This window comes from Humulus lupulus, chromosome 3 (genome assembly GCF_963169125.1).
Source record: "Humulus lupulus chromosome 3, drHumLupu1.1, whole genome shotgun sequence".
Lineage (NCBI taxonomy): Eukaryota > Viridiplantae > Streptophyta > Magnoliopsida > Rosales > Cannabaceae > Humulus > Humulus lupulus.
This window is the reverse complement of record NC_084795.1, coordinates 267,767,059-267,839,147: the sequence shown is the minus strand read 5'-3', so window position 1 is coordinate 267,839,147 and position 72,089 is coordinate 267,767,059. Positions and strand designations below refer to the sequence as shown.

General features: G+C 33.9%; 3 protein-coding genes and 1 long non-coding RNA gene across 4 annotated transcripts; all 4 read left to right on the top strand.

Moving 5' to 3' along the window:
* Window positions 1-33,897: 33,897 nt before the first annotated feature.
* On the top strand, window positions 33,898-45,145 carry LOC133824109 (alanine--tRNA ligase). The gene is made up of 23 exons (XM_062256975.1): window positions 33,898-34,290; window positions 34,544-34,782; window positions 35,066-35,206; window positions 35,624-35,770; window positions 36,058-36,210; window positions 36,397-36,526; window positions 37,317-37,413; window positions 37,772-37,892; window positions 38,556-38,615; window positions 38,856-38,906; window positions 38,973-39,068; window positions 39,253-39,354; window positions 39,500-39,622; window positions 40,165-40,308; window positions 40,450-40,521; window positions 40,606-40,681; window positions 41,082-41,224; window positions 41,311-41,419; window positions 41,539-41,726; window positions 43,813-43,902; window positions 44,004-44,186; window positions 44,445-44,624; window positions 44,748-45,145. The coding sequence occupies exons 1-23, from the start codon at window positions 33,939-33,941 to the stop codon at window positions 44,817-44,819; spliced, it is 3,069 nt and encodes a 1,022-aa protein (XP_062112959.1). The 5' UTR covers window positions 33,898-33,938; the 3' UTR covers window positions 44,820-45,145.
* Window positions 45,146-50,344: 5,199 nt separating this feature from the next.
* LOC133825670 (protein FAR1-RELATED SEQUENCE 5-like) lies at window positions 50,345-50,818 on the top strand. Its single transcript, XM_062258584.1, has one exon. The coding sequence runs from the start codon at window positions 50,345-50,347 to the stop codon at window positions 50,816-50,818; it is 474 nt and encodes a 157-aa protein (XP_062114568.1).
* Window positions 50,819-62,983: 12,165 nt separating this feature from the next.
* LOC133825669 (protein EXPORTIN 1B-like) lies at window positions 62,984-65,402 on the top strand. The gene is made up of 8 exons (XM_062258583.1): window positions 62,984-63,136; window positions 63,230-63,312; window positions 63,740-63,878; window positions 63,997-64,065; window positions 64,145-64,222; window positions 64,365-64,427; window positions 64,541-64,585; window positions 65,385-65,402. Exons 1-8 carry the CDS (start codon window positions 63,065-63,067, stop codon window positions 65,400-65,402), a joined length of 567 nt encoding a protein of 188 aa, XP_062114567.1. The 5' UTR covers window positions 62,984-63,064.
* A 9-nt stretch (window positions 65,403-65,411) lies between these two features.
* On the top strand, window positions 65,412-67,081 carry LOC133821641 (uncharacterized). The gene is made up of 3 exons (XR_009887720.1): window positions 65,412-65,473; window positions 66,069-66,136; window positions 66,628-67,081. It is a non-coding gene; the product is annotated as an uncharacterized LOC133821641 (long non-coding RNA).
* Window positions 67,082-72,089: the final 5,008 nt, after the last annotated feature.

Below are 72,089 nucleotides of genomic sequence, written 5' to 3'. Positions count from 1 at the left end.
TATTAATTTAAATATATAATTTCAAAATTCATATATATAAATAAAATATTTTATTTGAGTGGGAAAAAATAAAATTGGTAAGTCAAAAATAATTTTTGATTTATTGAATTTTAAAAGATGATGATAATGATGATCATCAATAATTTCAAAATTCATATATATAAATAAATTTTATAAATAAAATATTTTATTTGAGTGGGAAAAAATAAAATTGGTAAGTCAAAAATAATTTTTGATTTATTGAATTTTAAAAGATGATAATCATCAATTTGAATTTTGAATTTGAATTTAAAATTTAAATTTTGAAATATGCTTGTAATATTTTCCTTAAAAAGATAATACCATATTTTGTGGAATGATTGATTTTAGTTAAATGAATAAATAAAAGAAAAATGCAATATCACTGAAAATATAATACTCTAGTTCACGCATGACACAATCCAAGGATTGTGCCATGCGTGTAGTAGTACACGGATAATATATCAGTGTTGTTTTTATATTATTTATCTAATTAATTAATAATTTGAAAATAGATATTTTCAAATTTGATAAGTTAGATATTTACCTAAATCAATTTATATCGTAATTATAATATTATTATTACATTGATATTATTATTATTAGGAATAATAATGTAATACATAATCTTTATATATATGTTATAGAATAACAAGTAAAATAAATAGATAGATGTATGTGAGAATTCATAAAAGTTTCAGAATTTTTGTCAGACAAGAAATTGCCATCTTTTTCTTCTTTTATTCTAAACCTTCTCAAACCATAATCCAAGTTCTCATGTGTTGAGATATACTTGTGATTCCTAAATTATAAACTCATGTTCTCTATGTGCCCACACATATCTTGAGGTGTAGAGAGCACTCCGGAAGATCGTGGTTTGAGTACTCAAAGCGTTGGATAGGAAAATCGATATATATATATTTATATATACGAAAAAGACTGAAGGACACTTGATAGGCTTTAAGAGATAAATACTTTTGTTTTTTGAATATTTGTGTATATGTGTATTTGATATATATATAAATATGTGTATATTTATATATATTTTGCATGATTAATAATATTGTATATTAATATTTCTGTTTAGATGTTTTTCTTGAACATATAAATTGTTTATATGAGAGATGAAATTTGTTTGTATTATATACACTGGGCCCACCATGCCCATTTTCGCTACGCAGTCTGATTGTTTTTCCAACAATGCCCTGCTCTATGGGCACAGACAATTTTCTTACCTTGAGTCCCGAGCTGACAGTATAAGGCGTCCCCGAGCACGATCCCTAATCCGGAGTCTTAGCGGTATAACCTAGTCACAACATAATAATGAATAACTATCAAAACGTAAATCAATTAGAAGGGTCAGGATAATATACTACCCTCTGAGACCTTAAACTATACTAAACCGGGTTGTAGAATCCTTCCCGAGCTTTTAGATATGAGTTTCTGAGCTTAAAACCCTTAATTGGCCAATATTCTCTATTTGAGTCGCGACACCCTTAGCAAGCATCGCGACCCTCTACAAGTCAGAGGGCCCAAGCCCTCATTTCCCTGGACACATGCCGCGGTGCAACCCACCCAGCGCTGCGACGCTAAGGTAGTTACAGAACCGTTAGGCTTCTGAGTTTATGCGAGCCGCGACACTCCAAGAACAGCGCCGCGACGGAACCCTGCGAACTTAGAAAAATAACAATTTCAAAAATCGAAAACTTCTCCCAAACCATTCCAAACTCATTTTTTTACCCCAAATACACCACTTAAACCAATCCAGCAATTCAGATACACAATAAATAACAACCTATAACTCCTAAAATATCCTTAAACATCAAAATTCAACACTCACAAGAACACTTAAATGACTCAAGGTTAGACCTCCATACCTCTGATTCTCTCAGCAGAATCTGAATCCCCCCTTAGCTGCTGGTACTCCTAGCTGCCTCCCATCCTCAATCACAGCCTCAAATCTAATTAAGATCATCACTAAACAAACTCCAAAAATTCCACACTTCCAATCTTTGTGAGAAAACTTAGAAGAAGAGAGAAAGAAACGTGAGAGAGGGTGCTTTGTATTTGCTTCCCTTAGTTTCTAAGGTCTTCTAATTTAACTAAGTCTATCCCTTTGAAAAAAAGACCAAAATGCCCCTTAAGCATAACTTATTCTTTAATGGCCCCAAGGGCAAAATTGTCATTTTTCACATTTCCTGCTAATCCTGAAGTATCCCTATAAATTCCCAATTAATCCTGACATACCCAAATAATCACTAAATAATTACCCATTACCCAATAAATCCCGAATACTCACTAGGTTTCCCAAAATACTTCTAGGCTCACACTGTGCCGAGTATTTAACCCCATTGTGACTATTCCACTAATTTGCTCACTAAGATCGCCTCGAACCACACATCTTAAATGTATCCCCATGACATTGGGGTCTCACTCATAACACATACATAATACAAATATACTCTCAACGGGTCAAAAAAATTACAAATATGCCCCAATTTACAAAAGCGAGCCCACATGCATATTTAATACACATAAACATGCATAACTATTCACATTACTATATAAATCATATATACCACATAATCATATATATAAATCCAATTGTGCCCTCCCGACACACTTACCAAGGCACTAAGCCTTATTAGCAACTTTGGGACGTTACATCCATGGTCCCTAGATCACCTCTGCCCTACCCTGTCTAGGAAAATAGTGTCAAAATAAAGATTTGTAGAGAGGAATTAATTACAAAGAAATTAATTTTTCAGGTCAAGGAAATAATTATTTGATAGTTATGGGTAACTGATTAATTATGAATTAATTAATTATTTAACTATATAGTTTTTATTTTGAAACTACATGTTGATTTTGTTTGGATTAATATATAGAGAGAGAATAATAAATATCTTATTTAAAATATGATATTTATTTAATTTAAATTGATATTTGAAGATAAAGTTAATTTTGAATTAACTGATATTTATATTGGGATAAATATAGGGAATATACTCATTTGGTACCCTGTGTTTTTGCAAAGTATCATTTTGGTACCCTCTGTTTTCAATAATGCTCATATGGTACCCTGTATTTTAAAATCGTACATATTTGGTACCCTAAACTCAGATTTTATAGATAAAATTTTGTCCATATGATCAAATTGTCATCAGTTATATGTAATTATGTAATTAAATTTAAATTTGTAACTTACATAATTGACAAAATTTTATCTATCAAATTTGAGTTTAGGGTATCAAATATGTACGATTTTAAAATACAGGGTACCATATGAGCATTGTTGAAAACAGAGGGTACCAAAATGATACTTTGCAAAAACATAGGGTACCAAATGAATATATTCCCATAAATATATTGTTTTAAAGATTGATTAAACAAACAAATGAGAAAAATTAGGGAAACCCTAATTGATGTGGGCGACACACTCACTGTACAGTGAGTGTGTGGCGCCACACACAAGGACATCCCTGGGATTTGAATTTTGAATTTCGAATTTCAAATTATTTATTTAATCAGTTATTTAATTATTCTTTTCAACTATGATTTAAATGATTAATTAAATATAAATATCAGATCAGTTTTAATTTGAATTTTATTTTTAATAAAATAAAGATTAATTATCTTTATAAATCTGATAGTACGATATTTTTAGATTAAGGGTTTTGATTAAGGAATTTTTAAGCGATTAAAAATCAGACTCTCTCCCTCTCTAAGAAAAGCGATAGTTTTTTCAAACTTGAAAACTATTCAATACATCTGTAACGACTCAACTACTCTAGACTTTGGACCATTAACAAAAACTATACATAGACACTAATCTTTAACAAAATGTATAAGTGAAATGATCATAACTTTATTAAAAACTTGTAAAAATAAATGTTAAACTTACATAAAATTTAAAGTAGGGTATGGGATCCCATTGTTTTAAAATCTAAACATAACATAATGGTAATTAAAAAGAGATTACATAAATAAGTGCGGAAAAATACACATAAAACCATAAAGTAAAGACTTCATCCTCGAATCGAAACTCTCGACTCTTTGAATCCATTCCGCCTCAATACACATTCCCCAAGCTTCCAAGAACCTTTCCCGCCACTAAGCTATTTTCCTGCACATATAAACATAAAAGGAGTGAGCCTAATGCCCGGCAAGGAAAATCTAACACATAGACCATATACATAAATTTCATAAAGAAACATAAAACATATCATAACACTTATGTCACATACATACTATAATGGCCATTATTACTTGGGGTCCCATAAACTAAACAAGTCATATGCCCATTAGATTAGTGGGGCTTGCTAGCTAAGCAAGTCATATGCCCATAATCTATTTGTGGCTTGTTAGTTGTATAGGTCATATGCCCAAGTCTACAAACATACTTAACATAGCATATTACATAACATAAAATCATAAGATAACATATAAAATCATATAACACATAAATCCTATCTTATTTTCCTTACCAAAATTATCGGGATATGAGAACAGGTTTGGGACCTTGGAACACTCCTAAAAACCATTTATAACAGGGTGAGTATATTGAAGAAAAGGGATGAAAGTGAAGAAAGAGCTATACCATCAAGAATATACTTACCAAAAACCTTATGCTCAAGAACTTAGATTTCCTAACCAAGAATAAAGAATAAGGTTAGAATGCTGAGTAGAAGACTACAAGAATTTCAAAGAAAACAATACAGAAATGGACAAGAGTTTTGGAATACCTTGATGACTTATATGACCGATCTAAACCTTGAACTGAAATAAGCTATAAACCTTACTTCCCAAGTGTTTGGTAAGCTTATAGTGATTAAGCTTATAATTTCCAACCCAAGTGTTTACACTCTAAAAAATAACCTAGCAGTTTGCAGCCTCTGAACTTAGCTTGATGAATAAGTAAATGGCTGGGACTAGGTCCTATTTATAGAGTTCAAGAATAAAAAGATCTTCATTTAACTTGAATAAAATAATGGCTTTTTAATTGAAAAATATTTGAATTATCGTTCAGCAGAGGCTGAAGACTCGGTCAGAAAGATGCTGGACTTATCAAGAGGTTCAAGATTGAAATGAGAACGTTTTAAAAAATATTCAAAAATATACTAAGGGAGCCGATATATCGCCCCTTATAGGCGATATATCGCTTGGGCCAGCATGCCCGAGGCTCGTCGAGGTGATCGTGCGAAGTTACGTGTTTTTCGTATCCCCGTACTACGATATATCGCCCCCTATAGCTGCGATATATCGGCATACGCTGAATATTTAAACACGAAATTGCACAATTTTAGCTTAATTTGAATTGAGTAAACAGCCTTGATTAAGTCCTCTAACGTTTTCAAAGCTGCTGACAGACCCTAGGATATTCAAATATTACTCTTAATAAACTTATTCCTCAAAAATACTTAATTATCATTAAACATACACATGACAAGTGTTACTCTCTTATTGGGTCTATCTAAACCTTATAATATAATAAATATCACCATCAATATCAGTCATATTAATCAAACCTTAGGTTAAAATTAATATTCTTAAACTATAGGTTAAACTTAGAAAATCTACAAGTGTTACTATGAGTGTCCAATTAAATCCCGGTCTGAACCAAAGTCCACATTCATAAAAATACTACTACTATTACTATTATACTACTATCTAACTAGCTAAGTAAAGTTCTTGGACTCTACAACATCTTCTCTCAGTCAAACCTCTCTAGATCTCATGTGTTGAGTACATCTAGAGAGTCACATAAATCAACCTTTTGAATCGTACGTGCCCACACACGTCCTTGTGTGTTTGAGGAGTGGTCTGGAAGATCAAGGTGTGAGCTTTCAGAACACTGGATAGGAAGATCGTTGATTTGATACAAAAATATTCAAGGACACTTGATATGATACAAGAGGTAATCCCTGATCTATTTTGTATGTGATTTAATATTTATATATGTGTATGATTCTGGTTGGTATTAATAATTATTAAAAATGGTCCATATATTCCGCTGCGTACCTATGATTTGATCATTTAATACCAACACTCGTGACCAGCACTTTTGTTGACTCTTTAGCTACCTCAGGTGACTAGACCCTTGAGCCAGAGTTCTGATAGCTTAGTCTTTAGTGCACATCATGTTCGAGTATTTTGTATTGGCAAACTTTTGACTGTCTTTATTTTTTGTTGTAGTCTGTACTTGTGTGCAAACGAACATGCCACTTGCCTTTACTTGTGTTCCAACGAACAGAGTAGTGTGTTTTTTGTTCATGGTGCGAACAACTTATTTTTTTTAATATGCTTTTTGTCACCACATGGTTTATGTTCTTGTTTTGCCTTTATGGTTAGAATGAACAAGACACGTGTATACACATTTTTGCTTTTATGGGTAGAACGAACAAAACTCTTTTTTTTTGGAAAAGTTTTTAAAAAAATTATCTTTTAGGTTCTTTCTTATACACTATATTCCCCCAAGTGATTGAGGAGTCTTGGTCCTTGATCACTTGTTATGTGGTTGGGTATGAATAAATGTTATACTCGTTTATGGTAAGTCACATTTAACTAGCAGAATTTCATTAATCAACACCATAGGCTAACATAATTACTCTGTTCACTTCATGTATGTAGACATAGGCGAACAAGCTATAATGGGTGAGAAGGTTCCATGTTGATTCCTATTCTTGTACTTCTTAGATTTCTGTTCGCTCAATGTAGAGGCATAGTAGCGAGCAAGATTGCCTTTCATGGTTTACGAGCTCTTCTTTTCCTGTTCATTCTTACATGCAAATTGGCGAACAAGTTAGAAAAAGTTGCTTCCTTATGAAGACCCATGGGTGAGTAGGCTTCTCTTTGTAGGGCTCCGAGCTTAATCTTCCTTTCTAGTTCGCCTAGTGTAGGCAATTATGGGCAAAAAACAGTGAAAATGCCTTTAAAGGATGAACGAACAAAGTTGAAGGTTATTCCTCCAACTGGTAGGCGATTAGTTTTGAAGTTCTCCTCTTTTCTGATGATGATCAGATTGTGAAATTATCTTTTTACTGATAATGAACAAAATTAAAAGTTATTGTTGCGAATTTTCCTAAGTGTATGCAAGTGTACACATTCGTCAAACAAGTAATATAATGAAAGTAATTTTTATCGTCTCCTTAAGGATTGCCAAACAAATATTGTAAAAATCAACACCAAACAATTTGGGGTACAATTAATTTTTTTGATGATTTAATTAACTGAACTAAAGAAAAACTAAACAAGAGAATTAAAATAGGTCTTTAACACTAAAGCTAGAAAATGACAAGTTGTGATTAATATTCTGATAAAAGTTAGGCATATCAAATCCTCCTAATTTGTAGTTTTGCCCCTGATGTTGCAAGAAAGTTCATAGCAAAGTTCTCTTGTAACTAAGGTTTTCAATTTAATGCACATGCCATTTTTCCAAATGCTCATGTTAAAGTTCCATCAATTAAATTCACATACTCCTATGGTAAATTTAATTTCAAGAACATAATTTCAAGCATCAATCCTTCAAGTATGCAAGGTGAATAAAATATCCCTAAGTTATCTACTCATCAATAACAAAATTATCAACATGCATCAATCAAGCATTTCGACTAATTCTAACCCTTCTGGAATTGAAACTAGCTTGTTTCTCACCTAAGTTGATCATTCTCAAGCAAGAGCTTTCACAATAAATATTGCTCAAATGAACAAGAGAAAAATTGTATAAAACATTCAACACTTTGGGTTGATTACAAATTAGGGTTCATCAATATCCCTAACACACAACAAATTAGCTCATAGTCAAAATACCCAAATCACCACAATATATATTCAACATTATCTCAAGAGTTCAAGATGAGAAAAATAAAATTATAAGAAAAGAGAGTTTAGAAAGACAAGCCAAAATGATAGAGATCTTCTATTCTTTGTCTTCTAACTCTTCTTCTTCTTCTTCTAGCTTCCTCCTCCTAGGTTTTCCTCTTCCTTTTCTTGATATTTCAGCTCCCAAAAGTGTAGAAAAAATTCTTTTAATGGTGATAGACGGCTGGGTTTCTTTCTTGGAGAAGATATGTTTTCTTTTTTGGCTCAAAAAGGGTATAAACCCTCTCTTTCTCCCTCTACATGTGGGGACCACTCTCTTTTTCAGACTTTTTCACCTGTTTTCCACCTCATATTCCCACTATTCAAGTCTCTCCACCTCATTTAATCACAAGTGTGCAAACATTATGTTGTTGGCTACCCACACTTTGCTGCAGCAAAGTTGACTGATGTTACAACAAAGTGTCAGAATTTCAGGTCCAAAATGATTTCCTTGCACATGCTTCACTAAGTTTTCCAAGCACCCTCTCTTTATGCCTTCAAAATAGATACCACATTTTTATAACATAATCCCATTATTTTCCACAATAGTTATCATTAATTAAAACAAAATACACAAACAAAGTTAAAAGACAAAATAACTAAAACCACACAATAATAACAAAAACACTCTATTTCACTTAAATTTTTAAGTCTAGAAGCTCAATTAATAACTCTAAAATATAGAGTTATCACACTCCCAAACTTAAACCATTGCTTGCCCCGAGTGATGACTCTAAAAAAAAAAGAATATATATATATAGTTAAGTGTAAATAAACAAGCTTGTAGTTGACTTGTAATCATATTTGAGCATATAAATGTGGTGTGCATAGAAGAGGGAATTGAGTGTTATTGAGTGAGTTGGGGGGAGTGAGTTCACTTGTAAGGGATAGATGATAATACATTCATTAGGTCCAAGGAAAGCTAGGCTTTAAGGTTGTAGCCTACAAAACTTATCTTAATCCATGCCCTTAGCCTAGCCTACATTACAACCATGTTGATCCTCTCTACACTACCCTCCCCCGAGCCGGGTATAAATTGTTAGGAAAACTTATATAGGATCTTTAATTTATTTTCATGTATATCTAATATTAAACAAATTAATACGAGATAGCCTAAAACATGTTTCTAAAATTGAATTCAAAGAGAAACAAAGAATAGAATACTTACAGTATACGCAGCGGAATGAAAGAGTCATTCCTTTAGTTTCTCTAACTCTTGTATCCTCTCTGTCGTAGAGTATTATCAAGAAATTGAACCGATCTTCTATTTTCTTCACAATCTTCGAATATATCCTTAGAATCACCTAGACTAGTGTGGGCAATTCTCAACACATGAGATAGATATAGAGAGAAGAAGAGAAAATAACAAAGAGGCTTAGAAAAAGACTTGTGTTTAGAGAGAATTTAAAACTATCAGAAAACCAGTGATTAAACTTATCTGTCGTCTCAGAAATCTTCACTGATGACTTCTCTCTAAGCACTCCTTTTATAGACTCAATTAGGTCATATAATTTAATTAAAAAATCAATAAAATAATAGCTATTTTAAAGCCCTAGGTCGAAATTATCATGGGCTTTAGGCCCATGAAATTTTCTATTTGATTATAAGCCCATTGGACTTAAAATCAAATCCTATATTATTTTCTATTGATTTAATTAATTAAATAATTATTTAAATCCTTCATCAAATTAATTATTTATAATTTAAACCTTGATTTAAACTTATTTATTAATTTAGATACCAATTTATCTTAATTAATAAATCTGTCATAATTTCTCTTTTCTTCTCAAAATTACATAACTCTATGAAACTATCCAAAATTGACTTGGTCAACTTTGATAATTCTAATTGATAATTAAATCAATTAATTGAGACTATCTAGATGATTTTATCCAAGGTACAATGGGGACCATGGACCTATGAAATCAAGCTCCAATACGTTATCATAAATCTAACAAATAAATTTACTAACTTATTAATTCCTCGTGACTCCACTATAGACTCGGAATTACACTCTGGAATTCATAGAACACTCTATAACAAATATAGATACGCTATTAATTATCCATTGTTACAACCATAATTGTCACTCAATCCTCTATAGACGGTCTACAATGAGATAGGACTAAAATACCATTTTACCCCTCATTGTATTTTATCCTTAAAACACTTAGTTCCTTGTAAATGATATTTTTAATTACTAAAATGAGATCTCTATCATTTAACACCTTGAACCAAACTAAAAGGAAACCATCGTTTCACTTCTTCATCAGAAGCTATAGATGTTCATATCTATGAATAACACTCCCACTCAATTATACTACCGAGTTCCCAAGATGTAAGTATGGGCTAGTCCGTAGGGTAAGCTGGTAACGAACAAGTCAAAGAACTCAAATAATACAATCAGTTAGAATACTAACCACTTAGAATTGAGATTGAATTGACCTATGGTCAACTATATGATATGACTAGAATAGATAATAACAGTATGTTTACTTATCTTATCAACTGTCAATATAGGTCTTGTCCGATGTAACAAATACATCCGATCTTATCTACTTTGCTAATGTTCTGGAAAGAACATAACACTGTAATGTGTAAGTAGATCATATCGTAAATTGGCAAGTCAGTGTAAATCCTGTGCACTAACTAATCTTAGGACTAACTTATTTTGAACATATAATCATATTTATATTCCACTGTGATTACGTCACTATAAATAAGATTAGATATATACTCAGGATTTAATAGAAGTTTATATTAAACAAATAATCATGAAAATAAAACATGTGAGCAAAGTGATTAACCAAGTCCAAAAATGATTTCTATTCTTTTATTGATAATAAAATGAGATTACAAAGAATTTGGGTTTTAATTAGGGCATAAAACCCCAACATAAACCCCCGCTGTGACTATTTCGCTAAATCGCTCACTAGGATTGCTTCGAGCCACAAGCTGCAAATATATCCACATAATAATGTGATCTCAATAATTTATCGCAAATAATTACATTTATGCCCTCAACTAGCCAAAATTATGATTATGCCATTATAATCTAAACAGGGCCTACATGCATACTAATACTCATAATCATGTATCTCATATATCCATATAATCATGCTTATCATATAATCATGCATTTAATCATTTAAATCACACATAAACCAATTATTCCCTCCCGGCACACTAATCGAGGCCCTTAAGCCTTATTAGTAATTTTTGGGTCGTTACAAGCATGGTAGACTTAAAATATTACTTAAAATTTTGTTGCACAAAAAAATTGTAATATTGTGCCTTTTTATACTCAGTTATCGCCACACTTTAACTTTTTTCCAAAAGTTCGAGACAACTTTTTTTTTTAAAAAAGTTGTGTGGATTTTCTCCAAGCTAGTGGTATGGTTATATCAAACACCCATATGCCCCCAAATGACCAAGTTATAAATCTTGGGCTATTTTTTCCTTGGGTTCGAGTTGGTTTTATAATGCAGAATTCGAAGTTATCGTGTCTTTCTTGATTACGATCAAAATTTGAGGTTATCTTATTTTTTGATCGTGATTTCTTTATGAAGCAATATTTTTTAACTAAAAGATGAGTGATCTCTTTAGAAAGAGATCTTGGTTCATACCCTTAAGAGGTTTATTCTTCATTTTCGTCCATTCTCTATGTACATTGTTAGACGAACAAACTTGTTTTTAGCTTTCATGTTCCTGTTCGTTAGTTATGTATATAGTCAGGTGAACAGACTTGTCTTCGAGTTAGTGATTATGACTTCGAGGTGAACAATGAAATTCATTCTCCTTGCTTTCTTTATGCAGATGTGCGAAAATTAGTGTTCTATTCATTTTTTACAAGGCAGCATAAGAGTGTGCTATAAACGAACATACTCTTTTGATTCATCTTTGGACTTTATTTGTTCCATGTGTCAACATAAGCGAGAACAACCTTGCTTTGCCATCATATTTTTGTTCTTCAATCTTTGCTCGGATGTCTAATGCAAGCTAGTTCGGAGATTACTCGTTCAAGTCAGCTCGGGAATGATTGCGAGCGTAATGAGTGAACAAGATTCCCTTTACTCTGGTTTGTTCAGAAAATAGCTCAAAGATACGTTATAGATTCACCTCGAATAATGTAATGCCCCGAAATCCCTAATGCGGTTTAATGGCTAGATTAGTAGGCCGGGAGGGCCATAACTGTTTAATTATACCTTTAAATGATTATATGCATGTTTATGTGAATTATATTATAATATGATGTTAAATGCATGCATGTGGGTCTACATTTGATTACAGGGGTATTTTGGTAATTTGGCCCGTTGAGGGCATATTTGTATATTTTGGTGCATGTTTGTGATTAATTGTTGAGGCCACATTATGATGTGGATTTTTTCGAGCTATTCAACATGAGACGATCTTTGAATATAAACTATCGGTTTGGTCATAACAGGTTTAAGCTCGGGGCTCGGGGTGAGTCTCGGGGTATTTCGGTGATTAGAGCGTTACCGGGAATTAAAGGGTAAAGAGATAAGAATAATTGAGAATAGCGGAAATTGGATAGCGTTAATTATGATTAACAAGATAGGTTGAAAAGGGTGATTTTACCCTTGGGAGTCTTTAGAAGCTTTTAAATGTCCTAGGGGCAAAATAGTCATTTCACCCCTAGGATATATATGACCTTGGTAACCTGTAGGAAGAATAGAGTAAAACAGAGCCAAGCTTCTTCCCCCACGTTCATCATCTCTCATTTATCTTCCTTGGAGTTCTTGATCCCAAATTGAAGAATTAAGCTAGGAAATCAAAGCTTGGAGGTGATAGACTTAGCTCAACCATTGAAGAGGACTTAGATTCAAGCTTGAGGTAAGGTTCTAGTCTTATTTTATAGTGTTTTACCCTGTTTTTGAGCTGGTTTTAAAGTTTTGAGCTTTTGGTAATTGAATGGGGAATTTGAGGAAGTTTTGATTGGTGTAAAGCTTGGGTTTTGATGGTTATATGGTGGATAAGTTGTGGTAATAATTGGTGGCATTGCTTAGTGATATTGGGAGAGTTTTTATAAAGTTTTGGAATATGTTTAAAGGAGAAAAACAAAGGTTTTTGGATGAATTTTGGGTGGGGCTGCGACTCTGTTCTAGAGCGTCGCGGCCCAAGCTTGTTGAAGAAGAAGGTGGTGCTGAAGAGGCCTAAAGGCTGCGGCGCTTGGGGAAGGGCTGCAGCGCTTGAGGCAGGTGCTTGAGGCAAGTTGCCTCTGTTTTTTGGTAAGGGTTGCGGCGCTTGGGGAAGGGCTGTAGCGCTTAAGGGCCATCTTGGCCAAAAGTGTGTTTTTGACTTAGGGATTGAAACCTTAGGCCTCAGGATTGATCCTACTACCCGGTTTAGTGGGATTTGATGTCTCAAAGGCTAGGTCTTGGTCCGGGAATATTTTATTATTCATTTTATTGATGGAATCCTATAATTGGTTATGACCAGGTAACCGCTAAGGGACAAAAAGACAGATCGTTCTTAAGGGTCGTTCTCATATTAATTCTCACTCGAACCAGAGGTAAGAAAACTGCACCCCATATGTGACATGCATGGTTGTTCATGAGGCATGTTGATTGTGTAAATGTGGACATGAATTGATTATTGAATGCTTAGCAAATCTTGCTCACTTGTGCATGGTATTGACTAATTAATCAGAATTGGCAAAGGTGTCGGTATCAACTGTGAAGCTGTGACTTATTAGTCAGGTTCGGCAGTGGTACCGGGCACTGGCTACTCAGTGCTGACTCATAAGTCAGGACGGTCTTAGTGGGTTCAACGCAAGCCACTAAAGATTAGATCTAATCGATATCTGCATTAAATGACTCAGAAAAGCGTTAATGCCGGACCGACGTCAAGTTCGATGAAAACTAAAAGCACTTGTGTGACTTACCCATTAGTCACTCATCTGTTAAGTTAGAGACTTACCCATCAGTCTCTCATCTGTTTAAGCTAGTGACTTACCCAGCAGTCACTCATTTGTTAAGGCTAGTGACTTAGTCAACAGTCACTCATCTACTTAAAGTAGTGATTTGCTTGTCAGTCACTCAGTATGGTTTATTAGAACCTCAAGTGATACTCACTCATCTGTTTAGAGCTATAAGCTCAGTGTGATTATAATAATAATCAGTTGTTAATATCTATATGCATTACTGTGTTTTCTTGCTGGGCCTTGGCTCATGGGTGCTATGTGGTGCAGGTAAAGGGAAAGAGAAGCTCACCCAGCCTTGAGTGGAGAGCTTAGGTGGTGATGTGTACATATGCGGCTGCTTGACCACCACGGCCAAGGCGTTCTCAGAGGAACTAGGGGGTTTACCCTATTTTTGCCGCTTAGGTCGGCGGGTTTGTAAATTTGAAACAGTAATGACAATTTTGAGTTGTAAATAACTTGTAAAAGATTTTATGGGCCCATGAACAGTTTTATGTACTTAATAAAATATATCCTTTCCTTTCTGTTGGTTTTCCACCTTAGCCTGATAATAACACTTAGAAGCACGTTTTTAACCAAAGGACTCGGGTAGCGAGTCAAATTTATGGTTCACCATAACTGTTCTGGGATACAGGGCGTTACAAATAACATGTATAAGTGAGGTCGAATAACGTATGTTGATCCTCTCGAATCTTCATCAATAAGTTTTACAAGTATGAAATTGAACTTGAGCGTGGAAAATCTTTCCAACTGCCCCATGTATGAACACATGGGCGAATCAAGTTTCATCCAAAGGTTAAATCAAGTGGAAAATCTTTCCAGCTATGTTCATAAGCTTTTGATCCAACCATGTTTGCTTAGTCCAGATCGTCCCTTGCGTGTGCGAACATATTTTTTGTGGTGACCTCGAAATGGTCCCGAGCGTAATCTTCCTTTCTTATTCTCTTAACATAAGCTATAATGAATGAACATAATCTCCTTTGGTTTGCTTGGAAAATAGCTCGAGGATGAACTTTGATTCCAATTCGAAATATACATTATGGATTAGCTCGGAGATGAACTCCGTTTATGGCTCGGATGACTCACATAGAATAGCGATCAGCTCAGGATGGGTAACGGAGACTCGTGATCTAATCTAGAGTGGCGATCAGCTTGGGTATGGGTACTAGAGACTCGTGATTATCATCTAGAGTGGCGATCAACTCGGGTATGGGTATCGAAGACTCGTGATTCTCATCTAGAGTGGCGATCAACTCGGGTACGGATACCAGAAACTGCTCGGATGACTCATGTAGAGTGGCAATCAACTCGAATGATATGGGCAGCTCGAGAGCGAACATAATAATGCCCCTTTGTTGTAATAACCCTTGCTTTGCTTATTCTATTCGCATGTGTCCATGAAAATACCATGATTGTGTGCCAATAATGTAAGCGATTATAGTAGAGCCCATTTGCTTGCCATGTTACTACTTTTGTCTTTACTCCTTTAGCTTTGTAGTTACATAAGCCAACGAACAAGCCCATTTCTTGTTGTGTTGGATTAATGTATGTACTTTGATCCATCTTTCATGGCTACAAAACTATGGTCATTATCACATATTTTTAGTCGGATTGCTATATGAGTAATATAGGTGAATAAACTTGTTCGTTTACATGCTTCATGTTGTCCCTTTTCATGTTGCTCCTTGATGGATGTAGCAACACAAGCAAGGTCTTCAATGAGAAATATGAATATATGTTATGTGCAAACATACCGTTTCTTGGTGCATTTGATAGTGTTCCTATTCCAGTCGCCTTTCATATATCCTTCATTTTGTTTACGCTTTTATAATTGTTATTCTTTGAAACATCATCATACCCAAAAAAATGGGTATAACAATAATTTTTATTCATTTTTCCAATAATTTATTCTAATTTTGATTATGATTTAATAAAGGCATTCTAAATTAAAACCAAACAAAAATAAAATAAAAGCAAACTCCTTTACATTCTATTATATTCCATGTCTTTTTCTCCAACAATACAAAATGCATTTATCGAAGAATGCTCAATAACAAATTTGTAAAACAAACCTATTTATATAATAAATTTCAAATAAATTCAAGTGAAACATTAATAATATGTCTTAGTTGAACACAATTTTTGATTATGCCATTTAAAAAAATTCTAAAACTCTACATACAAATGCTAAAATAGAAAAAGAAAAACATCACAATAGTTTTAGTCAAATATAAGTTTTATTTTATTTTTTGATATTATATATATTTTTTGAAATGATCGAATATAAATTTCATAATAATACCAAAAAAATGATTTTTTTTTTCTTAAATACATATTTTTTCAGTTTTTTTTACGATTCTTTAACTTTTTTTTTCTTCAAAAATATGTACTCAAGTTTTAAAAAATGCGGCCTTAAGAAAAACAACTAAAAAGCAACTTGAAAACAACTCAGTGCATCAACTCGAAATAAACTTAAAAAAAATACAAAAAATAATATATATCATAACAACTAAATATCAACAAAAAAAACCAAAAGACAACATAAAAACAACACACAAAAAAGAAAGAAGATAAAATCGTACAAATATAAAAATTTCATTAAAATCGTAAAATTGACAGTAAAAATGTAATTTTTTTAGCAAAATTAAATATTTTATGTAAAAATCTCTAAGAGCATCTCCAATGATAACACCCTTCAAGAGTGCCAAAAATCTCAACATCATCAAAAAATATATTATTTTAATTTATCTCTCTTCCGCATCATTTTTGGCAACCTTACTTCTAAAAATATTCCCATGGCTAACACTCTTCAAGGGTGTCATCTGGTCTCACACATCATTATTTAATATATTATTTATTTTAATTATAAATATTGTCACACTATATTTTTAGAATTCATATATTAATATAAATAAAATATTACATAAAATTTAAATTACACAAAATTTAAAAGTAGCTCATAAAATTATATAATCATAATTAAAATAATACTAATTAAAAAAATATAATCATAATTAAGCAATCTAACATAATTAAAAAAAATACTAATTAAAATTATTTCCAAATTTAGACCACATATGTTCAGCTAAGTCTGCCTGAAGATTGTGGTGAATGTTTCTATCACGAATTTCAGCATTTATTTGAAGCATCATCGTAAAGTTGGAAATAGGTCCATGTGATACTTCAACTATTGGAGTGTCAGTGGGGTCTTCATCATAATTAATATCTTGAAAACCCTCATATGCATCTCTTTCATCATCAACAATAATGTTATGCAATATGATGCATGCATACATAATATCTTTGAGGATATCTCTTTGCCAAAAACGTCCCAAACCACATACAATGGCAAAATGAGATTGAAGTACCCCGAATGCTCGCTCAACATCTTTCCACACCACTTTTTAGTATTGGGCAAATAATTTTCTTTTCTCTCCTAGAGGCAATGGGATAGTTTTAACAAATGTACCCCACTCTGGATAGATACCATCCGCTAGATAGTAACTCTTATTGTATTGCGTGCCATTTACCATAAACTCAGCTGTGGGAGCTTGCCCTTGTAAGACGTTAGTGAATAGTAAGGACTGATTTAACAATTTGAGATCATTATTGGATCCTGGAACACCGAAGAATGCATGTCAAATCCAAAGATCTTTTGATACAACTACTTCAAGCATGATTGTTGGGGTGCCGTGATCACCTCGTGTAAATTGGCCTTTCCATGAAACTGAACAATTTTTCCATTCCCAAGGCATACAATCAATGCTTCCCAACATACTTGGAAATCCTCACATCTTCCCCATTTGAAGTAAGCGACGAATGTCGTCGACATTGGGTCGTCTCAAATATTCGGTCCCAAAAATCTCATTCACTCCCCGAACGAATGGCGATCCATATGCCAACATTCACATGGCAGCAATACACTTCTGTAATGGTGATGTAATGCCCTAATTTCTCATAAATTATCGATAAAACAACGTTGGATCATAAACATAAACATTGCTCTTTTATTGAATGAAGATTTAAAATATGTAAATGGATCCATGGTTTTACAAAAATAAAATAATTGTCCTTAACATACTAAAATGAACAACATTAAATAAAACTTTAAAAGAAACATGCTCTAATAACAATAGGCCCGCTTACTCTTCCTCGACTATATGGTCCCCACTAGTACATCACGAAGCTCCTAGATCCCACTCGCCACCGACTTTTCTATCTTTAATTGCCTGAATAAAAAACAACATAAGGGGTGAGCTTCTAAGCCCATTAAGGAAAATACAAACAAGAGTCAGTCATATAATCATATAACCAAACATATCATAAATTTCACAAGAGTCATAATAAAACTTATTTATACTAATCATACAACATCATAAAACCCTAGGTCATAACATAGCCTAAGTCATAATCATAAATCATAATCTAAATCATAGTTCATAGTCATAAGTCATAATCATAACAATAGGTCTGTAACGACCCAAATTCGCTAATAAGGCTTAAGGGCCTTGATTAGTGTGCCTGGAGGGCATAATGGGAATTATGCGTGACTTTAATAAGTAAAATGCATGATTATGATTTAAAGCATGTTATATGACTATTTGAATATTTGAGATGCATGACTATGTGTATTAGTATGCATGTAGGCCCTGATTAGGTTAGAAAGACATAATAGTAATTTTGGCCATTATGGGCATAACTGTATACGTTTATGTGATAATTGTTGAGACCACATTATTATGTGGATATATCTGTGATCTGTAACTCGAGACGATCCTGCGGCAGCAGGCTCCATCTGGGAGTGTTGCCCTTATTGTGCCACCTGCAGTGGTACCTGTAGTGCAGCCAGTTGAGGTTGGGAACAAGTGGGAACCGTTGTATGAGCGGTTCATGAAGAAACAACCCCCGATCTTTGAGGGAGGATCGGATCCACTGAAGGCTGAGCAGTGGATGACTATGATTACTACCATTCTTGATTTTATGGGGGTGGAAGGACATGACAGAGTGGCCTGTGCCACTTATATGCTGAGGGAGGATGGCCGAATCTGGTGCGAGGTAGCATCACAGACTAAAGATGTTACTGCATTGACTTGGGAATGGTTTAAGGATTTGTTTAGTCAGAAGTATTATAATGTTGCCATCAGGGCATCAAAGATAAATGAGTTCGTGGGGCTGGTTCAGGGCAGTATGATAGTTATAGAATATGCCTTGAAGTTTGACAGACTTGCGAAGTTCGCACCGGATCTTGTGCCTACTGATGCAGCTAGGCAGGATAGATTTATCAGAGGGCTGAATGCTATGATAGCCCGAGATGTGAGAATTACCACAGTTCTTGGAGGGACAACTTATGCCCAGGCTATGGAGAAGGCTCTTACCGCTGAGGAAGCGGAGAATAAGATATGGAGAGAGAGTGTTGTGAGGAGGGAGGGTCGCAGGGTGGTGCCTCCATATTCTGGTTCAAGTAGGGGCAGAGGCCCCAGTGATTTGAAGAGGAAGACCCCTGAGGCTGCGATCGCTCTTGGTCCAGATAGGAGAGGTCGGGGTACCCAGGGTGGCCGCCAGGGAGGCGGTGATACATGGAGGACTTATCCAGAGTGCACGAGGTGCAGGAGACGCCATCCGGGCGAGTGTCGGGCTAAGGCCTGTTATGTGTGCGGGGTGGTGGGACACCTCAGGAAGGATTGCCCGGCAGTGTAGAAGGGAGAGACAGGGAAGGTGGACAGCTTGACTCCAGCTCGAGTGTTCACCTTGACGCAGGCGGAGGCCGAGGCTAGTCCCTCGGTAGTGACAGGTCAGCTTTCTAGTGCTGGCACTCCTTTTACTGTGTTGATTGATTCTGGTGCTACGCATTTGTTTGTATCTGATAAGGTGATTGATAGATTGTGTAGACCTAGTGAGTATAGTACATCCGGGTTTGGGACTATTTTGCCTACAGGAGAACTGGTAGTATCTAAGAGGTGGATTAGAGCATTGCCAGTGATAGTTGATGGTAGGGAGTTGTCAGTAGATTTGATTGAGTTGAGTATGGAGGATTTCAATATGATCCTAGGTATGGACTGGCTGGTTAGATATGGGGCTACCATTGACTGCAAGAAGAAGATGGTAACTTTTGAGCCAGAGGGCGAGGATACCTTTGTTTTTGTGGGAGCGGTGCATGGACCCCGCGTACCCAGGATATCTGCATTGAGAGCTAGAGACTTGTTACAGGGTGGATGTATAGGCTTTCTGGCTAGTGTGGTGGATACCACCAGAGTTTCACCAGTAGGACCGGAGGAGACCAGATTGGTTTGCGAGTTCTTGGATGTGTTTCCTGAGGATTTGCCTGGGTTGCCGCTGCATAGAGAGATTCAGCTTGTCATTGAGTTGGTGCCAGGGATAGAGCCAGTGTCGAGGGCACCATATAGGATGGCACTGGTGGAACTGAAAGAATTAAAGATACAGCTGCATGAGCTTCTGGATTTGGGGTTTATCAGGCCTAGTTACTCGCCATGGGGTGCTCCAGTTCTGTTTGTGAAGAAGAAGGATGGGACTTTGAGGATGTGTATAGACTACCGGGAATTGAACAAGTTGACTATCAAGAATAAGTATCCTCTACCAAGGATTGATGACTTGTTCGATCAGATGCAGGGTAAGACGGTGTTCTCAAAGATTGATCTTCGATCTGGTTATCACCAGCTGAGGATCAAGGATGAGGACATACCTAAGACGGCCTTCCGAACGCGGTATGGGCACTATGAGTTCTTGGTCATGTATTTTGGTTTGACCAATGCCCCAGCAGCCTTATGGATCTAATGAACAGGGTGTTCAAGGATTTCTTAGATCAGTTCGTTATTGTCTTCATCGACGACATCTTGGTGTATTCTAGTTCAGAGGCAGAGCATGAGCTTCATCTTCGATATGTTCTTTAGAGGTTGAGGGAGCATCAGTTGTACGCCAAGTTTAAGAAGTGTGAATTTTGGTTACCCGAAGTGACATTCCTTGGACATATCGTAGGTGCAGATAGGATTAAGGTGGATCCATCTAAGGTGGAGGCAGTTAGGGATTGGCCGAGGCCAAGGAACGCCTCGGAGGTGCGGAGTTTTCTTGGTTTGGCAGGTTACTACAGATGGTTTGTAGAGGGCTTCTCGAAGATAGCAACACCGATGACAGAACTGACACGGAAGAATTTGAAGTTTATCTGGTCAGATAAGTGTGAAGACAGTTTTCAAGAGTTGAAGCGAGGGCTCATCACAGCGCCAGTGTTGAGTCTTCCTTCGGGGGAAGGAAATTTGTTGTTTACTGCGATGCATCGAGGTTGGGTTTAGGCTGTGTGTTGATGCAGAATGAGAAGGTTATAGCTTATGCATCACGACAGCTGAAGGAGTATGAGCAGCGGTATCCTACCCATGATTTGGAGCTGGCAGCAGTGTTTTGCACTGAAGATTTGGCGACACTACCTGTATGGGGATAAGTGCGAGGTATACACTGACCATAAGAGTCTGAAGTATTTCTTTACACAAAAGGACCTGAACATGAGACAGAGGCGTTGGCTGGAGTTGGTAAAGGATTATGATTGTGATATTCTTTACCATCCGGGGAAAGCCAATGTAGTGGCAGATGCATTGAGCCGGAGAGGTCCAGGTCAGTTGTATAGTTCTATCCAGATCTCAAGGGAGTTAGCTGATGAGATGGTCAGAGCGGGGATAGAGTTGGTGGTAGGCCGGTTGGCCAATATTACTCTGCAGTCGACCCTGCTAGAGCAGATTAGAGAAGGGCAGTTGATAGATGCTCAGTTACAGAGGGTTAGAGAGGATGTCTTAGCGGGAGTAGCTAAGGACTATTCTATATATGAGGTTGGTTTGCTTCGGTATCAGGGACGAATTTGTGTTCCAGTTGATGAGTGGATCAGATGAGAGATACTAGATGAGTCTCATACGACGCCGTACTCGCTTCATCCGGGTACCACGAAGATGTACCAAGATTTACAGACTTTATATTGGTGGCCCGGGATGAAGAAGGATGTGGTGGAGTACGTTGCTAGATGCTTAACCTGTCAGCAGGTGAAAGCTGAGCATCAGCGACCAGCAGGGTTGCTTCAGCCTTTGGGTATTCCTAAATGGAAATGGGAGGACATTACTATGGATTTGTGGGAGGTTTACCCAGGACAGCGGGGCTTCATGACTCGGTGTGGGTGATAGTGGATAGATACACCAAGTCAGCCCATTTTCTACCAGTGAGGTCGACGTATACTGTGGATCAGTATGCCGAGTTGTATGTGAGGGAGATCGTATGTCTCCATGGGGTTCCTAAGTCTATAGTGTCAGACCGGGATCCTATTTTCACTTCCAAGTTTTGGGGTGGTTTGCAGAAGGCTTTGGGAACTCAGTTGAAGTTCAGTATAGCCTTTCATCCTCAGACTGACGGACAGTCTGAGAGGACGATTCAGGTATTGGAGGATATGCTCGGAGCATGTGTGATTGACTTTGAAGGTTCATGGAGTAAGTATCTTCCCTTGATTGAATTTTTGTATAACAATGGTTATCAATCAACGATTGGAGGGGCTCCCTATGAGATGTTGTATGGGAGGAAGTGTAGATCACCCATTCATTGGGACGAGATGGGTGAAAGGAGATATTTGGGGGCAGATATGGTTCAGAGGACAAGTGAAGCTATAGAGAATATCCGGGCTAGAATGCACGCTTCTCAGAGCAGACAAAAAAGCTACGCTGATCCTAAGCGTAGGAACGTGGAGTTCCAGGTTGGGGACCACGTGTTTCTTCGAGTTTCACCATTGCGAGGGGTGAGGAGGTTTGGAAAGAAGGGCAAGCTAAGCCCTAGATTCATTGGACCTTTTGAGATCCTAGAAAGGATTGGTCAGGTGGCTTACAGATTAGCTTTGCCACCATCGTTATCTGGGGTTCATGACGTATTCCATGTCTCTATGCTTCAGAAGTACGTCTCAGATGTGACTCATGTGTTAAGGTATGAAGACTTGGAGTTACAGAAAGATTTGGCTTATGAAGAGCAACCAGTTCAGATCTTGGATCGGAAAGATAAAGTATTGCGAAATAAGACGATTCCTCTTGTTAAAGTGTTGTGGAGGAATAGTAAGGTCGAGGAGGCGACCTGGGAGCTTGAGACAGCGATGTGGGATCAGTATCCCGAGTTGTTCAGGTAAATTGCGAGGACGAAATTCTCATTCGGAGGGGATAGTTGTAACGACCCAAATTCTCTAATAAGGTTTAAGGGCCTTGATTAGTGTGCCTGGAGGGCATAATGGGAATTATGTGTGACCTTAATAAGTAAAATGCATGATTATGATTTAAAGCATGTTATATGACTATTTGAATATTTGAGATGCATGACTATGTGTATTAGTATGCATGTAGGCCCTGATTAGGTTAGAATGGCATAATCGTAATTTTGGCCATTATGGGCATAACTGTATACGTATATGTGATAATTGTTGAGACCACATTATTATGTGGATATATCTGTGATCTGTAACTTGAGACGATCCTAGTGAGCGGTTTAGCGGAAAAGTCATGGCGGGGATTTATACCCGGCTCGGGGTGAGCCTGGGGGTATAAATGGGAATTTAGTGAGTATATTGGGGTCTATTTTGATATCGAGGAATATAATTGGTGATTAATTAGGTATTGGGAAGTAAGCGGGAAAATATTAGAGACACTCGAGGAATTAGCGGAAATTGGGTAAAATGACTAAAATGCCCCTAAGTGGATTAAAGGGTTTAGAATTAATAGGGAGGGCATTTTGGTCAATTAGCTTCTTAGATATAAGTATGTTAAGGCTTTATACTTAGTGGGAATTGTAGAGAAAGGTAGAAGGCTGTGGAAAGAAAGAAAAGAAAGGAAAAAAAGGGAAGAAAACAGAGCTGTTTTCCTAGGAGTCGGTTGGTGATCTCCTTCACCATTTCTGGGCGTTTTCTTCGAGCAAAACTCAGAGGGGAGCTAGGTCAACTAATCCATAAGGTTTATGAGCTAAGCTTGAAGATTTGGCAAGGGTTTAGCAAGGATAGGCCATCACTTGAGGTAAAACTTTGTAGTTCCTTCAGTTCTGGTTTTGGTTTTTAACTAAGGTATCTAAGCTGAGTTGATGGGGAATTTTAGGGAAGCTGGAGCCAAGGGTTGAGGAAGAGCAAGCTAAAGAGGTCTAGAGGCAACTTGAGGTCGAATTTCCATCAAAGCTATAAATTCTGAGCTTTTAACTTTGATGTTTTGACTGGTTTCTGGTGAGTTTTGAAGTCTAGAAGTGGCTATGGTGGATTTTGGGATTAGGGGAGCATGTGCTTGAGTTTTGAGTATTTGGAGTGCTTGGGATGAGTGTAATGTGTTAATAAGCTTGTTTTTGAGTTTGGTGAAGGTTTGGAGAAGTTTTGGTTGAGTTTGGTTCGAGGAAATCGCAGGAAGGAAAATTGGGAGGTTGGCTGTCTGTGACTAGCGCTAGCCTTTGGGCGCTGTAGCGCTAGGCCATGCTTCCTAGGGGATTTTGCTTCTGCTTGTAGCGCTGTAGCACCCTCCTAAGAGCATTGTAGCGCTGTCCTGTTTCCATAAGGGGATTTTAGGGTTGTTTTCAAGGGTTTTTGACCAAGGGTTCGGGGTTTGGTTCCACCACCTTGTTTGGTGGAACCAGGACTTCCCGAGGGGCTCGGGATTGGTCCCGAGGCTAGGTTTTGGACTTGAGTTTTGGTGATGACTTTGACCTATGGTTGTGTTTAGGTGAGCGCTAGGGCTCAAGAGGGATCGTGCTCAAAGAGTCAAGTGATCAAAGCTAGTGAATCGAAAGGTAAGAAAACTGCACCCGGTTATATGTTTGTGATGGGACTAAGTGCTCTCGATATTTGTATTATGTCAAAGATGGTATTATGCCACGGGACATGTGATAGCGGCCTAAGGGTGCCGTACAAAATATTTACTCACAGGGCGCGGCTTGGCCACTGGTAGTCGAGGACAGCTTAATATTCACTGAGCTCGGTTTAAGTGGGCCGGAGTCAGTGGGATAGCGGAGGGTGCGGCATGAGGGCGCTAACCCTAGTTATCATATGTGATTTGGTGTATGCTATAAATTGATATGTTTAGTATGCTGAATACTTGACTATTTTGAATGTTGATATGGTTAAGAATATGTGATGCGATATGAGATATTGATTTGTCTGTTGATTGCTTATGCTCTGTGGTTATGTTTTCTTATTGGGCCTCGGCTCACGGGTGCTACGTGGTGCAGGTAAATGCAAAGGCAAGTTGGACCAATCCTGAGATGGAGGGCTGCGGGGTGGAATGTGCATAGCCAGTTGTTCGGTCACCATGACCGAGGAGTGGATCAGGACAGAGATTGCCTAATTGTCTGTTTTGCCTTAATATGGCTAATACTATATCTAGTCCTTGAATCTTTTGTAAACTGTTTCAACCTTAAACATTCTTGGGATCTCGTGTAAACATGAAATGTTTCTTTATGAAAAATGTGACATTTGAGACCAAAACATTTTAACCCTAGTACTTTTATAGTTTCAGTAACATGTTTTTAATTAAATGACTTGATTAGCAAGTCTAGCACTTTATAAACACACAGTGTAACGGTCTTGGCTATCCAGGGCGTTACAAGGTCATAGGTCATAATCATAGGCCATAAGTCATAAGTCATAATAATAGGTCATAGGACATAATAACAAGATAAATACAATAAAAAGATAAGTGCTTATACAGGGGTGACAATTAAGCCCCGGACATAAGTCTGTCATACAAGTTTGGCAACCGAGCCTACCGGACATCAACTTAGGTCCATCATACAAGTTTGGCAACTGAGCCCACCGGACATAAGTCCGTCATACATCATTGGACACCTTAGGTCCAGCCACACTTACTCCTTTATTGTACCTGAAATATTAGGTCATACAAAACATAAAGTAGGTCATAAACTAAACTACCTAATTTTCCTTACTTTGAGTGTGGAAAGAAAAAGAAAGAGAAGAAATTTCTTGCTATAGAAAACGTCCAATCAACCCTAAATACAACATAAGATATTTATATTAGAGTCTTATAATAAAATTATACTTTCAAGAATTTTCTAAACCTCATAAAGTCATACCTTCAACCTAGAACCAAAATGATGAAATTCTGAGTCTTCTCTCTAATGTCTATCTCCAATAACAACACCAAGAGTTTGGATACTTGGGTAGATTTTGGCTATATATTGGCTTGACCGGGTTCAATATTTAAGCTATAATAGGGTTTAGAAAGGCAATAATATTTAAGGCAAAATAAAGAAAATAGAAGAAAAAGATCCCGAACACTATAAGGACTAGTGTTTCGGCTATGACTATGTAGAGTATTTATGGAAAAATAGAGAGAGCTTTTGGGACTATGGATTTCAAAATTATGAGAGGTTTTTGAGAGCTTTTGAGTGTGAGATTTTTTTTGAAGGGTAAGTCTCTGTTTATAGGCTTCAAACCCCAACTCTCTTCCTTGATTTTCTCCACACTATTCAACTTGAATTTAAAAAATCAAACCTTCGTTCCACTATATGGTTTTGTCTAGCCTATTATTACTCCCTTCTTGTTGCTACATCATCTCCAAGTATGCCACATAGTCTCTGTAACGACCCGAATTTGCTAATCGGGCTTAGGGCCTTGATTAGTGTGCCTGGAGGGCAATAAATGATTTAATATGCTAATATGTGGATTTATGTGAATATATGATTATGATGCATGTTTAGTTTAGTTAAATGTGCATGTGGACCCCGTCTGGATATTAGGGGTATAAATGTGATAGATGTGATAAACGTTATATATATGTGATATGTCTGTGCAGCACGAGCCGAGACAGTCCTGGGGAGCGGTTAGCCAGAAGGTCACAACAGGGTTGAGATTCCGACTCGGGGCGAATCGAGGGGTAGTTCGGGTTTTAGATGTGTTATGGGGTTATCGGGTTAAGGAAATAAATATCTGGAGATATATTCGAGGATAGAATGTCTGGGAGGGGACATAGGGGAAATTTACCATTTTGCCCTCGGGGACGTTTTGGTACCCCAAGCCTTGAGGTAACCACATAGACTAAGTTAAGTAAAAAAAAAGGAGGAATTATTGAGAAGTTTTAGAAACCGACATCTAATTCCTCCCAGCTGAAGATAGTTCTTATCTCCTTCTCTCTTTCACTCCCTAAGACAAACTCAAGGAAATTCTGGTGTAAGCTAGCTAAAGCAAGGAATTGGCTGAGAAATCTTAGGAGCTAAAAGCTTGAGGATTAAGGATCAAACTCAAGGACTAAGCTCTGCAAAGGTAAGCTTTAATTATGAAGATTATGTCTAGAATTGCTGCTGGTTTGTTAGAGTTTGCATGTTAGTTAAGTTTGATATGTTCTTGAGTATCTTAGTTGAGTTTTGGAGCAGATTCTGATGGGTTTTGATGTTGATACTGCGCTGGATGTTAGTGTTGATTATCAGGGACTGTTAGATAAATTTTAGGGTGAATTGGCTTGAGGAAAGTATAGAAACTTGGTGAAGAATTCTGGGTTTGGAGGAGAGGGTCGCGACCCTAGGTGGGGTGCGTCGCAGCCCGTGTGCGCGCGCGGCCATGGGAGGCCAAGAAGTTCATGCGCGCCGCGGCGCTTGGTGCGCGCGCCGCGGCCCGTGTGGGTGTCAGTGGGAAGCTAGCCTCTGTTTCGAGACTAGCCGCGGTGCTTGTGGGTAGGGCCGCGACTCTTAGTGCCAGTTTGTGTTTTTAAGGGTGTTTAAGCTTGGGAACTCAATGGTTAAGACTCGAGATGGATTTTATCACCCGGATTGATAGAATTCAAGGTCCCGGAGGTTAGGGTTATGGCTCAAAGTTATTTATTGGATTAGAACTTGATGGATGGATATTGTTAATGTGTTGTGACTAGGGTTTCGGCGAGGCTTAAGTTAGAGGACTGTGCTCGGGACATCGGTGCTCGGAGAGCTCGGGAAGCTCGGGACTTAGGTAAGAAAACCCTTGTTCCCATAGAGCTTGTATGCAGGGCTAAACCCAATGTGTTTGAATAGAACTTGTATGCAGGGCTGAGCCCAATGTGTTTGAACTGCGGGGCGTAGCCCTTTAACTGAATATGCTAGAATTCTGTACTTTCTTGTTATGCTATGTATGCTATTATGTGAATGATCGGCAAGAGCCGGGAATGGTGTAGGCCGAGAACGGCTGGGGCCGGGAACGGTGAAGGGCCGGGAATGGCGTTAGGCAGGTTGAGTGCAAGGCCGAGTACGGCAAGGGGTCGGGAGCAGCGTTGAGCACGTGGAGTGCGAGTTGCCAGGGCGAGTCCCTAAAAGGATACCTGGGATATCCTCACGGCGTGGTCCGCGAACCCAGGGCTTGGTAAACACCTGGGATGGCTAGGCTGTATGTGTTTAGCCCATTGGTGGCTTGTTTATATGCTTGATATATGTGTTGCATATGTTATCTGTCTGTGGGTTTTCTTGCTGGGTTTCGGCTCACAGATGCTCTGTGGTGCAGGTAAGGGTAAAGAGAAGGCCAACCAACCATGAGTGTAGCAGGCGTGAGGCGGCGTGTACATGTTGGGCCAGCCTGGCTGCCACAGCCAGAGGATTTTGGGAGATGGTTGTAAATAAACTTAGATTTTGTCGTTTAGTCGACCTGGTTCAATTTATATGTTGTAAATATTTCTAAACTGTATTTTGGGATCCCAGATGTCAAACTTTTAAGATTTTCAATGAAACAGATTTATTTCTAAAGTTTTCCTCTGTTTATGGCTTAATTACACTATTTATTCTAAAACCTCGATTAGCGGGTTGAATGCACGTTTTTAAACTCACTTAGTAACGGGTCTAAGGAAGTAGGGCGTTATAGTCTCCATTTGGTTCAAACTTTAGTTAAAGTCCAAACTACTATCTTATATCTCGTAACTCTGGACCCTTTTGTAGTAAAATTAACACAAGTGGAGCTGTAAAAGTCCGTTTTAAGCCATTTTTATAACATTGAAAAGCTAATTCAATTATCTACAACTTTTTAGAAACACTATTTTTTTAAAATCATAATATAACTGGGTCAAAACTAGGTCTGAAGTTATAGCACCCTAAAGTTACGAAAGCTTCATTTACTTATCTAACTCTAAGTTCAACCATCACACTACTATCTCTACTTAGTTATTTGACTACATTAATTAAATATTCTAAATTCTCATTTATCTAACTCTTCTTGACACATAGTCACTTAATTAAAATAGATCTAATCTTGCTTATCTTTAAAATTTAAAAAGAGTAAAATCCTTCTTTTTTTTTGCCAAACCTAAGACTAAGCTATTTTGGTTTTCATTTTAATTATAATACTTGGACTTAGTTTAATGCCACATGATCACTTCTTAACACATCAAATAACATGTGCATTTAATACTTAATAAACCTATACACTAATTTAATCATATGCTAAAATAATTATAATTACCCAAACTATAATTATTTATAAGTCATAAAATCATAACTTAAATAATTTAAACTTAAAACAATCTTTATTTCACAACTCAAGTCATAACTAAATCTAACCTAAGATCATATTTAAGGAGCTTATAAGAAAATAATAACATTGGTTATTACAGGCAACTACCCTCTTTTACCAGCTGCATTAAACCTCATTTGGAAATAATTCTAATGGTTTTCTAGAGCTTGCACTATGCGTAGGAAAACATGCTTACGCATTCTAAATCTTCTTCAAAACTGATATTTTGTATACACCAGATGATCAGAAAAGTAGTCATCAAACAAACATTGGTGTCCTTCTACACGACTCCTATCAATGTGGCTTCTCTTTCTTCCTCACCTTGATGAGCTACCCCTAACCAAGAATTCATTGTAATATTTCTCATCGGAATCATCAATCAATTCTAAAATTAAGATATTTTCCAAGCTCATATTTTTGTACAGATTCAGAGAATTTGGCGAATCCATTGTCGAACTTGGAGTGGATTATACTTGAGAATGTAAAAAAAAATTAGAGTGAAGTGAAGAATAGAATGGAGAGTTAAGTAAAATGAAGATTACATTTTGGTATTTATAGATGTTAAAATTGTCTAATTACTAGCCGTTACTACCTTCTTAATTAATTATATATACTTAATTTTTCTTGTTGTTAGAGATTAAATATCAACTAGCCGTTATATATATCTTTAATGTTACTAGAATATAATTATATACTTAACTTTGTTGTTGTTGGAGAGTAAATATATCTGGCTGTTATATACTTAATTTTTTTTGGCTTGCGACATGTATAATAGTGTAATAGTAGGCTAAATATTATCATTTTAACATTACTAGAATATAATTATATATATATATATATCTTTAAAACAAAAAAACAAAAAAGTGAAGTTTTGAAAATACAAACTCCAAATACTAGTAGAACGTACAATTAGAAGAAGATATATAAAATTTTCAACAAAAAAAACTAATGGTTCCAATAAGTGGTTAAAACATTAATACCTAAATCATAATGAAAGAAATGCTAATTAAATAAAATAATACATAATAATAAGAATAGAACAAATACATAAAACAATTACAATTTAAAAATATTATTCTTAATATAAGTACACAAATTTTCATGAATTTTTTTTTATCAAGAGTCATATACGATGTGTCCACGACAAGATAATCCATGTATTTTGTCGATATATTATGTTCCGTCTCTTTCTCCTTTGACACCACCAATTTCTCCAATGTAGTTGTTTTTCATTCATTAACATCTACGCATGTAGTATGTATCCCTTTTTTTTCCTTCCCCTTTCGCTTGGCTGCCTTTTAGCCATTAGGGCGCACTTCATGTACTTCATGGTCACTGATGTCTGCATTGGATGATGAAGTATATGCTCCTAATTTTGACACCTTCATCCTCTTACTACTTCGTGTTTGGTAGATTGTATTCCATTTCAGCTCATCCTTTAGCAATCTCCAACAACGTACCAGCAGAAAATTAGAGTTGTTATTTTCAGATTTATACATTTGATGTGCATTCTCAATAATTTGCTCATCAGACCAACCACTGTGATGTGCTTGTTGTACTTGTTTATAACACCCATTAAAACACGCCACCTTTTGATTCGTCTTGTTCCAATGGTCTTTGTATTGTTTCCCATTTCTTCATTCCTCACCTTTGTGGTTGGTGTTGAAGTATTATGTGATTTGATCCCAAAATTTTGCAGAAGTTTGGTCATTCCCTAGGATAGCGTCCTTAGATATATTAAGTCATTCACTTATCAAAAGTATAGTTGCTTCCATAACCCATTTGAGTTTACTTTTTCTGGCTTGGTACCTTTTCATTGGGTAGAGCCATATTTTCTAACCCTTCAAAACAATTTATAGGTTGGGTTTCAGATACCGACATTGATGAATTTTCTAGAATCAAATCAATAGTAGACTTTTCCATCCTTGGCCTATGAAATTTTGAAGCCATTTTGGGTTGGGGTGGGGAAGGTGTCTAAAAGCCATATGGTGATGAATTTCCTAGTGTGAATAATAGTGCATGTTGAGGTGTCTCAAAAGAGCTACAATTTTGGTAAGGGAATTGAGACATGAGATAATTTTGAGAATTAAGAAAATTTTGATTGAATTGAAAATACTGAAAAATTTGGATTTTGAGGGTTAGTACGTGGAGAATTTAGAAAATTTTGGTTGAATTGAGAATATAATAAATTAGGATTTTGGGGGTTAGTATATGGGGAATTTTGGGAATTTGGAGGGGAATCCATTTGGTAAGATAAGAAGATTGTGATATTGAAAGTATTGTAGAAGAATATATGAAATGTTGTAGTGGAAGAATAAATAAGACATAGTAGAAGAATATGTGAATGGTTGTAGAAAAAGATAATGGGAAAAATAAGTAGTTTGTGATGAGTATTTTGTACAAGAAAAAAATAATAAAAATAAAATAAAAATTAATTATTTACATATGTAACGGTATACAAATTAGGTGATAAAATGTGAATGTTTTAAGTTCTAAAAAAATTTGAATGTTTTTATTCAATAAATAGAAATAAACGGCAAAAAACTTAATATAACATTTACAATAATTTTTTTTTATCTATTTATTTAAATCTTTATTTTTATTAGCATTACCTCTATTGGTCCCTACAAACTCATTTATGTTAATTTTACTTCATTGGTGTGTATTTAATGAAATCTTATTTTTTTTATTAAAAAGATAGATTTGGCAATAGTGCCAAAAAAAAATGGTAATAGTGCCAAAAAAAAATAAATTGGCACCCTTAACTCTCAAATGGTTGACACCTTTCAATAGTTGCCAAAAAAAAAAAAAGTCACATATGCAAGCACTCTTTTTAGCTCTCCCCATTGGAGATGCTTTAGGGATTATTTGGAATGGAGTAATCATTGCATGAGAATGTTAATCTTCAACATTACCATGTATGGTATGAGAGTTTTTTTTAACCCCGAAAAAATTAATACAAAAATAATTAATTATTTTGCCTCCCTTACTTTTGCCATTTGTCCCCTCATTTTTGACATTGTTTTTAAATGCTCTCTAAATGACAAAATTAGTATTCTTTTACCCCCAAACTTTTTGTCCATATTTAAATATCACATACATGATAAAATTATTTCAATTTTACCCTTAAGATATGTTTTTATTATAAATTTGACCATACAATTAATTTATTTTTATTCAACTGTTACATAAATTAAAATAAAAAATATTTATTCATTTTTTACCAATAATGTATAGAAGTTGATTATGTAATTTTTTGTTAGATTATATAGTTAATTAAATGATTAGAAAAAATTGAATAAAGATTAATTATTTATAATAATGCTTTTAATGTATTTGTTAGCTATAAGTTAAAAAAAATTAGGAAAATGTTGATTTGGAAAAAACTCAAAGAATTTCTAAATTTATATAGTTTGGTTATGACTTTGTGTTATTTTTTTAATAATAAAACCTAATGAAAGTTTGTTAAGAATTAAAAAAAATGATGAAAATAAGAATTAAAAAAAAATTAAGCAATTTAAAATTTTTATATTATTCATTTGATTATTTATTGATTTACTTTTCTAAGGTAAATTATTTACTTTTATGATGGTTGATAAAATTATAAGTAGTTTAATATGTTTCATATTTTTAATCAATTTTATTTAGTCATATATTGTTACATAAGTAAATAGATATTCATGTAAATATTTTTTAATAGTATGTTTGTTAGGGGTAGAAAAATAAAAAAATCTTAATATTTAAGTAATACTTGAATATAATAAATAAAGACTAAACAATTAAATTGATAAGAAAAATCAAATTTAAGGGTAAAAATGAAACAACTATATCAATTTATATGATATTTAATGATAGATAAAAAATTTAGGAGTAAATTCTAAGACAAGTAGTTAGGGATAAAAGAAGACCAATTTTGCTATTTAGGGAACATTTGGATACAAAATAAAAAATGAAGGAACAAATGCATACTACATGGAAAAAAAGAGAGTAAAATGACTAATTATTCTTAATGCAATGAAAATAAGATTACTTGTAATACAAGTTAATCATAAATACTCCCAAAATGGTGGGGTTTTAATATTCCCATAAATGAAAATCATGTGAGTCCCACAAAAGAATCAATAAAAATAATTAAATAAAAAATTAATCCTAAAATATATCATGATATATTATTGTGTTTTACTTCTTCAACCTTCGATCATTTTTTTGTTTGTCATTGATAACATCTTTTCTGTAATTTCATATTAGATTTATTCAGTATTTTTAAAATTTTCTAAATTTATAGAATTAAATATGTTCTATTCCTCATTTATTTTTATAGCTATACATTTTTATTATTAGAATTTTTATATTATTAAAAAAAATAATGTATAAAATTACAGCATTCAACCAAACAAAATAATTGACCAAATATTTTCATGCACAACCAAACACATTTTACAAATTTACAAATAATTGAATCCTCTTCTTAAATATTTACACTAATAAGAATATTTTAAACTTAACCTAACGCAACCTTCCCCATTTTGGGTGACATTAATTGGGTAGCTTATGTTATGGCACAAGTGACATAATAGGGCATAAATCCAAAGAACAAAGGTTAGCGTTGAAATGAGATGAAAAAAGAAAAAGAAAGGAACATGAATGAATGAGGTGAGACGAGGATTCCGTGGAATAGCCATAGCTTTACCTTCACTTATTTTTCGCCGTAACCCTTCTACTACTTCTTTGGCGCCGCCTCTCTCACTCTTCTCATCATCCCCTCTTTCTCTTCTAACGACGTCGTTTTCCTCCTCTTCTTCTTCTTCGTCCTCCTCGTCGTTTCACCCTCCCATGGGGTCCCAACTCCCTGGCCTCGACTCTCAGGTCGCGGAGTGGTCTGCGAAGCGCGTGAGGGACACTTTCTTCAGCTTCTTTGAGGAGAAGAACCACGTCTTCTGGAAGTCCAGCCCCGTCGTTCCTCACAACGATCCAACCCTTCTGTTCGCCAATGCCGGTCAGTTCAATTTTTCGTTTTTCTCTGTTTTTTCACGGGAAGATGATGGGAATTTTGTTTGGAAGATTATGCTTATGTTTTGAGTGAATATTCCGGTGTATTGAATTGAGGGATGCATTGTTGTTTCATTTCTTTGATGTTTGGTTGTCGCGGAAACGAGGGAAAGTGTGGTTTTTTATTGGTCAACCAATCGTTCTTTCGATTGTTGAGTCTTTTCTCTGTAATTTGTTTGACGAAAGAATTGAAATGGCAGGGATGAATCAGTTTAAGCCGATATTTTTGGGGACTGCGGACCCCAATACTGCCTTAAGCAAGCTGAGTCGAGCTTGCAACACTCAGAAATGTATTCGAGCAGGTGGGAAACACAACGACCTGGACGACGTAGGGAAAGACACTTACCACCACACCTTCTTTGAGATGCTTGGCAATTGGTCTTTTGGGGATTATTTCAAGAAGGAAGCTATTGGTTGGGCTTGGGAGCTTCTGACTGAGGCAAGTGCATCTGGTTACAGAGCCACTTAGTTTTTTTGCTAGAGAAAAATTGATGAATTGTCAGTTTGGGTAGCAAAATTTAGACTAGTTAAATAATACTGTTGGTCTTCAACATATCAAGGCTTTGTTTTGATCACCCAGGCTATAAAGTCTATGGCGTTTCAATCAATAGCCAGCTTAGAGTCCTGCTTTCATTAGATTCTTATTGTTTGCTTAAATTAAAACTTGTAATATCCTTAGTTTGCTTAAGAATGAAAATCGTAATTTTTTCTTATACTTACAGGTTTATAAACTTCCCGCTGATCGGATTTATGCTACCTATTTTGGTGGTGATGAGAAAGCTGGTCTAGCGCCTGACAACGAAGCCAGAGATATATGGCTCCAGTTTTTACCATCTGAACGTGTTCTACCATTTGGCTGTAAAGTATGCTATTTATTTTTTTAGTTTCTTGCATTGCATTTTAAGAAGAGAAGACCCTTCTCACATGCATTGCAATAGTCTGATTGAAGTTCTTAATAGCAGTTTGCAACTTCCGAATATATGTTCATTCCATGCTTTCTGAATCAAACATTAAAGAACCAAAATAAAGAGAAATATTAAATTTTAAATGATTAGGCTAAGTTCAAGCTTATTCTAATTCATGGATCTATAAATAGAAAGGAGAATGACAGATTCCTTCTTTAGTTTTTTTCATCAATAATAAGTGCAATTGTCTCCTCTAGCTTATGTTGAAGGAGCGCATTAATTGGAAACTAGTGTTGCAATTTATTTCTATAATTTTTCTCTCACTGCCTTAAATGATTTTTTGTATTTGACATCTCAATATTTGCACTTGGATAGGACAATTTCTGGGAGATGGGTGACACTGGTCCATGTGGACCATGCACTGAGATACATTATGACAGAATTGGTAACCGAGATGCCGCCTCACTGGTTAACAATGATGATCCTACATGCATTGAGATTTGGAACCTTGTCTTTATACAGGTATACCTGTGACATATTTCTTCTGAAGACCTTTTTTTTTGTTTTGGTATAAATTACTATTGCTTGTATGAGGTTTAGTAGAATTCAGCAGTTAAAGACTTGAATTGTGTTTAAGAGCTTATCCAAATGAAGTTATGTTTCATTTTCTCTTGATACTTTGTGAGTCTGTGCACCAATAACTGAAATAGTATTGCATTTTCTATACTGCGTGATTGATTATGTTTTTGGGGCATTGTATGGAAAAAAACCAATTATATTGTTTATTTTGTTTTGTCATTCTTTAATAGTTCAACCGGGAAAATGATGGCTCCCTAAAGTCTTTGCCTGCTAAGCATGTTGATACTGGGCTGGGTTTTGAGAGATTGACTTCTGTTCTTCAGAACAAGATGAGCAATTATGATACTGATGTGTTCTTACCCATATTTGACGCCATCCAAAAGGTAAAATCTATTATGTGTTTTTCCTCTGTTTTCTAGCATTTTATTTTGCATTTGCTTCTGGTTCTTGTGGTTTGTGGTAAAGTTTGTTTTTGAACGGCTGCATCATATATGCATGTGTATGTGGGATTTTTACATATATACGTGTGTATATGAATATGTTCTGTTTTCTTTTCAACTTATTTGTAGACAACTGGGGCTCGGCCATATAGTGGGAAAGTTGGATCAGATGATGTCGACAAAATTGACATGGCATACAGAGTTGTTGCGGATCATATAAGAACACTTTCTTTTGCCATAGCCGATGGCTCCTGCCCTGGTACAACAGATCTTATTTGCTCATTGTTCTACTTTTGCTTTTAATCTTACGATTGAGGTCTCATATCTAAAACCTTCAGACTAGATGTGGTTGTGCATTTTATTAGTAAGCTTATTTATACACCTATTCAATTTTGAAGTCCTCTCTGTCCATTTTCTTTGGATGAACGGGGCAGAAGGGGCTATGAAAGTTAAAGATAAGTAATATTAAATTCTTTTGTTCTATTAAGGGTTAAGATTTTTTCGTTGTTTATATTATTTTTCTCTCCTTTACCCAAGGAAATTTTTTCTAGATAAGAAAATGAAATGTATATTACATTAAAATAACTAAAGAGAAAAATTTAAAAGAAAGGAGAATAAGGTTTTTGCCAGTATAATGCATATAGTAGAAAGCTCGAAAAAACATAAAAACCGTGTGTGAACGAATTCTATTGCAAAGCATCCTTCTAGTCTACTTAAACTGTTCTTTTTTCGGAATATTTTGTTTCATATGTTGGCATTGTTTCCTAGAAAAGAAAAAGGAAAAATTTAGTTAATGTCGGTGTTAAATGAAAGTTGGTGTTTGAATTTACCAATTCAATTTGAATTGTTTTTTCAATTGGTTCATTACTTGTTTGCCCTTTTATAGAGTATTTTCTATAGTACATGCTATCTCTTGTTTTTTAGTAATTTGAGCTAGTTTTATTTCTCATGATATATACACATATTATTCTTTCAATTTAGAATGTTCTTAGGCAATGATTTCTGATTGATTTTCCAGTTTTGACGTGGGACATTTTACTTACTACCAGGCAATGAGGGTCGTGAGTACGTTCTTAGGCGTATTCTTCGACGAGCTGTTCGTTATGGAAGTGAGGTTCTCAAAGCGCAAGAAGGATTTTTTCATGGGTAAAAACCAATAATTTTCATTTCACTAAGACTAAGATGACTGCCATATGTTTAGTTATCTTGAGTTTCCTGTCACCCAGAGATTGTGGGTTCAGTTCTATTTTAAAATCCTGAGCTTTATGCAGTTGATATTGAGTTTTTGTGTACAGGGAGTCTTGTTGTTTTGTGCTTCTTTTTATTTTATTATTGTTTGTAGTTTATTTATTTATTTTTATTTGAATGACCATTTTCATCTAAGATTACTGCTATTTAATTCTGTTTTTAATGTTCTCTTTCATATAAAGAATGTTCTCTTACTCTTTTTATATCTATTCAACATGTCATACAGGATTCTTTTTAACATGCTTTTTGATTGCAGGCTTGTAGATATTGTTGTGAAAGTAATGGGTGATGTATTTCCAGAGCTAAAACAACATGAAGGGCGCATTAGGGAGATAATAGCTGATGAGGAAGCCAGTTTTGGGAAGACCTTACTTAAGGTGAGCATTTTTTCATTATATACTCGTAAGCCCTTTGTTTAAATAAAACGTAATAGTTTTGTTATCTTTCTACTAGAGGCCAAACATCTGAAAAGAAAGGAAAATGCTCAAATTTGACTTGTGAAATAAAAAGTAATAGTTTTGTTATCTTTCTACTAGAGGACAAACATCTGAAAAGAAAGGAAAAATGCTTAAATTTTGGTTTTTGTCTTTTAAACAAACAAGACTTGTGAGAAACAAGAACGGAAGTTTCCCAGGAATGGCATCTGTATATGAAAAACTCCATGGTTGTTGCTCCTCTTAATTAGTGGTTGGTCAGTCTTTTGCGTGGTTGCTATAGCAATTCTAGTCACTTAGGCTGTAATTTATACACTTCAATGATGAATACCATGTAAACTACTATGATCTATTTGTGTGAATGTGTGATACTGTGATGCATTAGAACTAGTGTCAGTCTCTTTTTTTATTTGCTGTCTGTCAAACTATCTGAAACTTGGAACGATTCTATATTGGTTGTTTGATAAAATATAGGTAGCATCCTGAAGGGATGAAATAAGTGATGGTTTTTCTTGATTCTCTAGCTTTCATATCCCTATTTACCATAATAACATTTGTTTATTAATATGCAACAAAGCTAATTCAATCACCCACTTGTCTTTTAAGGGAATTGAGAAGTTTAAGAAAGCTGCTCAGGATGTTGAAGGGAAGACATTAAGTGGACAGGCAAGTAATATCCAATTTTTTTTTCTTATTTTCTTTTTGTTACAAATTTTGTTTCTTACAAGGAAAATATAATATATTCATGTGAGTCCTAATCAATTACTGGAAAAATAATTCTCTTTTTATATTCTTTTGTTACATTTTATTTCATACTACAACAAACATTGTGTGGCTCTTTACTTCTTAGAACTAACCTTACTGTAGTTCATTGTCGTATTAACTCTGTTTTTGTTCTTGCTGTAGGATGCATTTGTCTTGTGGGACACATTTGGTTTCCCATTAGATCTGACTCAGGTACATGGAGTTCATAATTATCTTGTGGTATTTTACAAATCAGATCCTAATAAATTTGTCCTGCAGTTAATGGCAGAAGAAAGGGGCTTACAAGTTGATGTTGAGGGTTTTAATAATGCCATGGATGAGGCAAGGGAAAGATCAAGAAATGCTCAAAATAAGGTATTATTTTCTTCCTGTTGTCTCTGTAATACATCCAACTGACATAATTTTGGTTTTAGTCACTAAAGAATTTTGTGGATGGATTGGAGCGGAGTAATTATTTCATCAATGCAAAAAAAAAATGTCTCTAGGTGGTTATGCAGTTATGACTCAATTCAACCTTTTTCCGGTGCTAATTTTGCAGCAATCTGGTGGTGCTATAGTTATGGATGCTGATGCTACCGCATCGTTGCATCAGAGGGGGATTGCAGCAACAGATGATAGCTTCAAATTTACTTGGTTCAAGGTTAATGTCACTGATTGCTGCTATTCTTTTATGTATATATGTTTTTATATCTTTAGGTATTTGGCACTTTACATGCATTGTTTTTACTTCTAGTGCGCAAGAGTAATAAAAGCAGTTTACACGGGTTCTGTGCCTATCATTTCAGGACCACAAGAGTACAATAAAAGCAATTTACACGGGTTCTGAATTTCTGGATAGTGTTTCTGCTGGTGCCGAAGTTGGTATAGTTTTAAATTCTACAAGTTTCTATGCTGAGCAAGGTGGTCAGGTATTATAGTCCTGCATTTACTTTTCTATTGGTACTACACTAATTAAATATGATGATTTATTTTTTGTTATTAATATTTATTTATTTATAAGAAAAAGAAGCAGCAAGGCAATTATTGAAAGGAAATAAGGAAAACACCAAAGAAGAGAGATAGAAATCCACCTACAAAAGACATAGACAATTGGGAAAGGGAAATAACATATTTATAACTATACATGCAGATCCAAAACTACTTATGCAGAACAATCCAAAACTATTAATGTAGAATGATCAAAGGCTATGCTCATCACTTTTAATGATGTTAAATGGGCTTTCTGCGGTTCAGATTATCAGCTATGGTGTATTTGTAGTGTACCAAAGATTGTTATCCTTAGCTAAATCAAGAGCAAATTGTCTTGAGTGTACTCATGTGATGTGTGCACTCATAGTATTATATTCTGCTACTTTTGAAAAAAACTAGGAAGGCAGAGTCACTAATATGAGTACTGTTAAGCCATCTTACATTTTTGTCTACTTCGTCTTACTTTGTTGTTCTGTTGTAGATTTTTGATACTGGAGTACTTGAAGGTTCCTTTGGTTCATTTCAAGTTGTTAATGTTCAAATATTTGGAGGATTCATTCTTCATATTGGTTATTACTCTGGAAAGAGTGGAAGATTGTCTGTAGGTGACGAATCAATTTGCAAGGTAATTCTGTTTGTCTGATGTGTATCCAGTAGCTAGTATCCCTTGCAGATCACCGTCTGTCATGCAATGGGTTGTATATTTTGATACAATTATGGCTGTGCGTGCCTGTTTGATGCTAACTATTTCCATTCTCTGGTGCAGGTTGACTATGAAAGGCGTAAATTAATTGCCCCAAATCATACCTGCACACACATGCTGAACTTTGCATTGAGGGTAATGCTAAAATAGTCTATTGTCACAAAGAGTTCAGATTTTCTTTTAGCAGTGTTCTCAAACTAATATGTAATGTGACTGCAGGAAGTACTTGGGAATCATGTTGATCAGAAGGGTTCTATTGTTCTTCCTGAAAAGCTTAGGTTTGATTTTTCTCATGGTAAGATTGGGCTTTTTTTGCGACTTCATTGCTATGGATATAACTTACTATTTTCAGGTTCCTTAACATTGTTGTTTCTTACTCTTGCTTTTTGTTCATGATCAAACAGTCTCTGAAATTTTCACATGTTCTGTGACATAGCTTATTGTTAGTATTTTCTTTTCCAATAAAAAAACTTGTTCCGGTCTTGTTTAACGTTGCTTCTTGAAACATTTTGGGCCATTTTTGTTGAGCCCAACTGAAGCTTCAAGTAATTAAAGTTTTGAACTTAGAAAAACATTTTTTTTACCTCTTAATCACCTGAGAGTGAGGTGAGCCTCAAGAAGGCCTTTTAGATTCATGTGTATGTCATAGGCTATCTGTCTTCTAGCCTCTTAAATACTCTGCTTAAACTTTGCAGGTAAGCCAGTAGATCCTAATGATTTGAGAAGGATTGAGAATATTGTGAATGAACAAATTGAAGCAAAATTAGATGTCTTTTCGAAGGAGGTAAATCTGGCAGATGCCAAGCGAATCAATAGTTTGCGAGCAGTTTTTGGAGAAGTAAGTTGATTATGTTGACACTTTTTTTATAATTCCTATTGGACATGTTCTATTTAGTGATCTTGCTAAAAACATTATATTTGTAGGTCTACCCAGATCCAGTTACAGTGGTAGCAATTGGGAAGAAAATTGAGGACCTTCTGGCTGACCCAGAAAATGATGAATGGTCTTCAATTTCTGCAGAACTTTGTGGAGGTTAATATCTTGTGTGGATATATATATATATATATATCTATGTATATTTTTTTTTCTGCAGGGATGAGTTCCTCCCTGGAGTTATTGGTGTTAAGGTTTACTCTTTTGGTTATGTCTAGGGACCCATATATCAAATACAAAAGAAGCCAAGGCTTTTGCACTTCTATCTGAAGAGGGCATTGCCAAAGGAATTAGAAGAATAACTGCTGTTACAACTGATATGGCTTCTGAGGCAAGAGAATTAGCCAATTCACTTGAGAAGGAGGTAGATGATGCTTCCAAGGAAGAAGGCAGCTCGCTAGAAAAGGTAGATTCCCCTATCTTCTTATGTACTATATTTTTAGGTAGGGATGCTTATGTGTGCGATATTTTTTCACAATTCATATACAAATCATATTTTTGTCATTTCCCTTTTATATCATATTTCATCTATCCATTCAGTTTCCATGGCCTTTATTCTATTATTAGATTTTATGTACTTTCCTTAAAAAGGCATATCAAATAATTTCTGCGAGAAACACAGGTAAATAGTAACATTTCTTTTGACTCTTTTAGGTTATCACCTTTTATTTTTTAAAAGAAACTTCTTTGTATTAATATTGTGAAACATACAAAGACAAGAGGTCAAATTTGACCACTGAGTGTTCGAATACAAATTTGACTATAATGAAATAAAACAATAAGGCAACAAAAAGGTTTATTGCAAAAAGCTTCCCCAATCTCTACTGACCTATTGGGCTTTGGTAGGATTTTAGTTTGGTCATACTTCCCAATAGTGTGGCATTTCAGATTGCAGATTGACCATCTTTCAATATATATTTATATACATATATGTAGACATGAAGTGGCTTTGTTTGATTTTTGTTGAGTTTGGTCTTTAGGTCATGCTACCATTTGAAAATCTAAATATCTGAAGTAGTAACAATTCATATTTCATCCCATTTTCTCGTGGTTGGACCTGGGCTTACATATTTTTTAAGCTTGGAACATTCTGAAAGTAGTATAAAAAATAAAACAATTACATTGTGAAAGTAGTAGAAAGCATTAAAGAAAAGAAGAAATGTTCTGAAACTCTTAATGGGAATAAAAGTACACTTTTAAAGAATATATTCCTGTCAAAAATAATCTTAAAAAATTTCTGTCACTCCTCTCAGAAATATGGGCTTCACCATATGATAAGTTGCTCAACTCTCGACTTGCTGTGGCTCTATCACTTTTACCCATAAAAGAGTTCTTAGAAAGATTGAGGCTAATGTGCAGGGGCCCACTCAAACTCAAATTTTGTTAAATTTATTCATCCGTTCTCCAAAGACATGCCTGCTATTTTGCCATTAGAAAACAAATTATCTTAGAGTCCCACAACTTTCCCTGCAATGACTTGGGGATGGGGATGGATAGAGTATGACTATTCCACTACCTTATCCTATTAAAAGAAATTCTATGTACTGTATTATCCTACGGTCACGTCCTTGGAGCCTGACACCAAATACAGGTACAAACTTGAGAAGTTTTTCACTTACCAAATAGTCGTAGCTCTAAAAGGTTTAAAGAAACCATATCAGGATGGAGGCAATTTCTTCAGTTGAAATGAAATTATGTTTCAAATCAGATTGATGTGTAGGTTTTGAATGAAATTCATAAAATAATGATAAACTTGTGAAAATAAGAAATCACACAAAGTTCATTAAAAAAACATAACCCTAATTCATAAGGGAAAAATGGAAAACACATAATAAATAACCTAGAATAGAACTAGATTCTAAACCAAATCAAGCCATAAAAATTATACAAGTCATTGTTGTTGTTATCATCATTATCACTAATAAAGTCATCTAAAGATTCATTTTTATATCTAATAGCTCTACTGCCTTCTCGTTTGATTCATCCCATTCATCTTCTTCTTCCAACACTATCATTTATCTCTTTCCTGATCCAGCTGCACTTTCTTGATCATTTCCCTCATCTTTATTATCATCTAGGTAACCCAATAGCCACAAACCTAGTAACCGAAAAATTCTAGTAAACGCCAATCAAAACATTTAAAAAAAGCCCAAGAAAAGTGTCAAAATTGCCCCATTAATCAAGGAGTTTGTTTTGAACCATCATGGAAAAGTGGAAGTCATATTTTTTTTGGGTCTTCCAATCATTCTTATACTTGGAGAAAGCTTCAGTTCTCAATTGAAACATTTGGACTGTCTTGATATCTGAGAATGTTTCACATTTATCTTTTCAAGTTTTAAGAAAAGACTCTTCCTGGATGACTATTATTTCACATCATAATTTTTTTTGTCTTGGTAATGTGTTTTAGTATATTTACATTAAGATGAAGATATGATTCACCAGGGCTCACAATAAGTTTTCATGTAATTCGTGTATTTATTTTAAATTTTCAGAGAGTGGCTTCGTTGAAAAATCGTGTGGATTCTGCACCAATTCCAGCTGCTAAGAAGGCTGATATTAGGACCAAGATTGCCCTGCTCCAGGTACTTCCAACTAGGCTTATTTTAGTAACATCATATTGCTTTAGTTATTAATAATCTCTCCTCATTGTTCTTGATTGAATAAATTTGTCCTGTTTCTGTAGAATCAAGTGAGAAAAGCGCAGAAGAAGATTGCTGAACAAAATTTACAGAAAGCTATTGAGGTTACAATTATGTTTGCTGAAAATGCGCTATCAGATGGAAAGACATACTGCGTGTGCAATGTTGATGTTGGCTTGGATGTAACTGCAGTTCGTGAAGCAGTCTCTAAAGTTATGAAGGACAAGGTTATTGGCAAAATTTTCACTTTTTATTTTTATGGTCTCTTGGTTTGGCTGGCTGTCATTAAGTTGAGCATTGATTTTTTCATGTAGGCTTAATAAATATCCATATGATTATAGTTTCATCAAAAAGGAAAATTGTGTAGTGTATAATTGAAAAAAGAATATATTATGCTTAGCTTAGGTAGACAACTTCAAAACATGAGAAATACTTTAGTTCAAGACTTGGTAAATTCTAAAACCATAGTGATGGATGTACAACAGGGGATATCTGCAATGGTATTCAGCACGGATGAAACCACGAATAAAGCTGTGGTATGTGCGGGAGTTCCAGAGAAAGGAGACAAAGCCAAGCTATTGGAGGTGACAGACTGGTTGACAGCAGCTTTAGAGCCCCTGAAAGGAAGGTGCGGCAAAGGAAAAGGTGGTCTTGCTACTGGCCAGGTTAGTTAGTTATCTTTGGATATCATAACCACTCAAGTTAGTTTTTATCTTTATAAATATAGACCAAGTCTGATTGTGATTTCAGTGCATCTTATTGCATAGTTTTGTTTCATGAATTTTCAGGGAACAGATGCATCACATGTACAAGAGGCCATGTCTCTTGCAGCATCATTTGCGGGGATGAAATTGACATGAGGAATGCCATGGCACAAGGCCTTGTTCTTTTTGGAACAAGCATAGGAGCCGTCTAGGCTAAGCTGGCCTATTGGAGTTGGAGAGGAAAATCCAATGGTAATTTATTTGAGAAGCATTCACTTCAATTGACATGGGTGTTTTTGTTGAAATACAATAATAATATTATACATACAAAAGCTATTTTATTATTAACTTTATAAATTTTACTGTCATTATTGAACAAAATGTACCTTATTTAAATGATGATGATTTGTTGATTTTCCCCAAGCTTGTCAAACTTCATACTGGGTTGAATTAGTATAGTATGTAACTCTTCTTTTTCTTCATTTATATATATATATATATTTATATATAAATTCTCGTACAAGGCTTTAAGAAATTATATATCATGTGCCCACTAGTTAGTAGTTACAAATTTAAAGGGACAACATGCATGTTGCACAAATTTTTCAATAATAAATTAAAATCAACATAAATAAAAAAGAGCTGAAAGTTTTAAAATAGACAAGTAGGCAATAATAATACAACCAAAAACTTTTTTTAACATTATATATTACATCAGATACATTACAATTCAATATAAAAAACATGATATGTTGAACTCTAATTTCACAATATTACTCTCTACGTCCAATACTGTTCACTAGTAGAGGGGGACTTCAAGTTACTGTTTATTTCGTCTTTGCTCTTATCTGTTGACTGAACATCATTTAGCACATATTTGGAGGACCACCACAAAAAGAATAATATATAACATTATATATTACATATAAATATGAGCTTGGGAGGATTTGAAGCCCAACCTGCCGAAAACACATTTGCTTGTAAATTCTTATAACACAACTCTCTATAATCCACTTAATTTTCATGTATTTGGCTAGATATTAAATTATTATTATTATTGGGAGCGACTACAACGCATCACTTTTTTTTTGCAACACCGGTGCATCATTTTTTATATTTTCGGCACCTGTATAGATATAATCCTAAATTTTTTATATAACGGTTTACATTATAGGTATCTAGAATATCTTGCAAATTTTTAAGAAATTCTGAATAAATTATGGTATCGAAAACAAGGTCTAGATTGTCTGTTGCACGCGTACTTGTTTTTTTGTGTATGTGCGTAAAATTTGACAGTTTGAACCCTGCTTTCGGCTTCGTAAACTATTCAGAATTTTTTGAAAATTTACAGGATATTCTAAATACCTACAATGTACACCATCATATAAAAAAATTTGGAATTATATATATCCAGGTGCCAAAAATAGAAAAAAGATGCATCAGTGTTGCAAAAAAAAAAGAGATGCGTTGTAGTCGTTCTTTATAATAACTTAACCAAAAATCAAACAAACGCGAATTAGATTTATGTCAATCATATATATAAATATACTAGATACAAGCAATGTGCAATATATACGTTTGCTTAGTTTTATTTATAGAATTTATTAATTATTTTTATTAAATTTATATTAATGTCATATAAATTTCAAATAAATATCATATTTTAATTAAATAATTTATTTATTTTTGTTTAAGTTTATGTTTGTTCTAGTTTTTGAATTTAGGAGTGATAATAAGAGATTATATATTATATGTTTAATGTAATATTAAATATTATACGTGGATTTTAAGTTTAAGTTTTTTTTTAAGAAAAATAGTTTGTTGCTAATTCACAGTAGATTATATTATATGTTTAATATGATATTATTCTAATAAGTGAGTTTAAGTTTAATTAAATTTTATTTAAGTTATAAAACATATGATTGTATTATTTTTAAATAATTATCATTGTAAAATATCTCAAAAATATCATATTTTAATTTGTTTAATTGTTTATTATTTTAAAATAATTATCATTGTAAAATATCTAAAACATATCATATTTTAATTTTTTATTATTTTAAAATAATTATCATTGTAAAATATCTCAAAAATATCATATTTTAATTTTTTTAATTATTTATTTTATTTTATTTAAGTTTAAGTGTTTACAAACTACCGTTAAATATAAGAATATTCTGTTAAATATAATAATATTCCGTTAAAGTTCATGAAAAAAAATAAAAAATCGTTAAAACTAAGAATTTCCGTTATCTACACATTTATTATATAGAAGAGATATAAAGATATATAATTAATTTTGTATTTGAATGATTTATTTTTGTTACATCCAAAGTTCCAAAAATTACACATCAACCAATTTATAATTGAAAATCATTATCATCTCCTCCCCTCCCCTCTCTTTCTGTTAACACATTGAAATGGAGCAGAGCAGAATAATAGAGTTATCCATCCTAGAGAAAATAAAAACTATAAATGGCTTTCATAAAATTCAACAATGTTCAAGTTCTGTAATACTTAATACTTACAATGCTTCTGTTGTGGTGGTCATAAGTTCATATTCCACCTTTTTTCATCATCCCACATGCGCTACAAATTAAATTAAATAATAAATTATGTTTATATATACATTTCGCAATTCTAAATAACAAAATAAAACTTTTTTGAAATTTTATTTTATATTTATTTAAAATAAGTTGGTTGTATTAATTATTTACAAAATATGAGGGTAGATGCTGAATAGATGCTTAATAAAACTATTTCCATATTGAATAGACTAGTTCTATATTGAATAGATGCTTAATAAAAGTAGTACTTGACAACAAATGTACGCCATTTTAAGCTTGGAGAAAAATGAATAAATTTGCTTGGAAAAAGAGATGCTAAAAATAGAAGTAACCTCACTAGCTACAGAAGTACAATATTTATTTATTAGCACATGATAATTTTATAATAATAAATCTGACAGAAAACATTATTAAGCAACAAAAATAATTATATGATTATGGTATCAATAAAATAAAAATAATTATATGATTATCATATTAATAAACTTTAATAACATTTCCAAACTCCAAAAAGTAAATTTAGGAGGATATGTCTTTCATTTTACACAAATAAGAGGACCAACAAACCAAACTGCAATTCAAATACGAATCGATACACATACATAATCAAGAAAAAGCACAACACAAGGGTAGAAGAAGGTATAGTTGATTCCATGTTAAAAGTGGTGTAGAGCATCTATATATGAGCCACATGTCTGGTAATTTCTGAGATGACTAGAAGTTCCATGATCTGATAATTCTATGCTATGCTATCATTTACAGAAATACCTGATAAATATAGAAAGATTATCCACACTATAACAATAGTCCATAATAAAGTCATAGATTTTCTTTGATGAACATAAATTCACAAACAATTAGAAGTCAACCAAATTTTGGAAACGAGTGACATTTATATAAAGATGGAAGACATAATTCGTACTTGATCATCTTCTTATTAAGCATGTTCTCCATGGCCCCTAGGACTCATCCATATCAAACAACTTCATAATTGAATTCGTGGCTTACAAATTGAAACCTCAAAGCATATCTATATTAGATGATGATCCGATCTTATAAAATTTTGTAGAATGAGTTTAAGAACCGAGTTTCCCAAGAAGATAAGTTAGATATTGCGGAAAGAAAATCATAGCTGATGCTAATATATATATCTATTCTATATAAAAAGTGTGTAGATAAAGTAAATTTTTGGTTTTAAAGGTTTTTTAATTTTTTCCAGTTAACTTTAACAGAATATTCTTATACTTAATAGAATATTATTATATTTAACAGTAGATTGTAAACATGACTTAAACTTAAATAAATTAAAATAAGATATTTTAGAGATATTTTACAATGATAATTATTTAAAAATAATAAAATCATATATTTTATAACTTAAGTAAAATTTAATCAAAACTTAATATTATATTAAATATATAATATATAATAATTTGTTGTCACTGCCAAATTCAAAAACTAGAACAAACATAAACTTAAACAAAAATAAATAAATAAATAAATAAATTAATATAAGATATTTTATGATAATTTAAATAATTAAATCATATTTATTTAAAAATAATAAAGACATGCATATTATTTTTTTATCTTATAAATTTGTGTGATAGTTTGTTTTTATCAAGTGATTGATGCTTTTTTTCTTCATCAAATTCACCAAAGGACATTGTGAGATATATTAGAATATAAAAATAGTTGATGAATATATATTACTGTCTACCCTATGACTTTTTCTATTCTTATTTTATTTCTATTATTAATTTCTTTTTAAATATTATTATATTTTATATATATGTCATGTAATTATGTAAATATATATCTATGTCAACGTTATGTTTAGATGTCATATATGTAAAGATTATTATTAATATAAATATTTATATATAATATAGAACTATAATTCATTCGATTATAAAAATATATATATTTTTAAAAAGATAGTGAACTAATTTTTATTAAAATTATATACAATGTTTACAACTTTAAAACTAAACAAACGTGCATTGCAAGTTGCTTTTACCTAGTGTATATATATATATATATATATGACCCCGATTTAGTCCCGCTTGATACGGAGACGGATGCCAAACAGTTTGATGATCTTAGTCGTTGAATACAAAGTGAACCATCTGAAGCTTTTGGTACTCACACGTGGTTTAATCTGTGACATCCCTTGACTCAACGGTGGAGGAGTGTGCTGCGAATTTTTTTGCTCAATTGTCAGTGAAGTACAGTCTAGTGAGTAGGGGTATGGCAATTGTCATAGGTGAAATTGATGGCAAGAGAGAACCGGTTGCCTCTTTCAATTCTATTTTACAAAATTGCTATCTTCCTCTTTTTATTTCATTCAAAGCTCAGAAAATTCACACGTTGGAAAAAAAAAACTCATTTTATTGTTTATTTACGGCCTAAAAACTTTTGTTTTTGAACATTATATTAAACTAATTACATGAGTACACGTTATTATGTAAGCACATTAGGAAAATCATATGAGATAAAATATGTTGTGTTTTCTAAATCAATGCCATGAATACAATTAGATGGATCCAGTTTGGCCCACGGTTAAACAATCCTTCAAGCAAAGGCCTAACTTAAAGGCTTGTGAAATTATAAAGTTCATAAATAATATAATTTCTTAGAAAAAATCTAGTAATGATGTTGACTTTTAGTTTTTAAAATATAAATGGAAATGAGTAAAATTTTATCAGTATCAACTTTTTTCTCTTGAAAATTAGATGCCAAATGGATGGGTTTTAGAAGATAGATGAAAACCAGTGTCAATATTTTTCTATAATAAGAAAAAAAAACTCAAATATTTGAAATTTTAAATAATTGGAGAAAGAATGAGTGAATTAATCTATCAAACAAAAAGTAGGAAAAATAAAACACATAACCACTGTTTTTAAAAGTACAAGATACTATGACAAACATTTAATTTAACTTCCATTATAGGTGGTAGACGTAGATATAACTTCTAATCTAGAGTGGGCTTCAATTATTGACTAACTACACATTACGAAAAATGTTAAGGATTTAGAAACAAGTAACGCTATTGGGAAGTATCTAGATTTTATAGAGAAGTTGAAGTCATTTTACGAAATTTATGCCAAATAGATGGGTTTTGGAAAACGATCTGACGGTGTTAAAAGAAGAAATAAGGCCATCTCCATGAGACGTTGGGTTTGTCAAAGAGAAGGTTTTAGACAAGAGCAATATATAAACATGCTAGATCACAAGAAACGACCTAGAGCAATAACAAGAGTGGGTTGTCAAGAAGCTCTAAGGGTAGTTCATATGAAAGATAACAACTTCTGGCTGGCTAAAGAGTTTAGCCACGAACATAATCATGATTTGGTGTCTATCCCAGAGTTGCAGTTCCTCAAGTCGAACCGGGTGGAATCTGATGATTTACTTTCACAAGTTCGTTTGATGAACTCAGCCGGGATAAAGACTTCTCAAATTATGTCCCACGTTGCTATGCATTCCAGAAGGTATGAGAGAATGTCGTGTCAAGTTAGAACACTACAAGAAATTCCAGTATTAGCGGCAGGGGACTCCGCCGCTAATAATGTCGATATCCGCCGCTAATACCCATTAGCGGCGGGCCTCCGCCGCTAATACGCCGCGCCTAAAAAGTTGTCGCTAATAATGATTATTAGCGGCGGACTGACACCCCCGCCGCTAATAATCAATTATTAGTGGTGGACAGTAGCGGCGGAACCCGCCGCTAATACCTATGTCCGAGGCATTATTATTAGCCGCGGGATCCGCCGCTAATATTGTTTTTATAATTTTTTTAAAATTAAATTTTAAATAAATTAATATTTATTAAATTTAATTATTTTTAAAAATAATTTATAATATAATTTAACAAAAATAAACATTTAATTAATTTAAACATAACTAACATTAAAATTAATATAAATAGTTTTAATATTTATCAACCTAGTAAATATCACTATAGTCATTAAAAATAAATAAAGTATTAATTAAGTCCAAATATATAAACTAGTAACTAAAGAAAGTCATTAAGATTAATATTAAAATTGTCCTCATCTTCAACATTTTGGTTTGGCTGTGAGGACGACGGCTGTGACAGTGGTTGTGGCGGTGAGGGTGACGGCCGTGGCTGTGGCGGTGAAGGAATATAAGGTGGTTGTGATGATCGTCCGAGCGTGAGGTCCCCAAACAGATCTCGAGGCTGTGGCTGCGACCCGCCTCCAACCTCCCAATATCTAACATTAGGTGGCGGAGGCTGCATCGATCCTCCTGGAAAATTGGTAAAACTAAAATATTGTGGAGGAGACTGGGAAGAGGGTCCAAAAGTGTATTGGTTTTGATACTGAGGAGGTTGTTGTAATGACACATGTGGCGGATACATTGGGTGAGGCTGGTACAGCTGATGTGGCGGATACTGTGAAGGAGGCTGGAACTGCTGCTGTGAAAGAGGCTGATACTGCTGCTATGAAGGAGGCTGGTGCTGCTGTTGTGGCGGTGTATGAAGGTCAGGATTGGTAGTGTTACTCTGAGAAGACGAACCACCTTCGGATTGTGGTGGCAAATGCCTCTGCAGAAAACTGTCATACATTGGGTCATACAGTTTACTGGGATGCACAGTTGTCGAAGTCTCAAACGTCTCACGAATTGCCTTCGTCAGCAAAGCCATAACTCTCATATCTTCATTAGGCGAAGCAACAGTATTTGCTTGAGACTGACTTTGATCTGTAGAGCTAGATGATGTATTTTTTGCCTTCCCTTTTGGCCTTATAACCCACTCCTCTTTGGTAGTCAGATCTCTCCCCGAGTACTTTACTTAGTATCTCGTATTGATCGACCGGGGACGAATCAACACCAGATACATTTAGAGATGCCTCACTCTGCTGTTGACTTTGCCTCTCATGCTGTGACCTCTCAACCTCAGCCGCCATTTTTTCCTGTATAAAGATAACATTATAAACAAAAATTATAAACATTAGAAACAAGAAAACAATACTATTCATTTACATAATCTTGTTGATCTGCCTCATTGACAAAAGATTTTGTCGATTTTCTCATATGAGCATCCCTCCAAGTATCAACAACATGCGCATCCGGGTTCTCCTATACAAATGCAAAAAAAATGTTTCAGAATGTGTTATTTTATAAAATTAAATTAACATCTTCACTTACATATTGGTGAAGCTTAGCTGCCAACGACTTTGTGCCTTGTGTTGTTACATACTTCATTTGTCTTCTGTTTGCTTGATTTTTAGCAGAACGAGCCAAAAATCTTTCGCACAAGAACATTTCACAAATAAGCTGCCAAGCCTCCTTAGTGCATTGGTCAGGTGGCTTAGAGAGGACATTCTCCAAATCGTCTGGTCCAGCATAATGATTTTTGAAGTGTCTATGTCTATAGTTCTTTCTCTCGCGATATCTTTCCCCCATCTCCTTGTTGAGAGTTGCCAAAACTGACTCACATTGTGGATGATCGTCTATATTATAGTAATACTGCATTAAGAAAAAAAATATTAGATAACTAGTAAATAATGGAATTAAATAATGAAAAGTACAAGATTGTAATTTTTTTACCCTCATACGATCAAGCACTTGATCCTTAAACTGTTGAGGTACATCAGCAAAATCCAAATAATACCCCGGACACAAAATGGAAACTAGAGTGCCCAACATGCGAATACAAGCTTGATCCTCCTGCCCAACCACTTTGTTGGTCACAGGATCAAGCTCTAGATCCAATGGTTTCCCAGCTTTTTTCCTTCGTTCTTCAAGAACATTATTACTAGCAGGGCCACGACCTTTTCTTCTCGAGTGGGGCTTTAAAATTTATTAACAATAATCAGTATTAGTATTGATGTTATATTTATCTAACAATATAATTTCTAAAAATAATTTTGATATGCAATATTTAACCTGACTCGCAAGATGTTGGTACCCTAGAAGGATCAGGCGGGTCTTGACCCCCACCATCTCCGCCGTGATAAGTAGCTATATCAGCTGACATTATACTTCAGTTTAAAATTTATTAGTTAGTAATTAGCATTAAAATAGAAGTATATTACATTGAATTCATAATAATAATAATTACAAAATAAAACTTTATTATATTTAAATATATAGTTCTGTTACACAAATAGAAAAAACTAAACAGAATAATCACTATCATTTCCATCAGTACTCGGAGATACATTTTCATCTTCACAAAGCTCAAATATCTTATATTATAATTACAAAAAAAAACTTCATTATATTTAAATACATAGTTCTATCACACAAATAGAAAAAACTAAACAGAGTAATCACTATCATTTCCATCAGTAATTGGAGACACATTTTCATCTTCACAAAGCTCCACAACCAATTCATCTTCTGCATCTGCAACGTCCTCATGTTCTGACATATCAGTTTCGTCGTCACCGTCTTCATCAGCTCCAACATATGCAGCAGGTTGATCAGATTGCATAATCAACTCTCCGAGGTCCACAATCAACACAAAATTTGATGAACTTGTTTCATGTACAACATCAATAACATCATTAACATCATCAGAATTGTCCTTAATGTCCCAAATCTGTTGATGATTCACATCTTCTACAACTTTTCAATCACGACCTCTAAGTAAATCATCGAGATAGAAAACTTGCTTAGCTTGAGTAGCAAGCATGTACGACTTATCTTTGTACCATTCACCATTGACGTTTATACTGGTGATATTATTTTCAATGACTGTTTTCTTCATTCTTGGATTTTTATTAAACCATTTGCACCGAAATAATGCCACTAAATATGCACCAGTGAAAGAAAGTATTACTACTTCTTCAAGCGTGCCGTAATAATTAAAACCTTATGTTCCGGCAACAGACACTCCACTATTCTGTGTGGTGCGCTTTTTGTCTCGATCGTGTGCAATAAATCGAACACCATTGACCATACAACCTTGGTAAAAGGTTGAAAAATGATCTGACCCAGATGCTAAAGCTAACAGTTCATCACCATTTTCCAAAGACCCAAGCTTGTGCAAGTCATATATCTAAATACATAGAATGATATTAGATTCACAAAATATATCATTAATAAAATCACTATTCAAAAAGTTCAAAGCTACCTTTTTATGAAACCACGAACGAAATTTTTTCCTATGCAAACGAACATGATCACCATCTGGGTATTTTTGTTTAATCTCTTGTAGGTGTTCGTTGTTAATTATAATAGTGTTACGATTCTTGATAACAAAAAAATGATAATAACCACACATGTTCTAATTTATAAGAGAATAAACTTACTCTAAATAAGGCTCAATTTCAGAAGAATTCTCAAGTATGAACCACTCAGCTATTTCAGGAGTATTATGATCGAGAGTCTTCAAAGTTCCCTTTGTGAGTGGACGACATTGAGATTGGAAAACTGCAAGATTTCGTGGGATATAAGTTGCATCTTCATTTCGATCAAGACGGTTAAATCTTGTTTCAATGCCTTTGAAATACATTGAACAAAAGGTCAAAGCCTCATCTGCAACATAGCCTTCGGCGATCGACCCTTCGGGGCGAGCTTTATTTCCCACAACTCCATATTGCGTACTCGGCCACTGAAAGATTCCCTTGTGATGCGTGTCGTATTGCGTACCAAATTTAACAAATATTTTATTTACTCTCAAACCAATTATTTAGTATAACGACAAATAGAGGTCGAACCCAAGGGAACTATATTCAGTTTATTATTCACAAAAGCTTAACAAAGTTAAATTGGAAAGGGGGGTTTTGGAAAGTAAAAGTAAAAGCAAGAATTAAGAAAACAATTGATAGCAAGAAGAGATTAACAACGATTTCAAAGATGGTTAAGAATTATTCTCCACCTCAGAAAATCATGCATGAATATCAATAATGAATATTATTCCGATTCCCAATTAAACTATTAACCCTGTAGATAACGCTTAAGCAGTCAATTATCCCAATCTCCCTATCACAATCAATTACGGCTAAGCGCTCAATAATCAATTCTTTTTACCAAACAACAAACCTATTAAGCATACGATTCATTCAATTTAGGAAAAGCATTAACAACAGTGGAGATAGGTTAATCTAGGCAATAAATCAATGAAGCATTTAATTCATTTAACCTAGGTTCTATTCTTCATCACAATCAACAATGCTTTTGACCACATCATCAATTGCAATTTATCACAAACACTTAGAATCCTAAACTATTAGGTGAATAGAAATTCTAAGATGACAGTAAAATAATGCAAGCCCTAATTAGTTGTACACCCTAACAAGGAATCACAATATTTCATACAATAGGCATAGAAGAATAGAAGCAATTTAACATTATGGAAATCAAGAACAATATTCACATCTCAAATCAAACATTCATGTCTGGGTTTTGAATAACCCTTAACCTAAAAGAAACTTAGCCAACAATCATGATGAAAAACATAACCAGAATCAAAGAATAGAAAAGTTTAGAGAAGAAGAAAACTATTGAAAAAGTTGAATGCGATCCTCCTTCTTCTCCTCCGCTCTCTCTGTGTTCCTCTCTCTAAAATCGTGTATCTAAAACTTCATTTACGAATATGACCTAATCCCCCTTTTATTTCCCGTCCAAAAATTAAGAAAAATCGAATTTGAATTTGAATTTTAACACGTGCCGCGGCAGCCATATTTCCTTGCCGCGGCACGAGGCTTCAGATATGCGATATAGGCTTTGCGTGCCGCGGTATGCAACTTTCCTTGCCGCGGCACGAGACTCTCTGTTTCTCTTGTAGCGGCAGGGACTTTTCCCTGTAGCGGCAAGAACCTGTCTGACTTGCCTCGTAGCGGCAGGGACTTTTCCCTGTAGCGGCAAGCTCTCAGATTTCTCGTACTCTTGTTCTTTTCTCGATTTTTCTTCTCTTTAACACTTTACTCCAATGGTTAGAATCCTACAAAATCATCATTCAACCAAAAATCATCAAAAATATACAATTATCTTTAAAAATAATGATTTAGATTAAATGAAACAAATAAAAAAAAACGATTCTAACTATCCCCAAACACACTACTTATGAACACAAAATCTGATAAGTAGAAAGGTAAACTTTATACAAAAATATACTTATCACCTTGTTGTAATCTAGTGAACTCACTTACTTTAGCAGTCAACACAGCTTCATTATAAAACTTTTCGTTGAAGACCAGTTCAAATTCTGCCCAAGTCATCTGATTCACTTCTCTAGTCTGCTTAACCACTTCCCACCAGATCTTAGCATCCTTTTTAAGTGTATGTGCAGCACAAGAAACTTTTTCCCTGTCACTTAGTTGCATGAACTCAAAGATGTCTTCTAAAGAACTCTTCCAGTCTTGTGCGTCAAGTGGGTCAGTGCTACCTTCAAATACTGGTGGGCGTTGTTTTCGGAACCGTTCATATAGTGGTTCCATGGGGTGCACTACAGGTGGAGCTTGTGGAGGTGTTGGAGTTTCAGTAGGTGGTGTTGGTGCTTGCCTTTGTCGTTGTTCTGCTAACAACTTCTCAATTTGTTCAGCCTGTCTATTCACTACCGCTCGAAGTTGAGCCATTTCTTGTTCATATTTATTACTGCAAGAGCCTTCAGTAGCCCCTATTCCATGTTCACGATCCATCTGTGTTATTATATATCTTTTAAGACAAAATGTCCATAGCTTATGTCATTTAGCCAATAATGCACATGAGGCATGCAACAAGCACATAATAAATGCACACATAAAACTTACAGGTGAACTGAGCATTATCCTTTCCTCAATGTGTACATATGAACGATCTACAAGAACATTTTAACCATAGCGCTCTGATACCAACTTGTAACACCCTCACTTATTTTAGTTAAAACCATATTTGAGGTGTTACGTTTTAAAACTATATCATAATTTATTACTGCGGAAGTCTGGACATTTTTTTTTTTTTTTAACTTGAAAACTTATTTCACATTATTTACATTAAACATAAAGTGTGTCTCAAACATATTATACATAAGTATTAAATAACCCAATTTATTTTCAAAACATAACTTCACACTTTATTACAAACATCTCATTGATAACTGAAATAACCCACAAAAGGTCAATATGTTCATATGTACAAATCAGGGTCAGGACCATGCTTCAGTTCTCCTCATGTCATTCACACATTTCTTTCTCTACCTGCAACACAAGACAACTGTGAGCCTAAAGCTCAGTAAGCAAATTAATGCATGCAATGCTAATGATTACCCAATATCAATGGACATACACAACTTCTTTTTAAGTTTTGGGCCCCTTAATATTGTGCACACTGTTTGAATTAGTCAATGCCTGCAGGGCTTGTTACACATACAATATAAAATCCCATGGGTTCTCCTCCGGCTAGCCATCACCACAGTAGGGCACATTAAAAACCTTATTCCATCGTTGCCCCGTCGGGCTCAAGAGTTAAGGCGGCCACACACTGTGGTGTCAATACATATAACAATAACTCATATGGAGGAGAAATAAAACGGAAACATGGCAAACAATATAATTGGTTCACTAAAACCTAGCCCAAATTATTGGGCAGCCACTATAAGCCTACTATAGGCCTCCGTTTACACTTATTAACACTTTCATTTGCCTTTTCAAAACAGTGGCATTGAACTTAAACTTCTTATTACAACTTTCTTTTATGTTGCACAAAACTTGCAAAGGCATCATATAATTAATCATCATAATATCATGCATGGTCTTATATCATATAATAATTTACCATATCACTATTATGCCATGCATACAAATTTATGATGAAGTGTCAATGTATGTTAATACCACTTACTCACAAAATATTCATATAATGCATTCTTTCACATAACATGTAATTCTTGTGTTGCAGTTGAGTACTTTACTTACCTTTTGTCCAAAATATAATTTACCGTGTAACAAGTGGTGTCTTAGGTATTGATGTGCTTATCCTGACAATGGCATGGATTTCTCATCATAATGATGGCAGTAATACATTGAACTCTCATTTAAAAATACCCATAAAACATCATATCAAATTTCATACCCAAAACATGCCTAAAATGCCTTAAACCACCTAGATCACTACAACAATTTTAAGTATATATTACGTTAAAACATAGCACATATTCACAAGCGCTATTAATGGATAGTTAAAAAAAAAACACGGAGGGCGCCTAGTTATATTTCGTTTGGCGCCAAAAGAAAAAATTCTGGGTCTATCATAAGAAGAAAAGAAAAAGGAAAACAATAAAGCACAAATTCTCTAATTTCTCTCAGCCTCCATTGAATCCCTAAACCTAAAATACCCAAACAAGTTTCCATTGCCGCCTCTCTGCCTCTCTTTCTTACGCCTAGTTGCAAAGCTTACTCTCCTCCACTCACTCTCTCTCAAGCACTTATCCTCTCGTCTATCTCTGACTCACGCGAGTCACTAGAGCACACGACGCCGGTGGAGCACACGACGTCGGTAAAGCACTCTCTCTCTCATGACTCACGCGAGCTTCTGGAGCACATAATGGCGGTATCTCCCCTGTTTGAGTCGATGGAGCAAGCTGGTACATCACGCTGGTATCTCACTTTCCCTCACGTAAGTCACGACGGTTTTCCCCTGCTGGAAGCAAGAACATCTCTGTGAGGTGAATTTTTTTTATATACAGATTACATATAATCAATATATAAATATATATTTATGTGTATATGTATTTATAAAGTATTTGATTGTTTTTTGTTGTCCCTCCCTGCATTTACTCTCTTCTACTCTCATTCACTCTTCGTTTTCTTTCTGTCTTTCTCATTCTGTCTTGCAAGTGATAGGCTTGGTGTCGACAGTAGTGTTCTGAGCTCAACAACGAATCTTTGCCTCATCAGAGTAAATCTTGCAATTATCTTGCATTGCTTCACATGGTAAGTTAAAAAATACACACTCACACTCACATTAGAGGGTTGTAAACTTTAGAATTGAACTTTTTGCAGTGAGATTGGAAGTTTAGTGCTATTTGATTTGAGTGCTTGTTGACATTGCCAGCATTGGAATCTAAAAGTATTTACTTTGAAATCCATATGTGTGTATATATATATATATATATATATATATATATGCTCCAATTCTGTCCAACGGCAGCAGAACTTTACACTCTAAAAGATGTGGTGCATTGCCAAGACTACACAAAACTTTTCATATGTATTGGATCAATAAAATGTTTCTTCTTCTCTTGTTTTTGACAAATATAAAATGTTTCTTTTTGGTAGTTTATAGTTTGAGCAAAGTAGTTTTTGCATATATTTGCTTTGATTTTTTCTTTTTAATGTTATCTGTACTTTCAAGTTATCATATAGTTAAATATAAGATTTGTAACTTTATGCTATTTTTTTTCATTGAGGAAAAAGAATTCGAATTTGGGATTTTTTAAATTATTCTTTTGTGATCACTGGTCTTCTAATTAAGGAATTGGTGTGATCCTTAGCCACTTCTAAGTTATTAGTTTGAAAGAAAAACTGTTAGCATTGGTTTATGTTCTATTCACTTATCCCATACCTTAAGCTATAGTGTGTATAATACTGGTTATGGAGTTGGGGTTTTTTGTTTTTTCTTTCAAGTGAATCTCTACTGATCATGAGAGTGACTAAATTCTTGGGGTAAGCACTGGTACAATATACAAATATATGATATTGTAAAAATATAATTTTTCTTACCTTTATTATACTACTTGAAGAACATGGAACAACTTAAATTCTACCTGTCACATTTGTTTAGGTGAGTATCAATGTGTTTCACATATTAAAAGTTAGAACATTATATACTCCTTACTTTTACTGGTTATAAATGCCAAACTTATCTAATGTATTGTTCGTGTTTCATCTTTTAACATTCTGTTTGATATATTGGACCAACAACTTCCTTCCACATTTTCAGGGATCTGGTATATTGTGGAACAAGTATGATTTTCCTGTATTCTTGCTCTCGGAGAGTAGTACAAAGACCATCCAAGAGGTAGTAAGTGTCATTTCATTTGGTTTTCATTTTGTACCGTCCACTGAAGAAGTGAAACCACTTTTAAAAGAAAAAGTCTAGTTATTTCAATTTTCATATTAATGGACTGTATTTAATTGTTGTTGATGTTTGCCCCCCCAACCACAAGAAATTTTTTTGGCAGCTTTAGTTTATTGTTAATAAAATTTTTGATGTCACTCATATGCAGGTTTCTGAAGAAATTTTGAAGAGACAAAGATCTTATACCACTGTTGTGGCTGAGTTTGATCTTGTGCTGCAGGTAGCTTGTTTGTTTTTAACTTTCTAGTGCATTTTATTGACTTGATCTCGCAGACATTTTTTGGTTGTTGGTTTAATGATGTTTTCAAGTAATCTGTGATACATTTGTTTTGATTAGACAGTGAAAGTTGGAACTCGTGATTCAGAATCTTGTTTGAAAGAGGAGACCTGCCTTCCATTAGGGGGATACAGGTAACTCATTTTGCATTTGTTGGTATCCATAATGAAGTCTAACAGCTCTAAATGTGGTTCACGATTTGTATTTGTGTCTCATCTCTCTTTTGAGTTCGAAATCTGACTTGTATTTTAGAATGTAGTCCTTATTCTCATTGGCTTGGTTTTCATTTTCTTTCTTATTAGATTTTATATTATTATATGTAAATATTTATGTGTGTGTGTGTGTGTGTGTGTGTATTTATTGTTTTGAGTGGGGAAGATTTCATGGGATTCTTTTTCTCAATTTTATTTGTACAGGGGAGGTCAAAAGAATATGTATGTTGGTCTATAGTTGAGCGTTGTAGGATTCAAATCTTTGATGCTGAAACTTACTTCCATCAACTTTCAGTGTTTGAAACACATATTTAGAAGATCAACACATTTCTTCTTATCTTTATTCTTTTGACCTTCCTAAATTACTTTGAATTTAACTATTGCTCATAATTATGAAGGGCAGTGTTTGGTCATCACTTCCTCCGCTTAATATCTCCTCCTCAGATCAGGGTAAGCCTATTATATTGACTGTGGCGTCAATGGATTCGGCTTCATTTTTCCGTGACAAAAGCCTTGGTGCAGACTCCCCAATATCAGTAAGTTTTAAGTCTTATCATGTTGCTTTCCATGTTGAAATGTGATATTACATCTCTGAAGTTTAGGAAACCCTTAATTAACATTTTTTTGGAATGATTTTAGGGCATGATTGCACTCTTGGCAGCGGTCGATGCACTATCACATTTGGAGGCTTTCCATGACCTTAATAAACAGGTGAGTGAGATGTATATAAGAGTTCCTTTAAAAAAAGGTGCTTATAAGAGTTCCTTGATATAGTGCCTTCTTAATGTTTTTTTTTTCCATATATGGGAAGACATTGTTCTAGTGGCTTTGTCGTCTCTTAACTTGGCAAAAAAGTATTTTCTTTTTCAATGATCACATTTTCATCAATCCGATTTATGAAGACTGTACTATATTCAAGTGATTGTGTGTTATCTTATTCATTGTCTTTATATTGCTTGTCTTGATTTTAATAGTATATGGATTTTCAATACGTCTTTAGACATGTAAGTGGGGCCTCTCCTTATTACACTTGTCCCTCTTAGGCAATGTAAAAGCTCTATAATAAAAGGCTAACATCCTCGCATCTATACTGCATGCTGAGGTTGTCTTTGATGTTATCTGCCCAATCCATTATTTAGTTATTCTTGTTGGTTTAAAGAGAGAAAACTGTTCACTTCATTAAAAAAATGTACTAGAAAAAATATAAATAATAAGGCAACAAAGGATGTGCCTGCACTTCTGTTTTGTCATTTGTTTTTATTAAAATGTAGGAATCTTCTTTTCAATCTCTGTTCTGCAATTTTTTTCCCTTGTATTGAAGCATTTATCTATCTCATTTCAACATTTCATATTTAAGGTGTAAAATTTGAGCCTCTCTCTGTCATTTTAGATTTTCTCTAGAAATCCAAGTCTCATCTTTTTTTTTTCTGCAATTTTGGGTAAAATCTGAATCTGAATCTCATATTATAATTGTAGCTCTCTCTATAAAATTGTCTACTATATTCATATCTATGTTAATGAAGCAACTAGTAAATTGTTGAAACAATAAATTGCTGCTAGCGTAAATTGTTGAAACATTCTCTATGCCTCAATCTCTTTTTGCTATGTAATCTCCTTTGCTTATGAGTAATTTTATTGATTTGATTTATCAATTTTGAAAAACTAATTATTATAATAGTATAACTTGTAGCTTTTCTACTGTCATGATAAATTTGCCAAAGGATCATTAAGTGTTGACTGCTTAGGATACTTTTTGTATGCACCTTTGATGACACTTGATCATTATAATATTCCCTAGAAAGATTCAAAAGATCATTAAAATGTGGTACCTGTTAGGCCAATTTTTACAGCTACTAACTGTTTTGGTTAGTTAGTTGTTCATTGTAACTAATTATTGTTATTTTGTAGATTAGTTACTTTATTAGTTTTGATCTTTTCTGTATATATACTCTTTTGTATCATTACTTCATTAATGAGAATTGTTTCTATTCATTCAGTCACTAAGTTTCCTTACAGTACCTACCACCAATGAGGAAAAAAAACATTAAAAATTATGGGTTTCTGAGTGAAGCAAGAAAACTGTTTGATGAAAGTTCTAAGTTAGATGTTATATTTTAGAGTTCTATAATTATGGGTTTTCTAAACATGGAGAAGTTGATAAAGCTATTAGATTTTAGAGTTCCCTTCCCCACCTACAACTTTCTCATTTTGACAAATTGGTTTTTTCTACTTTGTTTGGTGAGTTGTATCTCTGTTTGAAGTTCTATAATCAACCCTAATTTGCTTCCTCTATGTTTAATGTACAGATTTTGAAGCATGATTGGCCAGCAAGATGGCAAAGCTTTATTCCTGATCTTGTTTCAGCTGCTAAAACTAGTGAAACAATTTGTGAGAATTGAATGGCTATATTGAAAGTTTCTCTCTCTCTCTTAAACTATTGAGAATTAGTTGGCACTAATTACTTGAATATGTTTTCTTCAGCTTCTAAGTGAAGAGGTGTTTGATTTCTCAAGAGGAGAGATGACTCAAAGTAAGATAAAGGAGCTTAAACAATCATTGAACAGGTAGATAATTTATGTTTTTTTTATTTTTATTTCATTTTGGGATGCATTTCATGTTTTATATTGTAATGTTTCATGAGTGCTCTTTTTTTTTTTTTTTCCTTTTGTAGACTTATCATTTGCTTATAATTATATATATATTAAGGACAGTTCTTTTAGATATCCTTTGATGAGAAGTCATTATGCACTTTTTAAGTTATTTTTATTCACTATTATACACATATTTTGATACAATGTCTTCCAGGTGAACTGCCACCACAAAGTCAAGTGATCTGATCACTTATCTTGGACTACTGATAGTCACGTACTGCCAGTTCATAGTCATCATATATTTGGCTTTTATTTTCTAATTGGCATGTCACATGTTACCGTAATGATATGTTTATGCATTTTTCCAATCTCTCACACATAATGTGATTGGTTGTTGCAGTGAATTTCAACTCATTCATGAGCTATGCTTATATGTACTATCAGCGTCTCAAAGAACTGAGCTTATACGTGCAACACTCTCCACATTGCACGCATTTCTCTCATGGATTCCCCTGGGATATATATTTGAGTCTCCATTGGTATGTGCTTTGCTTGATAGATGGTTGTTGTATTGCCTTTGAATTTAATACTTAATAACTTCCTTAAAAGAGTAAGTACATTTGAGCAAAATTCTGATTGTGTTTGTTTATGTAACAGCTTGAAACGCTGCTGAATTTTTTCCCCATGCCATCGTATCGGAATCTCACTCTTCAGTGTTTGACAGAGGTGTGTTTGTATGCTGATTTAGTTAAGAGTTGCTTCAAAACTGTGCCTGGTTCTCATAGTTCACTGCACTGGTGTTTAGGTTGCAGCACTTAATTTTGGAGATTTCTACAATGCCCAGTACGTTAAGATGTACACCATATTCATGACACTGTTACAGGTAGGTCCGAAATGAAATGCTTATTGTAGTACTATCTTTGGTTGGCTTACTCATCACATCATTGTCCAGTTTTTTCTTTTATTTAATTGTATGTCTTGTTCTTGTGTTGCTATTAATATTTTTTTTTCTTCCTTTTGGTCAGACCATGATTCCTCTTAATACAAACATTCCAGAGGCTTATGCAATTGGTTCCTGCGAAGAGCAGGTAAAGTTGTTTTTGGCGCTTCAAAATTTAATAAAGACCATTTTTTATGTGTTCGCTCAATAATTGTTTATTTCTGGCAATGTCTTTTGTTTTTTAACTTACCTATTCTGCAGGCTTTTATTCAGAATTTGGCTTTGTTTTTCACTTCATTTTATAAGGCAAGTTTTTTTCTTTTTTCCCTTTATACTTTCTTGATCTTAGTATTTACCACGTTTTGTTATATTTATATCTCAATGGCCATCCTCTTATGGCTGTAAGTTATGGTTCATTTAGTTGTAGAACAGGCTTAATGTGTCAATAAGGCACTGCTTAAGGGATTTAATAAGATAATATGGAATCACATTGTTTCCTTGTCAAATATCAAACATTTGAAGTTGCTGTTTAAATACATTGCAACATTCACTGCTTAAGGGATTTAATAAGATAATATACAATCACATTGTTTCCTTGTCAAATCTCAAAGATTTGAAGTTCGCTGTTTAAATACATAAACAGCAACTTCAAGTTTTCATAAAGTACAATTACTAAGTACCTGTGATAGTTTATTTATAATGTCTTATTGATACATGATTTGAATTTTTACTTGTGCACCGAAGATTCTTTTTGTTGCACTTGTAAGTTATTGTTTTGATGAGCCACATTGTGCTGAGTGTTAGCTGGGATATAGGAATTGGCCAGCATGTGAAGGATGTCTGGGATATAGGAATCTTACTTTTTGTTTGAATAAGTATATATGCTTAGATGAGATTATATATTAACAAAATTTTTTTATGTCTATTTGCAATCATAGAAAAAATGGGTTCTTGCAGTACTATAAGAAGAGCAAGAAATGTAAAGATTCATTTATTATGTTCTTGTGCAATTTGGTCTTTCTGTGTCAGAATTTAGCTCCTGTTCAGTATACAAGAAAGCAAGGTAATTAGCATGCTCTTTGGCTTTATCCTTTTTTGGTTGTAGGTGATTTACCTGTTGTGATTTCATGCACTAGTGTAGCTCTAACAGATGCAGGGATAATGATGTATGACCTTGTAACTTCAGTTTCAGTGGTAAGTATCATATCACCCTCTTTGGGCATTCTCAAGCCATCTGTATCTTGTTTTAGTCCAAGTTAGCCTTCTACCATCTTTTCAAAAGGGTGGCTTGCATACATAACCTGTAAGAGAAATGAGGTTTTTATAAATGTGTTGTTATAAGAAAGTCAAATTTATGTGATTGGTGATCATTTTTCATGTTTTGCAATATTGGCTTGTCAGCAAATATTGCTCATCTTTTAACACAATTTTGAGGAAAAGTTGTTATTTTTTTCTTCATGCTTTAGTTTGCTAGTATTTTTGTCCATTTAGCTGAGCAAGAATACAAGAAAGAGCAAAGAGCTTTTATGTGTTAAGAGAGAAACTTTTGAGAGCACAAATGTTGTGAAAGTGTTGGTTCTTGCTGCGTGTTGAAGAACCTGTTTGAAAATTTCTTGTTCTTAATTCGTTTTTGTTCATAACAGTTTGTTTAATTGTTTAAGTGTTAGTTTGAGATAAGTTTTATTATTTGTTCTAAGGTGTCATTACAGGTGCTGCATTGTCCTTTTCAATGTTTGTTGTTGGTCTGCTGCTTTCATCTAATCCTGATGCCACGGGAGACGTGGTGCAGGTTCCAAGCATGCTGTTTCAAGGTTCTTTGCTTCTTGGGCTCATCAGTAGAGCCACTCTTGGTTATGCGTATGTCCTTGTTTTCTTTTTCAATCTTCATTATGCCAAAATAATAGTTTGTTTATTATTCAAAAGAGATCTTAATGAGAGCCTGCTAAGTCTTATTTCATCTTTTGGTGATGTTGTAATTTAAATTAAAGTCCCTGTTATTTGTCTATTATCACATTTATGATTAAACTTGTACCATTATTCTTAGGCATCATCTTTGGGTATTCTGTTTTTTATATTGGATTTAGATTTAGAGTTTTTGTGTTTTATGTTTCTGTATATAGTTTGTTAGTTTATTCTAGTTGTGTTTACTGTTTACAACATGCTATACATGCTGCTAGTTTTGGGAATTTTGTTTCTGATAGTGGTGTGCTATACAGCCTAGTTTTGTTTTCTGGTTTGTCTTCTCCTGTATCATTGGCTTAGTAATATAATCCATTTTGTATTCTTTGGTTTGAGACACTATAAGCATAAAAAATAAAGTATTCAGATTGAGTTTTTTTGTTCTTCAGAATGAGTGGTTTGCTTGATTGGAGAGTAATAGATGGCACGTGAGGTGGAAAGCCCCTCTGTTTTGACTCAATCCTCATTTCAGATGCCCATTCCTCTCTTCTCGACACCGTTCGGTATTGAAAATTACCAAGTTTTAATATTTATATTGGCTCTCTTTATAAACTCAGTATGTTTTAAATTTGTGTATGAGTTTTTATGAAGCTTGAATCTGTGTTTTCCTTTCTATTTGAATTGGAAAATAATTTTCAACATGGCAAGCAACTTTGTTTAAAACTGTACTACTACAGGTGTGTACATGATGTAATTGTTTCTTCATTTCCTTTGTGTCTTGTTCTTCAAATAGTTTTAAATATATGTGTTTACTTTCTTTACTTCAGTAGGTAGGATCATTTATAATTTTTTTTAATTTTCTTTTTGTTCCTTTTTTGAGGATATGCTCTTGTTGCTCTTCTCTTATTACTTTGTGTATGTTTCAATCATAAAAATATTGTTTTGTCTTTGAAAAAACTAGTATAAATATTGCTGCTCTTCTCTTATGCCTGCATTAGATTTTGAAATATCTCAAAGGGTATGTACCAACTATGTCCTGAACCTTTATATTGGTGTTTGCAGATAACAGGGGATACTAGTGGAGTTCCTAAGGTTCTTACAAGGTTAGATGCACCCTCATCACCCTTGGTTGACACCATGACATAATATGAGAGCTAGAGATCCTTTTGTCTGTGAAATGAGAATTTAAATTTTTCATGTTTCTTAAATTTGTTATTCTATTTTATTACTTCTCTTACTTTTATTTTTGTTATAATATTATGCTAACTTCAGACACAATTTAAGTGTTAGAATACTGAATTTATTGTATGTGAAACTCAAGTAGAAATTTCTTCTATACCTCTTCTACTGCCTTATCTTTACAGGGTTGTATGAACTCATTATTAACTTGTTAAAACAGTAAAATACAAATATACTGAAACATATTGATATACATTCACTGTATTCTCTTAATGGCAGCAAGTTGTTTGACAAGTTTGATTTTATTTGCATTGTATTCTCTTTTCTTATTTATAGCTTTGGTAAGTTATAGTTTATATGATAGTTATGGGATTGGTTTTGCATTCACTTGTTATATTATTTATTTATTTTAGTTTTCATCTTGCAGTTGTTCCCAAGCTTTGTTTGAATGTTCATTTTGTTTTCTATTATGCTTATTTATATTTGGATTTCTGAATTCTGTTTTGTTCATGTTGATTATAGTCGGTAATGATTTAAATGGGCTAATTGTATGTTAGGTTTGTGGCATCAGCTCTCCAAACCTGACTGCTTATCTTTCTCTATTTATTTTTCAGAGAGTTTGAACAAGTCCCCTCGAAGGACTAGTACGCCATCTGGGGTTCATAGTCAAGCACAACAATCTGAAGAACAGCTACAACAACAGCAACAATAGCATTAGCAGCAACAACATCATCCAAACTATAGTTTGAAGTAAAAAATGTTCAAGATTATAAAACTTTATTATGTTACGCTTTCAAACTTAAGTTAGAACTAATATCTTATGAAGTAGACACATTCATGGTTTGAATTAGTTATTTTTTAATGTAATACTTATGGTTTATCAATTTATTGAGAATTACATTTTATGATTAATTTTGTTTTTTTTTTATTAAAATACAATAATGAAGATCTTTTAATTAAAAAAAAACCATATAAGTATACTTATTAAAATAAAATTTAAAATATATTATCCACACTAAAGTAACAAAATTTTATTACTATATGTTACGATTTAAAAACATATTATAAGCGAAACAAATCGTTATGATTTATATAATATAACAAACTAAAAATGCTATTAAAATAATCAAATGTGACAGTTGAAAAGTGTTATGAAAAAAGTACAAGATTAAAATTCAAATTTATAATAAAAAACTCCATCTAAATGTTATTATTTGAGTATTATAGCACCTAAAAATGTGTTATTGAATAGTTTAAGATAACACCGAACATAACATTAAAAAACTGTTATAAAAAAGACTGGACTTTTAATAACAGGGGCTATGTTAGCATTTTCAGAAGTGCTATCAATAGTCCCGGTTAGCAGTTTTTAAGTGTTATGAATACTGTTTTTTCTTGTAGTGGATCGAGCATTAGATTTATCTTAGACATTTGGAGAAATTTTGACAGAGTTTCCCCTTAATTTTAGCTATCCTCAAATATCAAAATCAACCAATAATCAACATCAATTAACCTGCCATAACCATATATATCCCAAATACCAACATAATTCATCATAAAGTTATCATATACCGATTTTGATAAAATTCTAATTTCCTAGATCATCATCTAAATTAAATGAGTCTCCACATCTATTCAAACATTTATAAACATATATACTCTCTTATAAACTCAATCAAATAACCAAAAATCATCTTGTACTCCAAGAACCCCAAAACCTCATAAAACACAAAATTTCACTTTCCGAGCAACTTTTCGGCGAAAACAATATCTTCAAGCTTTTCTAAACCTCAAACCACTTGGAAACCCCAAGAAATATCTTAAAAAGGATAAAACACCATATATAAGCTTTCAGCAAAATTCAAAAACATAGTTTAACTTCCAAGTACAAGAACTTACCATAAAAAGGCTAGAACTAAGCTTAATCCACTTCTTTGGCTTTGATTTCACTTGGATCTCCTTAGAATTTCTTCAAACCAGCCAAGAAATGGTTTTTGGTTTTCTTTTCTCTCTGTTTTTCAGAATAATGGTCGTGCAAAGTGATAAGGTTGATGAAAATTCTTTATTTTCAATGATTTGGCCTTATTGTATCAAAATTTGACACCTTTCATCTCATCATTTCACCTTTTGACTTATGAAAACCTTATCACTTCAATAATTTCGACTTAATCATCTGCTAGGCTTAATATCCTTATGTGTAAAACACTCACACCAAACCTTAGGTCCATATGACTTCATACCCAATAGTTATGCTTACCCGATCGAGCGTAGCGCACTTATGCTAAGCACGTTTTGACTTTGCATCAATACCACTGATTATGTATACTTCCCATCAAGAATTGATCTAATGGTTCTAAAACCATTTTTACATCATCAATGAGACCTTAATCATACCTCGATTACATTTGGTAAATCCATAAATACTCAATTTTACACCGAAATACTAGTAATCGACATTGTACTATTTTTCACTACTTAACCTATTTTGCCTTCTATATCTCACTTTCATCACTTAATTCCATGCCTTGTCCATATTTTTCATACTTTCTTATATCTTGAGCACATCAAACACCCATAAAAGACAACTCAAATGCCACAAGGTTAATAATATTGAGCATACATATAGACATCACATACACAACTTTTATACTTATACATGAAAACACTTATAAGAATATGCATATGCTCAAATTATACATATTGTATGATACGTAATGCAATGCAATCATGTGATTATTGGCTATATTATATCAAAATAATGTGGGTGCTACAGCCCGTATCTTGAACATCCTGTTGGTCGTACTATCTCTTGTATCAACTCCGTTAACCCACAGATCCTTCAACTCATCCACCAATGGTCTCAGAAATACATCAATGTCCTTACCGGGTGATTTTGGCCAAGGAATAAGGAGGGTCAACATGAAATAATTGTCTTTCATGCACAACCAAGGTGGAAGATTATAGTTTGCCAACACCACAGGCCACATGCTGTATGCAAGGTTCATGTTGCCAAATGGATTAAATCCATCAGCAGCTAAGCCCAGACGAACATTTCTGGGATCCCTTGAAAAATCAGGATGCTTGGCATCAAAGTCCTTCCACGCAGAGCCGTCCACCGGGTGTCGCATCACCCCTTCATCTTTTGATTTCCCGGAGTGATGCCATATCATGTGTTTTGCTGTAATCCTTGAACTGTATAATCTTTTCAACCGAGGGGTCAACGGAAAGTAACACATCACCTTGTGTGGCACTTTTTTTCCTTTCGTCATTTCAGAAGGAATCCATCTACTACTTCCGCATTCTGGACATGTCTCTTTAGATGCATGCTCATTGTAAAATAAGCAGCAATCATACTGACACACATGAATGGACTCATATCCCAACCCTAATTTTTTCAGTCTCTTTTCGCCTCGTAGTACGATTTGGGGATTTTGTTTTCCTTAGGAAATGCAAGCTTCAACAACTTCAGCAATTCATCAAATATGTTGTTAGGCATCTTCCCTCTAACTTTTAGATGCAATAACTTTGCTAAAAAGTTCAGGGATGAAATCCAATCACATCCAGGATACAACTCCGCTTCAATCTCCTCAAATAACTCGTCATAATACTGACTCCCACCAGGATCCCTTTCTACTTCCTCAGTTGTCGGTAAAAGGAAGTCTTCCACAACGTGAATCATCTCATCGTCTTCATTCTCATCAACCACCTCATCAGCAACAATTTCTTCCACCTCACCATGAAAAATCCACTTATCATAAGCTTGATGAAAACCCCTATCGAATACGTGTGCCCGAACTACATCTAAAGATTCAAATCTATTATTATTGCATCTCACACACGGGCACCTAATTCTTCCATCAGAATCTTTATGTTCCGACGCCATCCTCAAAAAAGCTTGCAAACCATTCCAATATTCTTGACAACCACGATTTCTCAATGTTGTCCAAGTCTTGCCAATCGCCATCTAAAGTGTTATAAGAGTATGAGTTTTAGTAATGTGAATAGAAATGGATAATAAATGAGATTTGTTATCATTTTTGAAATCTTATGCAATATTATAATATCTTATGCTATTTTATGATGTTTTATTAGATAATATTATTTATAAACAAATTATTTTTTTTTCCTAAACTAATTTATTATTTATTCATAATTTTTAAATATAATTATCAATTTCTATATTCATGTAATTTATAACAATTTAATATTAGAATAATGTTATTCAATAAACAAATTAAATTATATAATTTAATTAGATAATATTATATCAAACTTTTATTATTTAATTAATTAAATTAATAAAAAAATTAAAAAAAAATTATTATTTATTCATAATTTTTTAAAATTTTATTAATTATAATTATCGATTTTTATTTTCATGTAATTTATAATAAACAATGTTATTCAATAAACAAATTAAATTATTTAATTAGATAATATTATATCAAACTTTTATTATTTAATTAATTAAATTAATAAAAAATAATTAAAAATAAATTATTATTTATTCATAATTTTTAAAAATTTTATTAAATATAATTATCAATTTTTATATTCATGTAATTTATATTAAACAATGTTATTCAATAAACAAATTAAATTAAATTATTTAATTATATAATATTATATCAAACTTTTATTATTTAATTAATTAAATTATTAAAAATTAATCAAAAAATAAATTATTATTTATTCTTAATTTTTTATACTTTTATGAAATATAATTATCAAT

Bases quoted from the DNA above. Each gene is read 5' to 3' on its own strand.
- LOC133824109 (XM_062256975.1), top strand. From the start codon at position 33,939: ATGAATGAGGTGAGACGAGGATTCCGTGGAATAGCCATAGCTTTACCT. The intron at 35,207-35,623 runs GTATGCTATTTA...GCACTTGGATAG, and splicing joins TTCTACCATTTGGCTGTAAA to GACAATTTCTGGGAGATGGG. The intron at 44,187-44,444 runs GTTATTGGCAAA...GATGTACAACAG, and splicing joins CTAAAGTTATGAAGGACAAG to GGGATATCTGCAATGGTATT.
- LOC133825670 (XM_062258584.1), top strand. From the start codon at position 50,345: ATGGGTTTTGGAAAACGATCTGACGGTGTTAAAAGAAGAAATAAGGCC.
- LOC133825669 (XM_062258583.1), top strand. From the start codon at position 63,065: ATGATTGGCCAGCAAGATGGCAAAGCTTTATTCCTGATCTTGTTTCAG. The intron at 64,066-64,144 runs GTGTGTTTGTAT...ACTGGTGTTTAG, and splicing joins CTCTTCAGTGTTTGACAGAG to GTTGCAGCACTTAATTTTGG. The intron at 64,428-64,540 runs GTAAAGTTGTTT...CCTATTCTGCAG, and splicing joins TTGGTTCCTGCGAAGAGCAG to GCTTTTATTCAGAATTTGGC.